The following is a 72,089-nucleotide window of genomic DNA, read 5'->3' as shown; positions in this document are numbered from 1 at the left end:
TATTGTATTTATACTGTACACATTTTATTTGTTTTAGGGGGTAATTGTTTTTTGCTGCTTGCCCTGTTCACAGGCGTTACATTGCTATGCTCGGGCACTCCTGCCTGCTTGTACAAACTGTGTGATGTCGACCACAATCTACTGCAGCTAAAACACAATGACTATGGATAACCAAATTCTGCAAATAATCTGAACTGAATCCAAACACTGTATCCTGAGGATGTATGTTTATTTGACATGTTTCTTTACTTTTTATGCATCGCTATGGACCCATTTGTGAATCTGAAATAAATTATGGATATCCCTTGAATGGCCACATAGTGTGTTGCTGTGAGTTCACTTTGTCCATGGGCCAGACCAGAAATCGGTACAATCTTGGTGCTCATGTGCACCTCTCGAATATGTATTGATGCGATATACCTTTTATATTTTAAGCTTTATGGTGGTTTTCCCCTCTTACAGCAAAAGTAAGAGCTAGTCATTGAAGGTGAGACACTGCAGGGGAATAGGATATGTTATATTTGTAGATATCATCTTGAAACTTTTCCAGTTGATTACTAGCATTAAAACAATTCGTTTTTGTGTTACCATTTGTTCAGAAATGCTTTATAAATATTCTATTCTGACTGCAGAGATGCTAATTCACGGAAAGGGGTGCATAAAGGGCAACTAGTGAGCTCTTGTAAAGCTGTTGGGAAAGTCCTAAGCCCTCAATTAATTAACATGCTGAAAATTGCTTTTAATTTAAAGGCTCTATCCATCCTGGCTTTATCCAACATCTATATTTTGGTTTGATTTTGCTTTTGCAAATGTTCACAAAATAAGTCACTGTATCCTGAGGATGGATGTTTATTTGACATGTTTCTTTACTTTTTGGCATTGCTATGGACCTATTTGTGAATCTGAAATAAAGAATGATTGGTAGGGTGAGTTGCCCTAATGTGGGACACTGCCTAATGTGGGACACCTAAGGTCTAGAGCATTTATCTTTTATTTCTAACACATGTAAATAGATAATATTGTTGTCAAATCCAAGCAGGGGTTCCCTGTGATTGAAATCACATGAATTTACAATTTTGATTTTAAAGATAAGGGAGTCAAAAAGGAAGTAAACCATGTGAAGTCCAGACAAAGGACAGTGACATGGTTTGAGAGGAACTCAATGCTAAGGCTATACATTTTTCATTAACAAAACAATGTTGCCATTTGTTATCAGATTATGTTTATGATACAACTATGCATCAAAGTATGCAATGATATTGGGAAAATGTTTTAAGTTGTTTTTCATCTTCAATCAATCTGTAGCTGTCCCACATTCGGAAAGGTGTTTCCAAGAGTGGGACAGCATGATTTGCCTAATCTGGGACAGTCATTTAAATTGGGGAAATACACATGCAGGAAAATCAAATGTGCAATATGAATTTTATTCAAGGTTTACAGGTCTAATACTCTTATAAAGAAAGCATCCCTGAAGCAAATAGAAATTAACTAAACCCTGTGCCTAGGAAATAGTAATTTTCTCATGTCCTATGTTAACTCAATGCAATGTATTACAGGTCAGGCTATAATGGCAAAGCGCAGAGTTGGGACATGAAGCCAGTGCAAGAAAAGTATTGTTCAAATTGAAACCATCAAACCTGAGTAATGTACCTAAGACCATGAGTGTTAGCAGATACGTTTGATTTGAATTAGTTAAGGGGATATTGTTTTTTTCTGCATAATACAGACTGTCCCAGATTAGAGCGACACACTGTCCCAGATTAAAGCAAACACCTTTTCTTGAGCAATTTTGCACATGGACCACTAATATACGTGCCATCACTTCTCTGAGTATGATATCTGAATTTTTTCTTCTCTTTTAATTAGCCAACATCTTGGGGATTTCAGAATGGTATCATGTATGGGTCAAATATATTGGCTTCATATGTTAATATCGTACATAAATTGAAATTGCAAAAAGTGTCCCACATTAGGGCAACTCACCCTACCAATCATTCTTTATTTCAGATTCACAAATAGGTCCATAGCAATGCCAAAAAGTAAAGAAACATGTCAAATAAACATCCATCCTCAGGATACAGTGACTTATTTTGTGAACATTTGCAAAAGCAAAATCAAACCAAAATATAGATGTTGGATAAAGCCAGGATGGATAGAGCCTTTAAATTAAAAGCAATTTTCAGCATGTTAATTAATTGAGGGCTTAGGACTTTCCCAACAGCTTTACAAGAGCTCACTAGTTGCCCTTTATGCACCCCTTTCCGTGAATTAGCATCTCTGCAGTCAGAATAGAATATTTATAAAGCATTTCTGAACAAATGGTAACACAAAAACGAATTGTTTTAATGCTAGTAATCAACTGGAAAAGTTTCAAGATGATATCTACAAATATAACATATCCTATTCCCCTGCAGTGTCTCACCTTCAATGACTAGCTCTTACTTTTGCTGTAAGAGGGGAAAACCACCATAAAGCTTAAAATATAAAAGGTATATCGCATCAATACATATTCGAGAGGTGCACATGAGCACCAAGATTGTACCGATTTCTGGTCTGGCCCATGGACAAAGTGAACTCACAGCAACACACTATGTGGCCATTCAAGGGATATCCATAATTTATTTCAGATTCACAAATGGGTCCATAGCGATGCATAAAAAGTAAAGAAACATGTCAAATAAACATACATCCTCAGGATACAGTGTTTGGATTCAGTTCAGATTATTTGCAGAATTTGGTTATCCATAGTCATTGTGTTTTAGCTGCAGTAGATTGTGGTCGACATCACACAGTTTGTACAAGCAGGCAGGAGTGCCCGAGCATAGCAATGTAACGCCTGTGAACAGGGCAAGCAGCAAAAAACAATTACCCCCTAAAACAAATAAAATGTGTACAGTATAAATACAATATTTTCACCACTTAACCATTTTCAAACTAGCCGTATGTGTCTGTGTCAAGCATGCAGTTACTCAATTATCTCCGTTTCCAGTTCTTTGGTAATTGTTAGTACAGTCCTTTAGTCGTTTGCACTTCCACAAGCTTTAAAATGGTCAAATTCTGGATTGGCTGGGAGATTCCCAGGGCTGACATGAGTGGAAGCAAGTGGAACATCCCACTTCATCAACATGCAAAACATGAAACCATATGCTCAAATACATTCACTTGTTTATTTTGTTTCTGTAATTTTCCAACTTGTATACAATGGACTAATGCAAAATGTACATGGGTAACCAAGTAATGAGCATTGGGTTAATGCACTGCCTTTAGTCCTTGAGTGTGATATCTATAGGGTAATTTTAACCGGGATATGAGAGAGATGACCCTTCACATAACCAATGATTTGCATGTGGGATCTGAAGTTGGTTTGGTCCCGTAACAGTATAAACTGGAGATGGTCTAGGTCCACAGGTGCACCATGGTGACAGCTTTGCTGGTCCGTAGTGCTGTCAGTCAATGATTCAGCAGCATTTCCTAAAGGAGGAAAAATACCATATGTTACAAGAATGACAGTAACCTTATAGGTTACACAATCATGTGACACGAATATACATGTTTTAATAACAATCTCATTACACTTCTACTGGCTCTTGGTATTCTTAGCATTATTTTATTTTAAATCAGGTCTAGCTGAAAGCACCATAACAGTCAGGGGGAGGCTTGTAGTACCTTTCTTTGACAGCATGTGTTACGTTGTAAACTATGGATAATATAAAAATAAACAAGGTGACGCTAATCATGTTTTACCATGCTAAATTCTTATAATGGCAATCTCCCCTGAAGTGCATAATTATGAAACTCATCTGATCACAATACTTTGGCAATGTTACTGCAATTCTTTAACTACACCAAGCTCACAATACTATCACTTTAACCCTGTAACACCATTTACTAGATACACAGGAGGTGACCAACACACATATTACTAAGAGTAAAACGTTAATTTTTTTTAGAGGTATGCCCCACACATGTATAGCCTGCATTTAAATGACCATCTAATTAGTTGGCATTTTGTTGTATTACAATTGAAATATTATATGAAAGGGAGAAGCTTTGCCTGTCGCGGGTCGCGGCATGTCTGTGTGCTAAAAATGATGGCGACAAACTCAAATAATCATGCTTAGTGTAACATGTCAGCTAGCTCGCTAAATAGCCTAGCAAGAAATGCTGATTACCCTCGCAGGTGACCAGCGCACAAACTACTGTATGACAGTATAATGGTGGGTCAGCATAACAACATACCTCTCTTATCACCGATACTCAGCTCCGCTAGTCTGCAGCCAGCTGCTTTCCTGCTCACTAACGAGGAATAATGTCCGACGAACTCGAGAATGAGCTTGAGCTGTGGACAGCTTTTTTTCCCTCCTCTGTTCGTGTGACAGGCCTCCAAATGAACCAATGAGGTGGCCGCCCCTAAACAAGCTCCTTTGATTGGTCAAGGGGACCATGTGGTTCGCCGATAGATAAAGGCTGCGCCGCGAGTGCGCCATCTGCTGGTGGACCTGTCTAACTGCACCTAAAGTACAGAATTCAAAATACAGGTCTCATTTTACAGGTGTCGTTTTGCAGATCTCTGCGGCACGAATGGGACAATATTCCGTGAGCGCACAGGAAGCGATCCACAAATGCGCAGAGCCAGTTTCACATGTAGAAATGGTTCTGTAAATGTGTAAATAAGAGTTGACATGTCTTTTTTTGTGGTGAAATTATTTGCATTAAAAAAAAATTAAAAAATTATGCAAAATTAAAATACACATTTACAGACTAAATTCTACATATTTGCAAATCACTTTTTCTTTGTGTGGATATAACTTTACAAAACACAATTACACACATACAAATTATTGCACTTCACATTTGTAACGCTTGTTCTACAGATCTCGGTGGTAGAAGTTGGACAAAATTATGTAAAAATGTAATGTGGCTCACAAACTCACAGGAGGCAATCCACAAATATGCAAACCCCTTTTCACAAGCAGAAACAGATCCGTAAATGCGTAAATATGACTTTGTATTTTCAGAGTAAGTTCTACATATTTGCAAGTCAAAAATTACAGGTTTGTGGATAGTGAAATACGTGTGAATCATGATACACACTTGTCAATTGTCTTCTGTGCTTTTACAAAACTGTTTTGCTTTCACAGACATTAAAGTCCAATAAACTCTTCCATAGTAATCTACTATTTTCTGGTCCCAGTCATTAAATGTCTTGGATTACATATATGTTTTGTATGGGTCTAAATGATAATTTTTCATGTGAAGAGTTTGACGGTATGTTGTATGATTATTCGTCTGACGGCTTTTGAAAAAATGTTACGAGAACAACTACAAGTCTTGTCGCCTCTGTGACGTCACCTCAACACATTCCCTCCACTTCTCGACTGACAGTGCTAATGCTAATGCTAATGGCTGGCGTGGACAACGCCAACAATCTCCCCACTCGAGAAATTGAAACTCTCCACATGTCCACTTGTGTAGTGGTTTTCGCCACGCTGAAGACTTTTGTCTTGTCATTGAAAGAAGGCGGTAAAGTGCATTAAAGACACAGCCATGTTTCTGAGCTAAGTGGGTGCGAGTGGTGGTGACGTATATCATAAGTGTCAAGAGCAGCGAAGAGCTGTAGTCCACAAAAGCGCTCTGCACAAAACCTGACCGTATCCAGCTTCTACTCGCTAAATTGTTCCATTCTTTGCACGAAAAAATACCATCTAAATCCATACAAAACATATGTGTAATCGAAGGCATTTCATGACTGGGACCAGAAAATAATAAATTTCTTTCCATTGATTACCATTGTAATTTTTCGAGCCCAGAGGTCCCATGTCCCGGATGTAAGGCACTTCCGCTTAACAGCTCTATACGTCATCTAGACGGAACTCTCGTGACCACGCCCCCTTTGGGGGGAAAACAATACCGCTTACTCCATTGACACAGACAGCGCGATAATTCAAAATAAGCCGTTATAGCTCAAATCTGCCATGTACTGAGCTCCTGTGGTTTACTAAGTAAAAAACAAACATCATGGTTTTATTCCTTCGCCATGCCCCCAAAAATTCCCCTAAATAAGGTCTGTATGACAGCAGGAAGCTCCTGGCTTCCCCCGTGCTCTGCATTTCAGTGGGAGTTTGCTATCGTAATGAGCCGTTAGGACCGTTGGTACAGTCTAGTCAAGGCATAGCGCTATACTATTAACATTAAGCATTATTACAGACAACAAAACTTAGAATAACAATTATTTCACGTGTTCACAGCTTACATAGAGACTCAGTGAGGTGAAGATATATATCAGGGCATGATATCTCTGGCCAATGGGTCGGATCATTGCACCAGCTTGATGCTGAGAGACTAAAAAGACATGGTTTTAGATTGACCAAATTAATCATTTATTAGTGTCTTTAACATGATCCAACTGGCAGAGTTGTTGTAAAGGATCTTGACATTGTGTCGGTCGGTCGTTTTCTTTTTGTGCTGTTTTGGACCGCAATTTTGCATTATAGTCAATGGCACGATCGCCTTGTTTTCCCCCCAAAGGGGGCGTGGCCTGATTGCCAACCTGATGTATATACTCCATAGACTGTAACAAAAAAAAAGCAAAAATTAGGTTTCCCTCATGAAAACACTTTATTTTGAAAGCCGGATGTAGTAGCCTAGCCATTGTGCTCCTCACGCTTGGGGCCTATCCGAAAAGTCCAATCTCCTAACCTATAAGCCTCCTTTCCTATACCTTAACCCCTAAACGTCATCGGGGTTAAGGAGAGATGAAAGGTGCTTCCTATCGAACATAGGAAAGGACAGCGCTGTTTCAAATGAATTCGACTCCACTTTTCCTAACCGACGTCATTGCGCGACGGCGAGTATTGCTGACGTGAGTCACTAGCGTGAAACTACACTATAGCCTATTCTCCGAAAATTGACCACAACAAGCGCTCGTTTGATCCATGCGTTCTTTTCATATTGATTTTAATCAGGTTGTCGCCAACAGAGTGAGAATCCCTCCCATATATCCCAATTCACATGTGGAATAAAAAGAGGCTACACTTGTGTTGATGTTGAAATGAACTGCCCCCAGTAACTTCATTAAATGTGAAGTTGGTATTTTATGTTCTTATGGTGTAAATTATGTGCTACGAAAATAACTATTATGATGTTGGTCTTTTATGAGTTCTTTATTATCTTTAGCCTGTGTGTGTGTGTGTGTGTGTGTGTGTGTGTGTGTGTGTGGGGGGGGGGGGGTATTTTGTTTTAGCCGAGTTAAATCTTCCTCTCTTCTCCTCTCCTCTCTTCTGTTTTACCTCTCGTTCGTATTCGTGTAGAGTCGGTAAACTCCGGCGGTGGCCTGTTGCTTTAAATCTCAAGAGTACCTATTTGCAGACCCATGGAGAAAAGGAGCTCCACTGGAAGCCACGCCCCGAACTCATTTCATTGGTCAGAATTGTAACCTACTCTGAGTTTGTTTTCACTTCACGCTGCAGCTCCGACTGAAGAAAGAGTCACAGCCACAACGCGTCCCTGTACAGTTTAAAGCAAAATCACTCCATAGAAATCTCCATCGGGATGTTTTTATCATTTCCTGATGATTTTACTTTTGACCAATCATTTATCTGATCAGTAGCGTAGTTCTCAGCCCTCGTGCCGTTCATATGCGGCCACCTTACACGTCGTGACATGCTCTACATTCATATTAATAAACCTATTGTATTGTATGTATTTGTTTATTTATTAACAGGAGTTTTTTTTAACGTATGTGCCACTGAACATAGGCTATTTAGGCTATGCATGGTTGAAATGTAATTCTGCAGCTGCACGCGATCGTTACTGTTCAAATTGCGTCATCACAAAGTCACAGACGAGCATCGATCGTTAGCTTAATATGAATATAGAAATTATATAATAATTAAAACTGTGATCACTAGAGGACAAGGGATCTGGTAAATCAATCAGGATCTAGAATGGAAACTGTCACCTTATGTGTCTGTCTTTCACCCCACTTTTAAAATGAGCTGTTTATTTTAATGTGGTGGCACTTTTTGTGTGTTATTGATAAGACTTTATATTTGTATGTGACTGACCTAGGCTACTTGTGGTAATTGTGAATTAAAGAGACGGATTTCGGAAGATGTACACAAAGCTTTGTTGCTTCATTCATCTTCTACCTCAACATCTACTTTTTACCACCGTCCTGGCCACTTGGGACCCTTAACAAACTGACGTATTTTACTGTGTACTAGCACCATAACCGGTGGAAACTGTGTATTATTATTCACCGCTAGGTGAACTCCGGCAGTAAAACAAAAAGAAGAAAACAAATTCAGAGTGGGTTACAATTCTGACCAATGAAATGAGTTCGGGGCGTGACTTCCGGTGGAGCTCCACTTTCCCCATGTGTCTGCAAATAGGCTATAAAGGTTGCGTTCCGAATCGCATACTCTTTCTTTTTTCTATTCTACATACTACATCCGACGATAAAAAGAATCTAGTTAGGATGCAGTAGACATACTATTGGGACATACTTTTCTCTCTTATTTCATCATAACATTGCGCCTTGATCTTGCCTCTTGCTTTTATATCCGTCGCATCCCCGTTTGTTTTCATAACATGGACCTATAGGCTTCGTCGATGTTACGTCACTTCACGTGCGCACTGGATTGTGGGTCAGAATCGCCCAAATAGGATGCACTTTTCAACACTAACAATCTTGGCCGCATGAAGTAGACCATCCGGGTATTCTAACCATCCTAAATCTGGCCACAAGAATCGGGACATCCTAAATCTTTTTTCTACATACTATATAGTAGAAAGTATGCGATTCGGAACGCAACCATGGTCTAGATGCAGCCGCTGCCGCCTACCAGTGCAGCTCGGCCAAACATGCCAAAAACGCCCATATCTGCCAAACACGCCCATATCGGCCAGAAACGCCTACAGCTTGTTGCTATGGTTGCTATGCACTAAGCTGTGTGACGTTCTTCCTGTTCCGTTCTGTTGGTTAATATCGCGCTAGCCAGCTAGCTGCTCTTGCTGCCGTCAATGTTGAGACCATTTCACCAGCAAAATGTTTAAAACAGGACATTACAGCACAGTTAAAAACAAGAGAATCAGCATCCGCTACATTAAACATGAATACTAAGTGCTCATAGTACAGGAGTTACGTCTACAGCGAGAGTATGGATTACAACAGTCAGCTGGGACTGAAACAGACACCCCCCTGCTCTTCTATATCAGGTAAGTCAATACAAATGTTTTATTCGCCTACTTCGTTACCTAATGTTATGTTTGTGTTATTCAAAGGATTTTGTTGGTTAGAAAATAGCTTAACGTTACAGACCAAATAGCTTCTTTATAAGTCTTATCTGAATGATAATTAGTATATGATAAAAATTATTAACATGTGTTTGTTTGTATATATTAAATTAGATTTATTAGATTATATTAAATTTGGTCAGCATATGAGGTAACAGGTTAGGTGTTATTGTTAACATTATTTTGGTGGCAATGTATAATTTATTTGACTATGTTAATTAATGACTAACATGATTTTTATGTGATGTGTCTTTTGTGAATAGATTTGCAATCTACGAACACCTGACATTTTGGAGCTTTGCATCAACAAAATGGTCTGGGTCTCCATAGCCAAATCAGCTGCCTAAAGAAATTAAGTTGTCACACCTGCACGTCCTTCAATGGTGCTTTGTTGGTAGTTACATACTTTATAATACATAAACAAGATGTCATTGTATTTGTGTAGACTTAAAGGCTAAACTAGCGACTCAGTCCCCTCAAATACATCAGTGTAATTAAGTGACTGTTTTTCTCTATTTTTAGGTGCACATGAACTTTGTACAACATTTTGTCAAAATCAATGAATAGGTGCACATGAACTTTGTACAACATTTTGTCAAAATCAATGAATATCTCCTCACAATATGATACCTGTCCGTACTGTCTGAGCGCTGAACAAAAATCTGATGTTGATACACAGCCTACATGTTGTGTTTTCGCACATCATTCTTTTTAGTTTTAGTTTTATGTTTCTGTGTACCTTGTGTTAATGTGTATGCTTTACTGCACTGCTGTGTGTCGGCCATGACCCTCTTGAAAAATACCTTTCAGTCAGAAGAAATGGATTAAGGGCAGTTATATTTGTTTGATTGCAATGAGCCTCATGAGAGACTCTGCTTCTGTTCCACATAGCGAGTCTCAGAGCTATACATCTGAACATATTTAGTGGGCTTTTTCAAAAAGCTCTAGCTCTTCCATACGTGCAGTAATCACAATTAAACAGTACTTGCTGGGTTGCCAAGGTGGTTGTCCGCAGGTTTGGGGGCTGCCTTTATTTAATATATTGTGTATTTTCTGATAACAAAGGTTTTTTTTGTCCCAGAGAGCCTGCAATTCATATCAAATCAAAGATGTCACTGACCAATGGGTCTGCCATATTCAGTGTCAAAAACTTCTTGTCTGTTTTTGCTACACTTTGCCTGCTGTGGAAATGGACCAATTAAAAGAAGCTTTAGTGTCAAAAAGGTTCATTTAGTCTAACTTGGTAAATTAACTTGTATGTTCATGTAAACAGACTAGTATTCATTTGTTTGTACCTTGACATGTTTCGACTACTTCCTGCTGTCTTCTTCAGAAGCGTCAGCTGTTGCTGTGACGCTCGTTGTGTCAGCTGATGTTAAAGACTGCAGGAAGTAGTCGAAACATGTCAAGGTACAAACAAATTAATACTAGTCTGTTTACATGAACATACAAGTTAAGCTTCAGTGTCAATTAACCGTAAACCTTTGGGGTGGAAAAAGAGCGGAAGTGTGAGCCTTAACTTGGTCAGTGACATCTTTGATTTGATAGGATTCTCAGGCTCTCTGGGACAGAAAAAAAACGTGTTATTTTAAACTAAGAAAGATTAAATAAAAGGCAGCCCCCTGAACATACGGCCAACAACCTTGGCCACCCAAAAAGATGATTGCATGTAGGGAAGAGCTGGAGCTGTTTGAAAATGTCCACTCAAGATTTTCAGATGAATGACTGAACGCAAACAGATACTCTGATGAGGACATATTGCCATGTGCATTTGATGATTTCCCACAAAGTGCAATGTTTCAACATATTTTTAAAACAAAACTCATTTTCATATCATTGTTGAGAAAATATATTCATAATTGTTTTGGCTGTAAATAAACTATTTGAATATTTTTGTCATTGAAGTCCATCATTTAAGAACCTGGGAAAGTGTCTGACTACACAACAACAAAAGCAGAACAGTTCATCAAAATAATATTTTTTTTTTAAGATACTTAGACACTTTACAAAAAAAGTGCATTATGCACATACAATCAGTATGGAAAAGCATGTGAGATGTAATATTAATAATACTTATATAAATATATAGCCTATATATAACATTATTATAATTTAATAATACTTCAGTCTCTTATAATATTATTAGCGACTGAAGGCTATTTACTTTTTATACAGTCACATAACAATGTTAAATCTAAACTTTCACGAAGCATCTCAGTCCTGGGTAAAGCAAAGCATATATTGGATCACAAATCATTGCATATTCTTTACTGCCCAATGATCTTACCTTATTTAAATTACTGTGTGGAGGTCTGGGGGACCACTTACAAAAGCTCACTGCAACCACTAGTCACACTTCAAAAACGAGCCATAAGAATAATCAATAAAGCTGGATATTATGATCACACCAACCTCCTCTTTTTACATTCCCGCATCATAAAGTTCAAGGACCTGGTTGAATATCAAGTTACACAAATCATGTTCAAAGCTAGAAACAAACTGCTACCAGGTAACATTCAAAAACTTTTTTTTGACAGAGAGGGGGGTTACAATTTGAGGGAACAGTTAAACTTTAAGACACTGGCTGCACGCATGACTTTAAAATGTCATTGCATCTCAATTGGTGGTGTGAAACTGTGGAATGGTATGAGCACGGAGCTAAAGCAATGTCCAAACATGATTCAGTTCAAAAAAAAATTCAAAGCAATGATTTTTAACAGGGATAAGGGAGAGATTTAAGACGGAAAGTATGTATGTGTGGATATGGATATGTGAGTTGTACAAATATGGAGATATGGACGTATGAATTGTGTTGATGCATATGGTGGATGGATGTATTTTTGTATGGATGTATAGTGGATATTTCATTTCATTTTTCGTTTGATTTTTGTTTATCCTCAGGAGACCAATTGAGGGGTGGCCCTCATTTGCAATGGTGTCGAGTATATATGGATATATGGATTGTATAAATCAGAGATGGGGGTAAGTCACTAATGTGCAAGTCACAAGCAAGTCTCAAGTCATAACCTTCAAGTCTCAAGCAAGTCCAAGTCACTGTGGTGAGAATCAAGCAAGTCACAAGTCAAGTCATTGCTCAGGTCAAGCAAGTCACAAGTCAAGTCATACAAAAATCATATTATCTAACCCAGTTTCTACATTTAAAAGACCTGCATTTCACAGTTCTCTTCTTCATACCGTCATCGACAACATCATCCTTGAACTACAATTGAATTATTCTTGGTCTGACCGAGGGGTCTTCAACTAAAATTGAAATAGGTCCAGTTGACAACATTTTCTTACAGCAAAGGTCCGAATCTCATAATGTCTGCATCCAATAGCGACCCCTTATCTATCACATATGATCAACACCGCACATTTCCTTTTCTTTCAACCACATTTAGGCTACTTTCAATTTTCAAGTAGCTTACTTTTAACATGGAAAACAAGAAAGGCAAATAGTAACAGATAGCCTACTACTTAGGCTACACAAAACAGACACTTAAACCTGCAGTGTGTAGAATTTTGGGTTTTATTTCCTAGCAGATTTTGTAGAAAGTAATTATAATATCCATAAGTACATTTAATTTAGTGCATAATAGCTGAAAAAAATGTTTTGAATTATTTATTTTTCTCTTAGAAAGGGTCTCATATATGTCCATATTTCTGCATATTTTGGACCAAGGCCTAGTGCCGCCATCTTGAACGTGTCATAGTTGGAATGTCATCAGGTGCATTGTTTAAAATTTAGAATTGTTCTTGTCCTTGAAGGCCACTGTAGCTTCTGTTATTATTCGAAAGGGTTGGGGTTACCCAGGGAGCGTTGCATTCTAGAACTTTGTAGAACTTTCTAGAACTTTCTTGATGATGTCATATTACACACTGCACCTTTAATCCCCATAATGCATTTAGAATAAAACAGGGCAAGGATCTGCGCTATGGCAAAAATATCATATCACCTTTTATTTTATGGCAGGATCACATTTTGACTTATCCCGATTAATTAATTTTTCATACTGGGGGGCGAACTGTCATAACGGGCAGTTTGCTGTGCTGTCGGTGCGGGTGCGGCGGCTGTGAGCTGTCGGAAGGAGCCGGTGAACGTGGAAGGTTGAACTGCATCATATTAATAACCGCTGTTTTGTCTCACAGAGATGCTTTTATAAAGCCTACAGTCCGTGGAGGTAGGGCGCTCGATAAGGAAGCGTGCGTTATCAAGGCAGCAGCGCTGCAGGAAACGCTCGTTATTTTCGTTTTCTTTTACAAGACTTCCCGGGGCCGTTACAACGTGAAAAGGGAAGGGAAGAAGGCGCTACATATTTACTGTGATAAGCGTGTGGGAGGCTCACGTGAATTACTCTTGGTCTAGCCCATGGACATATAAAGAAAGGTCTAGCCGCCTCCATGACTGCTGCTCCTGTGTTGACCTGCTGACGCTGTTTGTCCGTGCAGCGCGCTGCGTGCATTGCACTGTAAAATCACCCGATCATGTTTCAAAATAAAACATAATTTCTAACGTAATCTAACTTTTAAAAATTCAAGTCATTTCGAGTCATCCGTCTCAAGTCTAAGTCAAGTCTCAAGTCATGAAGACCAAGTCAAAGTCAAGTCGAGTCTTTTATCAGTGTTAGTCAAGCAAGTCTCAAGTCCTCAAATTTGCGACTCGAGTCTGACTCGAGTCAAGTCATGTGACTCGAGTCCCCCATGTCTGGTATAAATATAAAAATAATAATAATAATATAAAAAATTATTATAAAGTTATTGAGCTGTGGAAAAGGGGTTGGATCAAATAAGTTTATACTTCTTCCTACTCCTTTTCAGGCATATCAATTCAATATGTTATTTGTTTATTGTTTGAGTTTTTTTGTTTATTTTTATTTGTGAAATCATTTGAACATATTTTTATTGTATTTTCATGCTTTTAATTTGTCTTTTTTTGATATGTCTGAAATAAAATTTAATCAAACAATTGCATAGAAAACCGACGTGATAATGTTAAGTCTAGCAGTAATCATACATGCTCACAGTTTCAATAAGCACTACTCATAGACTTTAAAAGAGGGGTACTACAACTGCTAATAGGGATGCTAAAGGAACACTAGAGCAGAGAGGTGTGTATCTCCTGCTCTGTCCGCAGCTGCGAGGGACTGCTGCGCGAGGACTCTGCCGCCTGTCAGTGCTCTAGGAAGGGGGAGAGGCAGGGGAGGCACCCGCTGATCGTTGATTAGAGTAAAGAGCGATACTTGAGCGAAAAAGTCACCAATAACACCAGAAAAAGTAGCTAGATTTGTCTCTGGTCGCTTTTTTGAAGAAAACGTCGCCAGAGGTGTCTGAAAAGTCGGTAAATATAGCGACAACATCGCTAAGTAAGCAACAATGGGACTGAGCTGCGGGCTTGAATTAGTTCTGTAGCGTTACGCATGCGCACGAGCTGTAGGCGTTTTTGGCCGATATGGGCGTTTTTGGCAGATATGGGCGTGTTTGGCATGTTTGGCCGAGCTGCACTCGTAGGCGGAAGCGGCTGCATCTAGACCCTTCTCCAAATAGGTGCCTCTCTTAAATCTTGCCGCCGTAAAGGATTATGGGATACCACTATCTCCTTTCCTTTAGCATAGGTTGGTCCGGAGTAACCTATGCTAAAGGAGGGTTAAAGGATGAATCGAGGCTCTGTCACTACACGATCTGAGGAGCATGCACGATATGAGGTGCGCGTGCGCAAAATGGCCGCCATCATTGACAGCCCGCTTAGCTTAAAGTGTTTTGGAGAGCCACAGACTGCACTTAAAACAGACTGTAACTCGCTCAATTCTGAACCGATTTTCATGACATTTAGTTTGTTATGAAGATATAACAGTTAATCATGCTACAGATTACGTGTTGGAATTAAATTCAGTTACGGGGCTGCTAACCCACGGACTTTGTGTGTGTGTGTTTGTGCTCACGGGGAACCTTTGGGGGGGGAGGGGGTGAGGACGCTGACGTGCGTTGCCTAGGCGACTGCGGGCTTTCCAAGATGGCGGCCGTTCTGCGCATGCGGTCCTCATATCGTGCAGGCTCCTCAGATCGTGTAGTGACAGGCTCCTTTCCTATGCCTTTCCTAAGCATTTTGAGAATTCGGATCACCTATCCGCCGAGTACTTCCGGTTCATCTCGATAGGAAAGGAAATTTCCTATGCAAAAAATACTTTTCGGATAGGCCCCATGTCTCTCGTTTTAGTGTAAACTTTACTTTGATATCCGGATGTATTCTTTTGTGCTAGCTCTTTACTTGCGCTTAGATACAGTGATCTCGCTCTCTCCCGTTTCAGTTTCATATTCACCATAGAGATCGAAGCCTAATACGCGTGCACTTAAGGTCTCCGAATGACGACTCACTTGGTGGTTTAATGGGCTAACGTTTGCCGTTGTTTTTAACAGGCTAGCGGAAAGATATAGGCCTACTCGCAGACAAACGAGTGTTATGCTATTATTTACTATCTATGGTGTTATGGGTAGGCGGTTTCATTAGGACCATGGTAGGCGGTGGCAAGTTGGCTGAAACGTTGCGGAAGTGTGTGAAACCGCAGTCATATGACCAGGCAGTCGGAGCAAACGCAACAAAGCATTAGATATGGATAGATCTCCCAGAACATCGTGACTAACATCCACAACGAAAACGGTAACATTGTCCATTGTCCGGTTTAGACCAGGAAATATATTTGGTCATTGAGTTCTCACCGTAAGGACCCACAAGGTCGTTTTGTTTAGTTTTAAAGTTAGCAGTTAAGCTAATGATAAACAATCAGGGGGTTGTTTAGGCTAAATTATTGACAATTTAGTTAGATTACGCAGTCAGAGTCACTATTTTTCCTGAATGTCTCTGAATTGATGTCCTCAGATGGAGGAGATTAAAGTGTCGCCTGACTACAACTGGTTCAGAAGCACAGTGCCCCTGAAGAGAGTAAGTAGCCTACTTCATCCTTTTCAACCTGTATTCACTGGACCCACTTCTTTATACAGGAAAACATCACGTGTCATCGGTTAGTAGTAAGGTTATAGGCTTTATAATAAACATACAATAAAATAAAATGCAACAATGCATTTAAAACGAAGAGCAGATCAGTCATTTCCTGATGTATTTATTTGACTCAGTTAGGCCCATAATGAAGCTGTATCTTTGATCGAGTAGCCAACATGTGTTTGGTGTTTAACCAATCATCAGTGGCTCAATTGTGAAGAATTAGATTTGCGTATCTGCCTGTTCACAAGAATCTGTTAGTGTATTTACGACTGGAGGTGGGCTAGGAGTTTTCACTTCCTCTGTAGGCTACTTCGATGCAGTTTGGTGTTTTCTATAACACGTATGTGGCCCTCCGCTGCAGTTAACACATTTAAAACAACTGTTGCTCAGAAGAGTGTATCAATTCAGTTCTCTGGTTTGATCCACATGATAAGAGGATTTTATCTTCTCCCTCTGTATGGACTGAAAGCAATTGTACCAGAGCACATGGTCATCAGGAGGCATATTTGGGTCAAACAGTCATCCATCACATGCTAAGTATGATACCATTGTGCACTCTAAATACTGTGCCAGTGGATCACATTGGCTGCTCCATCACTTTGAACATGTCAGCTAAATAACATTACAGGATGTTTGAATTATACGATAAAAACACATCCAGGGCTCCAGACTAACTTTTTCATTGGTGCGCCTAACTTTTTCATCTAGATGCACTAGCACATACAGGGTTCAACATAACTTGGATCCGAGTTTTACTGGCCCCTTGTATATTTTCACTGGCCCTGCACACACTTTTTTTTTCTTTATAATTTAGTGTCAATAATTATAATACCTGTATTAGAAAAATAAAGAAAGATAACCAGATCTATACTGAAACAGTATAGATATTCACTTTAGATTTGGTTATTTTTCTTTTAGTTAATTATATGAAATGTTGATATTGCTCATACACATAATATAAAACCAGGCAAACATATTGAATTAGAAGCCTACAACTGAAAGTATGTTGAAAGAGTCGGCCAGTATTTTAAAGTCCAGTAGTTTGATGGTTGTTTTTATTCTTGAATTTGGGCAGTTTAATGAATAGTTCACCTGCAGAAGTCATGTTCAAACATAAAAAAAAAATAAGAGATGAAGGTCTGATCATTCTTTGTGGTGTGGTAGGCTGTTTTTATTACTTTCTCTACATGCATTAGGGATGTGAATGTGTCGACCGAATGACCGGTTTTCCACTTGTGCTCAAGTTGACTTTAAAAATAGAATAGAAATCCGAAAATCAGTGGGTTATGCCGTTTTTTTAATGGGAGATTTCACCGTGTACGAGTTCACGTCTGGTCGTGAGCGCGCTGCAGGAGTGTCACTTCTCCATGAAGTGTCAGCTTCACATAAGAGTCCGGTGTGGGACCATTTTTTCAAACTATTGATAAAAAACAATGCAGTGCAAAATATGCAGCATAAGTTAAACGCTCGTCTAAGACTATGACATTAAATCACCTTAGAAACACACAATGCCTTCGTCCGATCACAGCAGCGTTTCACCGTGTGATCTCGCCAGCGAGTGAGCCGCCGCGTAGATGAACTGTGGTTTGTGGCTAAAATAATAACCGGGGATATTCTCCCCGTTAGCGATTTCAATGGGAAAGACTTCCGCGATCTGATTGAATGTCTCGAGCCTGAAAACACAGTGCCAAACTGCGCGACTAGGAACTGTACAGTGAGCCGAGTCCCTCCGTTCGTTTCTGTCTACAACCGACACAATCACCCGAGACGCATTCACAGCGTTTAAATAACGCCTCTCATTTGTATTACCATTGGGGCTTGGATGCAAATACTGTAACATTACGGCGGCAGATAAAGGAAAAGCGCAGTTATCATTTTCTGCACCTCAACCTCTGCTGTGGGAAGAAAGAAAGGGGGCAAAGCAAGTCGATTGATTTGTCGACTCGCAGGCGGACGGTAGGCAGCTCTGCCAACGGAGCGAGAGTGCACCCGCTTGTTGCTCCGCCTGTCAAAACGCCCACGCATCGGTTGTCCACTGGCCTTTCATTAAAACATATATTTTATATTAGGTTTATTATATTGAGTCTTAAATAAACACTGCTTTCATTACGACTCTCAACGCGCATTTCAATGAACCATACATCAGGTCGGCAATCAGGCCACGCCCCCTTTGGGGGGAAAACATTGAACAGCGCTCCATCCACTTTGTATTGAAGGAGACCTGTCTTCTGCAAACAAACTTAATTAAAATTTAATCAAACATCCATTTAAGAAAAAAACGTTACTTTCTTGAAAGCCACGACTCTTGTTTGTCTATATGAGCTGTTTTTGTGAAAAATAATTGAGTAGTTTTCAATATTGAGGTGTTTTTGTCCGGTCGGACCGGGTCGGACCCATCGTGGGGGAAACCGTTGAAAACCGTTCCATTCACTTTGTATTGAAAAGACCTGTCTTCTGCAAACAAACTTAATTAAAACGTAATCGAACATCCATTTAACAAGAAAACGTTACTTTCTTTAAAGCCACGACTCTTGTCTGTCCATACGAGCTGTTTTTGTGAAAAATTATTGAGTAATTTTCAATATTGAGGTGTTTTTTCCCGTCCGTGAGGGTTAGCCTATGGTTAGCCTACAGCAGAAGGCTAACATTAGCCTAGCATTCAGCATACATTAGTTAAGAGTTTTGTCTCGATATTGAAAATTACTCAATACTTTTTCACCAAAACAGCTCGTATAGACAGACAAGAGCCGTGACTTTAAAGAAAGTAACGTGTATTTGTGAAAGGCATGTCGCATTACGTTTTTATTAAGTTTGTTTGCCGAATACGGGTGTCATTCAATACAAAGTGAATGGAGCGCTGTGTATTGTTTTCCCCCCAAAGGGGGCGTGGTCACGAGAGTTCCGTCCAGATGACGTATTGCCGACCTGATGTATGATGTAGTCTACAAAAAGATACTGAACTGTGATTGGCCAGTCACTGGCCCGGGCGGGACAGTGACTGGCCAATCAACTTGCCCTGCATATGATTTTACTGGCCCGTGCCATGGGTTATGTCGAACCCTGCCCCAGAACATTTTGAATTTAACACTTAATTTCCTGCATTTTGGTGGATAAAAATCCACTAATCTGTGCATATATATATATATATATATATATATATATATATATATATATATATATATATATAGGGGAAGGTGGGGTGATTTGTGCATTTTGGAAGTTGCAAAACCCCTTGTTTCTAGAAAACCGTGGAAGAAATTGGAAATGTGACCACATATTTAAGAAGAGCCATCCATTTGACTCATCCTGTAAATAAGGGAGACACAAGGAATAAGATATAAGCACATTTAAGCTCAAAAAACTGTGTTTTGCCTTTCAAAGTAAAATTTCCATGATTAAGGTTTTTTGATTATTGTGTCTGAACAATTATAGACACGTTTGAAAACATTTGACACATGTTTTAGTGCTTTGGTATGCTACACTTTGAGTCTATATAGTTAGCACGATGTCAACCCTAAATTGCTGCATCATGCCTATTATCCAAAATTCTGGGGATGGGGTGATTTGTGCGCAAGGGCCTGGGTGAGTTATAAGTAAGTAAGTAAGTAAAATGTATTTATAAAAGCACATTTATGACAGTTTGCACTGTCCAAAGTGCTGTACATAGTGCATTCAGTAGGTAAACAATGAAGGTAAAATAACAATAACCAAAATAAAAGACGTAAAGCCCATACATCCACATAAACACAGATAGTAGTGCAGAGGTAAGTAAGTAGTGCAGAGGTTAATGGGGAGGAAACACCAGGGTGTACATATGGGTTTTGAGCCTTGATTTAAAGGCAGAAATGTAGGGGGAATCACATTTGTCAGGTGGCAGTTGGTTCCACAAGCACGGAGCAACTAGTGCAAAGTACATTTCTGAGAGTTGTGCCAGTGGCATGGCTGTATACGCTGGTCACCAAAAGAAAGTGATTGTCTACAGTAGCTCAGAAGAGAGTGACATCTCAATTCCACTTAACGACACCACTGATGAGAGTTCAGATGGCCAGAAAGATGATGATGGTGACTTTGTCATTGTGACAAAATGACGCACAAATCACCCCACTACGTGGGGTGATTTGTGCGACAAGACAACTTTTTTTCCGAAAGCTATATTTCTTAAACAGTTTATTCCAGATCCAAAGTTTTTATTGCCAGGGATGCACAACATCCTGAAATATATGTACATATTTGAGTTGGAGACATAACTGTCAAGGCCTCACTTTAAAATCACTTTGAGTAAAAAGTTGCACAAATCACCCCACCTTCCCCTATATATATATATATATATATATATATATATATATATATATATATATATATATATATATATATATATATATATATATATATAATAAATACATGGTATTACGATTCTACTTTGATAATAACATTTGAGATTATTGATAGTTTTGAAACCCCGTATTTCTCAATTTAAAACACGCATATTAAGAATCATTGAAAATATAAAAAATGTATCTTGTAGTGGTTTATACTTTTTATTAAATTTTCAAAATTCCCCATGAAAATAAATGCATTCCTCCAAGTGCCAGACAGTAGCAGTGTCTGTAAACTTACTGAAACGTGCGGGGGCCTTCACTCATGCAATCATCTGTTTTTTCTCTGAGCTGTCTCATGTGTAAATAAACTCGCCGTGTTCCCAACGGTCGCCACTTGACATAGTGACTCAGGGAAAAAGCAACAAGTGAATTTGTTACTGTGGTTATGGCTGTATAATTTATATGTTATAATGAGAAAACAAAGTAGTTAGCTAAAAATGGTAGTTTTAGCTAACTTCCTGTCAGTGACTGCAGTTAGCAGTCCCCTCCCTTGTCACTACGTCACCACATTAATGCACTGCGGTCTTCAAGCAGTGAGTCATCTAGCATCATCTCACATGATAAAAACCATCAAAACAGACATTGGGAAGGACTTTTACCTGCGCCGCCATTGTAGGCGCATAAACATTCACCCCTCTGCCCCTCTCTGCGCGTGCACCGGCAGTGAGACGTGCCGGTTTGTAGTGTTCTCTCTTCTGATTGGATATCAGGTTGTGGCATACTCAAAAAGTTTATTTGCCGATTACATGCAGAGCGGGTGACTGAGAGACATGTGTTATGTAGCGCGCAACCTATATAAGTGATCACTGTATGAATATAGAGCGATTTAACACGTATATTAACATAAATATATCGCTCACTTCACCTTTTAAGCAAAATAAGAAGTGGGGGACATCCTGAGATCTCGTCCCCAAATAACTCTAACTCCTACCCCTAAATGTAACGGTAAAGTGTTAAAGATCTCCTATTATCCTACTCTTCTGGTCTTAATTTCTTGTTAAAAACTGCTATAGAGCAACCTGACACGAATCACATCACAAAAAACCATGTAGATTTTCGGGACACTCTTCCTCTCACCCTAGCGAGCACAGCAGGCTGCTCCACACTTGGCTCTGTGCTTCTCCACCCCTCCTGCAAACCCCACTCCGTTGTGATTGGTTACCTTCCTTCCGGAACAATTTCAGTAGCGCAAGCGGGAGATTTCAGAGAAGGAAGGTGGGGGCATGGCCGGAGCTTGCCTGAGCAGCATTACCATACATGGAAACATCCGCTTGTGTGACGAAAAGAATGTCAGAAAATTCTGAACCGATGTCTCGACCGGCTGCCCTAGTGTTTAGTGCTCTGCACAGCCAGCCCAGACGGTCAATAGGGAATACGTTGAAATGCACGTACGTCATTATTTGATAAGCTAGTATGGTTAAACGTGACTATAAATCATTATAACAACGTTTATAGGTCATAAAAGTCAAAAAGTATCATAGGTCCTCTTTAAGGTTGCACGGTTGTAAGCATGGTTCTCCAGCCGAAGCTATGTAAAAGTGTCCGAAAAAGGTGCATCACAGGCGGACACAGGTCCCGGCTGATGCCGCTCCTCCTGCGTCATGTTTGGTGCTGGAGACAGTGCACCCGTTGGCTGTTGAGAGTGTTCATGTCATTTCGCTTGAGCCAACCCCTCAAGACTAACGATAATATTAAACCTGTTTGATAATGTCGGAACGTCAAGGCGGGAAGAAAACTGTCTGAAATCGGGTCAGAGGACCACCTTACACCAAACGACTGAGATAACGGGCGCATGCCACAACTCCAGCAAGACTCCTGTGATTTCAGTCTGACATTGAAAGATTGTCTGCGACTGTAAAATTGCGTGAAAAGTTGCTTAGTATAAGCCCAGCATAAGTGTGGTTCTATAGTTCTATGATTATCTCTCCCTGCCTGTCTAAAATGGGAGTGTGATGTGTGCTTGTGTCTCCACCAGATTATTGTTGATGATGATGACAGTAAGGTGTGGTCGCTGTATGATGCTGGCCCAAAGAGCATCAGGTGTCCCATCATCTTCCTCCCTCCAGTCAGTGGGACAGCTGAAGTCTTCTTCCAACAGGCGTTAGCCCTGACAGGCTGGGGCTACAGAGTCATCTCGGTGAGCTTGTCACAGAACACTTTTCACTGCTCATTTATTTATTTTGTCAGTAACATGCCTATTGTCAGTTTATTTAAGCCTCTTGAGATCTGGACTAATCATTTCAGTTGTATAGTAAAAGACAACCAAGATCAGGCCGGAGTGGCTAATTGGGAGGGAGGATTATTTGAATTTTTTTGGGAGGGCACTGGGTTGGAATATCATCATCTGTGCACATGAAAAACCCGCAGTTACATTACTGCTAATTCAAACTGAACATTTCCTGCAGCTTCAGTTTCACATTAAAAGCATACTACTGGTAGCCTGGAAATCCAGACCCTGATATCTTGAACGATAGAGGGTCTGGCCACGATCAATAGTAATTTCCAGCTCAAGGGGCGGCTCCTACTCGTGCATTTCAAATGCCACTGCACGCAGTTGGATAGCACTACAACCAATCAGAGCAATGCACAAGGTGACGTAAGCCCTGTTCGTTTAGCGAACAGCTGTTAAACTGTTAAAGGCTGTGGCAACCCACAGACATAAATATATTACATTAATGTTGGGTTTCTCTATAAGCTGTTTACAGTCATCCAATTAAAAATTAATTTTCATAAATATTATAAAAATTTTCTAAAAAAACAGCTTTTTTGCTGTCTAGAACATTTTGCAGGGCGGTGTGGGCGTGGCCAATAACGTTCTGTAAGGGAACGTTCTCTCACTCACGGCGCTGAGCAGGTTTAGCCCAGTTCAGACCAAAGATTCCCCACACAACGAGACGCAAACTTGAAAATGCTGCACATGCTCACAATGAGCCTGACTGGCAGTTCACACTACTGCACCGGGCTGCGACGGTAGCTGGTTTCCCTAGCAACGGTCAAATGCTCTGGCACAGCTGAGAGCGCAAGCTCAACATCACTTGCAGAAAGTAGCCTAACTTATTATTATTATTAGGCCTATATAGGTTTGCAATTAGTTATAGTCTATTTTTTCCCACCACAACCGCAACCTATTTAATTGAAACAGGTGTCAGTGTCACAATGAAAATATATACAAATATCTCTCTCATATTTATTGTTATCTCTTATTAGTTTATTTCCCATTTAACTTGCAAAAAAAATCTGCTATCTATTTTAGGCATATACGCATTTTTTAATTTTTTTGAGGAGAGAGAGAGAGAGAGAGAGAGATGCAATATTGTTACATGCAGCGGTGACACATGGCGCAGGGCCTATTGGGCCAATTATAATAAGGGGTTTCCCCATGGGAATAGGTCGTAAAAAGTCGTGTCGTTTTATATTCGGTGTAATATTCAGCGTCCAGTTATGGACTGACCAGTGCGATCATCAGCTTAAGAGCTTGTGTCCAACTTGTGTTTATTTATTTATTTTCGAGTGGAGCACGAGCTGCGCACTCGGATGCGGCCGGGACAGAGGTGTGTGCGCTTGGATAGAGAACGATGTGACGAGAGGAAAAAGAGGCACGTGAAATGGCCAAAGAGCTCCACATCCCCAGCACTGAATTCAAAGCCTTGACTTATACATATGTTGCGAGTCGACGTGAGGCATGAATCGGTGCAGCGATCGACAGTGTTTTTTCTGCTGTGGCAGGCGTAGTAAGGAGAGCTTGCCAACTGTGCCGTCCTCTGCCATCGTAATGTTCAGATTTAATCATTTGCATCAAAGCCCTTATGATAATAAGGATGAGAGGCTTTATTTAAACGTTGTCAATGCGCAGGTGGTGATTATATTAACTGTGTCGGCTGTAGACTGAAACTAACGGAACGAGGCGGTTGTTTCACTTTGCAGTTAGTCGCGCAATTTGGAGACATGTCTCTGTGTATCAGGTCTCGGCACACAATCGGATCGCGAAAGCCTGTCCCCTCTACAACGTTAACGTGCAGGAATCCCCGGTGATCATTTAGTCTTAAACCACATAGTTTTTCTGCACGGCGGCTCGGCGAGGTCTCACTGTGTACGTCACCATCACAGTGTTTCACCGGGGTACGTGCTGCTTCGCTCAGACGGGGCTTTGAGTGTAGGCTCAGGCGCAAAGAGACAGTCTGTATCTCTTGCGCGGCACCAGAGAGATTGTATAGATTTGTTTTTTAGAGCGTGTGACGTCCCAAGCCTGTGACGTAAACCAACGTTCGAATCAGAAATTTTCTAATGGCCGTCTCAATGCATTTTAGAATAGAGATCCTTTGCGTGACGTCCCAAGCCTTAGCTCGATCTAAGCTAAGGCAACATTCGAATCAGGATTTTTCAAATGGTCGACCAACTGACATGACAGTATGTTTGCGGGGGGCTAACAGATATTCCTAAAACCTTTCATATACATATTAGCACTGATTTTACTCCCCAAATAACATAGTTACAAGGATTTAGTGGATTTGGGTTGCCAGGGCCTTTTAAATTAAACGTTTGCCGTGGTCGGTCGGCAAAACAGAACATTCCACTTACTTGCTAATGAAAGATTTGAGTGCCGTCTTCCAAATCGTAAAGGGTCGAGGCCAAAGCAGTCTCAAACTCACACAACATATCCGCAGCCATCTTTGATGTTTACTATCACGGCTTCGACGTCGCATGCACGTCACTGTCGTCATCCGGTTACGTCCTCCCCAGAGTACCATACACAGGACTCTGGTGCGCCCATATTAGATAGAACTAATTAAAACGTGAGCCCGGATTTCTGGTCTTTTTGAAAAAGCTTCAACGGAGAGTGTCCAGACCAACAGGCGCACCAAATTTAATTTGCCAGCGCCTAGTGGCAGGTCTGGGAATGCCAGGCTATACTTCTGGTGTAAGGTTAGTTGACCTTTATTTTGAAGCAGATGAGGGATATGAGCGCTTCCCAGCCCTGCTGCTTGTCAGTTATTAGCAGGATGTCTTCCGTGTGGGACTTGCGGGTGAAGGAACAGACAGGAAAGTCTGCTATTTGCAGTAGGCTACTTAAAGTAGTAACCCTGTGCTCACACCAAAAGCTTATTGAGCATGACCCCTGAAACACACATCCTACCTCTCCTGCACGTCCGCGTCTGACTTTTTTTCACGGACCGTGTAAACACACTACAGCGGCCACACATCCAACCTCGGACGCACTGCCGACAGACGTCGGAGGCACTTCTGCAGCGACGCTTCACTTTACCTCAGGAGGCTTGCCTATTTTTTCAGGGAGACGCGCGTCTCTGCTTTAACTGATAGAGAAATACTCTGTTGACAGTCATACCGGCCATGTGTGGCCGAAAAAAGCTAGAGAGAGGCAGCAGTAATGGACGGCGACACGCTTCAGAGGTAGACGCAGGATGTGTGTTTCAGGGGTCAGTGGCAGCTTCCAGTCATTAATTTTCAATGTCGAAGGGCGACTGGACCATGGCCACCACCTGAAGCGCCCACAAGCGTATAGTGTGAGTCCACAGTCTGAAATAAGTGTGAACTATCCCAAACATTCACAACAACCAGTCTAATTTAGCCTAATTAGAAGCTTAAAAATGCATCCTAATACTTATATAGGCTATATGATTATATAGTTGGGTTTCCCAAAAATAAGGAAAATTTCAATTGTGTTTGTGTGCTGTGAATAGCCTAAGCCTATAGTTCTAAAAGGGAAAAAATCTACAACACTTATTTGCACTGAATTTGAAATGATGATATTTTAGAAAAACACACTGAATTACAAGGGTGTCGAACAGTGGTTCCCAAAGTGGGGGCAGGGCCGGTTGCATAACATAATGACTCTGGGTACATCTGATGCCTCGTTTCCACGGCGCAGAGGTCGGAGTGGCTCGGCCCCCTTATTTTGGCTTTTCATTTGCCAAAAGTTGGGTAGGGTCCCAAAATAAGCGAGCTAGACATTTCTAAGCTGCTCCCATTTTCGGTACTCCTCCGTTGGGGTACCGGTCGTCTGAAAGGGTGCTGAAATGGTGGAGCCTTTATGTTGTGAGTGTATTACCGGCGTAATACGCTCTGGGAAAAAAATAAACGGGAATAAATATAGAAGCGGCTAGTTTGGCCAAGCAAAAACAAGAGACGGCTGGCTTGACACGCCCGATACTTTGACCCATATTCTGGGGGCGGCTATCCAGCCTAGACCCCGCCCTACCATAAGTGTAGGGTCGGCGGTGGAAACACCATCAGATTTAGCGTAAGCGAGATGTCCCGCTCTGAGCCGCTCCGACCCGACCCGCTCTGCTCGGTGGAAACGAGGCATGAGATTAGAAACAGTAACGTCAGTTTAGCAATAACTGATGCAAGAACTGGTAGGCTTTCCTACAACAGTTATATATTTTAAAATAAATATATATTTATAATATTTCTCCAATAGAGGGTGCAAACATTTCAATTGGGGTTGCAATGCATGCTTATGCACCCCCGTAGAGCCCTGGGCGGGTTGCAAGATGCCTTCCAAAAAACAAATAGACCAAATTTAATCCATTACTGTCCAAATACATACAGAAATATGATTTGAAAAATACAAACCATGCAAAATAAAACCACGAAAATAAAAAAAATACTGTTGCTATTACTAATGTTAATGCACAGAGATAACTATAAAAAAAATTATGACTGTTTGGCTGTTGTTCTTTTGTGTTGCCTGTGTTTGCAAAGGCCTAATAGTACATGTGTGTTGTTGTTTGCAAGGTTGTAATTACATTATTTTAATATAGTCAGTCGTGAACTAAAGTGGGGCGGACTGAGGCATAAAACTCCAGGGCTGAAAATTAGTCGCACTCCAGCCCTGACCATGATAATAACATGGCTGTGTGGTAGGGCTCGGAAAATTAGTATTTGGAGCTTAAATTAGTATTCGGAGCTTGGGTTTTTTTTTTTTTTTCAACATTTTTTTTTTGCAAGAAGCTAGTACTGCAATATAATGTCAGGGTTTTTCCTGCATTCAAAAAATTTTGGCGCCCGCCAAAGGAATTTTAGCGCCCGCCAAAGGAAAATCCTCAGCGCCAAAGTGTTTTTTTTTTTATATATATATAGATAAATAAATAAAAATCTACTTAAAACGGCTCCAAATGTGTTTCCATTTCCGCGCCATTCCAGTCATATTACTCGCAATCTCAGTTGTAAAAAAATAAATCAGGTCGGGGATAATCGTTATTAAACTATCATTGTTCCGCTCGCCGGGGCATGCAGGCTTATAAATGCAGCGCACCCTTTCAGCCGTGAGCTCCGCTCGGCCCCTCCCTTACCTGAGTTTAGCTATCGGCTCGTCCAGAGTAGGAGGGAGATGTTGCGCATTGCCGGGTGTTTTGAAAAACTTCTAGATGACGAGAATAAAGGTAAAACTAATTGTGTTGTCTGAAAACACTTCAGACTCACAACAGACTAAAATAATGTGCAAGATTTGTCACACGCGAGTAACGTGACATACGCGACCGAGAGAGAGAGACAGAGAGAGAGAAAGAAAAGTGATACGACCTGATCTGCACCTCTAAACATCCCGACCAATTTGTTTATTCACTTTAAGTCGAATCATAGTGGTCTATGACCAAGCAATCAATGAATAAAAACACAGGAAGTTTAAAGCTCCTTGACTCCTGCCACCACAACTGTCAACACTACAATGCAACTGCCTATCCAGCCAGCTCCATGACATAAATAAATCATGCCCTTACATTCAATGCTAGCAAAAGACGTGCCCTATCAACACCATTTACAACTGGTTATTTTTATTTTGACATATTTTTTTTTAATTATTAAAAATATGTTTCACTTATTTAGCCTATTTCTATTCTCCCTGTTTTCAGTTCAATTAGGCCTTTGTTTAAAGTCCAAAGTCATGGTGTTATTAGAAAAAAACCTTGTTAAAAGTAAAATAAATGCATAATGTTCTTAAATCAATGATTAACTGTCTTTAATAATCGTGATAACACAATAGCCCCTTTTACACAGAGATTGCGGCATATTGACGGAACAACATCACTCCAATATGCCGGCTTTGCTTGCTTCTGTGTTATTTACACAGAACCAAGCAACGCCGGCCTGCTGGCGCATCAGTAGTCCCTTTTACACAGCGCTCCGGAATGAAAGAGGTGCTTGTAAACAGCGTCAGGTGTGACGTAAACATTTAGCGCCGCGCCGGTCAGCTGCTTTACAACAACAACAATGGCCGGTGAATTGAGAGCAGAAGTGCTGGAGCTTGCAGTAAGAGGGCCGTATTTTACTGTCCCCACGATGTGCCAGTTGATCTCGCTACGCGCTGAGTCCAACATCACTGGGACAGTTAACCAAACTGACTAAATCAATCCGACCGCTTCACCTCTGTGTGTGTGTGTGTGTGTGTGTGTGTGTGTGTGTGTGTGACAGGTTGGTTGTGAGCGAGTCTCTTTGTGAGGGCAGCGATCTGCCAATCAGACATACACATACACACAGTGTGTGAAGTCACGTTACTGTAGACAGAAATAAAGTGTGGATATACGCTCAGACTTAGGATAATAATAGCGGCGGCGGAATGTGTTAGCAAAACAGTAGCTCTGTGGCTAACAGCTGAGCCGGAGCCTTCAGTCAGCTGAAGCAGACAGTCTAGCGGGGCGAGCAGACTATTCCCCCGTTACTAGGTCGACCTTCAAGCTGAACAAGAGCCCTCCGCTGCGCGTCGGGCTCCTGCTTCAGCTTGTCGGTCTTTATTTCTAGCAAGTGACCCGTTCGCTATACTTTATCCCTTACTTAGCCTAGCCTAGCTTTCCATTGTACAACTTCTCCTGGGCAGAAATAGACTCATACACTCTGCAAAATGAAGCGCGGGGGTTTGGATTGAGCAACGGACCTTATGATCAGCTAGATTATACACCGTTCCTTTTATTTGGTGATTTTTACGGGACATCAGGCCGCCGTGGTTAATGTTAAACACACGTCCTTCAACTGCTAACATGGTCGCATGTTTAGAACGTAGGCTATGGAACGTCAAACGCCCCCCTGTTCCGCAACAACAAGCTGGAGCATTTAAACAGAGAGGCGGAACTGATCGTGTCGGGAATCTTACTACCCCCCGAGGTAGTAAAATTCCCGGAACGATCACTCGCACCTTTCTTCCCTCGTTCCGCAACTGTCGCATTTACACAGCTGGGGGGAGGGCCGAAAGGCCGGCATATTCCCGGCTTTCACTGGCTGTGTAAAAGGGGCTAATGTGATTACTCAAAATAATCATGATTATGATTTTTTCATAATCGAGCAGCCCTACCTTCTTCCATGGTTTAGATCAATTAGAAACAATTAAAGTATTAGGCCTAAATAGGTAGGCCTAGTCATTATTAGTATTTTGACTTCATATATAGGTTGTTTATTGTGATTTCATAAGCGTCAGTGAGCTCCATGGTAACACAGTGATTGACAGGCTGACTGAAATGCTCTTGAGCTGGACAGAAACTCTCCTCTCCCAACCCAACACCCCTCTTAAAATACACAAACCGTTTGCCTTTACTGTCGCGACCCCAAAAAAAGTCGGTCGCGTACTGACCCCCCAAAGGCCCATTCTGAGCCAGGAAAAACCCTGAATGTCATCAAATAATTTTATATTTGGATATAAAAGTTAGTAATATTGTAGTAGTAGTAGTAGTATTGCTCATTTAGGAGGATATTACATCACTAAGTGTCATAGCGCATCCATTACTTCACCTTCGAGCGCGTAAATCTTCAACAAAATATGCAGATACTGTCAAAATCGGTTCCAGGGAGTATATAGGGATTATTAACGTTTTTTATTTTTTATTTTAAAATTTTATTCTGCTATAAAAATAATTTGCATATCAATTTAAAAAAAATGCGCAGCCTGTGTCATATCCGCACGTCGCCCACACTCCCAGCGGGTGGACACTCCCGCAGCTTACCGCTAGGAATGTCTGCTGAAAGTTCCACAGCTCAGGATTTTTCTATCAAAGGGGGCGGCAGTGGCGAAGTGGGTAGGGAGTTCGCCTCTGGTGTGCAGGGTCGGAGGTTCGATCCTCCGTCTCCCCGCCACATGCCGAAGTGTCCCTGGGCAAGACACTGAACCCCGAATTGCTCCCGATAGTTAGCTTAGTTAGCTTAGCACCCTAGTGCACCCTAGTGCTAAGCCTACCCTGCGTGGTAGCTGCTGCTATCGGTGTATGAATGTGTGTGTGACTGGGTGAATGTGTACAAAAAAAAACCAATGTAAAGCGCTTTGGGTCTGTGATAAACGGAGATATAGCGCTATACAAGTCCATTTACCATTTTTTTATTAAATGTTAGTAACAAAGACATTGTAGCACAATCGGTACAAATTTTTTCCCCGTTTTTTCCCGAACATACCCCACCCACATCCCACCCTCACACCCAACAACACGAAATATACCCTACTAGAAACAAAAAAAAACAATCAATATGAATATGACGTAGCCTACTCTTTTCCGTCCCACACCTTCCAATAAACATGTAGATTAAAGGTGTTGTCTCACTTGGCTTCCTCAAAAAAAATCCCCACGCCACGCCACTGGTTACGTTGGTGTGACAGAAAGTCCAAAAACCAACGAGTAGGCCTAAATAAGTATACCTCAACCGTCTGAAAAGCAGCGAAAATATCCGCGTTTTTTAAATGCATCCAACGTGAATCTAGTAGTAGCGTAGCGAGGATGCTAACGTTAGTTCTGCTGATAGTAGCCTACTACCAGTTATTGTGTGCAGGACTGCAGGTCAACGCAAACATCACCAACAGTTAGCAGAGGAACATCTTTATAGCCTGCATGTAGATCTCAATAAATGGGCAAGAGGTGTTCACATCTAGTGGAAGCTTGAAACTAGGCTACTCGAAAAGTGATCAAAACAGCCTGTCCTAAGCCAAAATTTGAGATTTTAATAAAATAGAATAAAAAACGTTTAAAACAGATTGTTGTAGGCCTAAAAAAATGTCTCACAGAAAAAAGTTTTAAAGAATTGCTGTTGTAAAAAGAATAAGGTAAAACAAAAAAACATTTGTGACCAATGTTTTTTTTTTTGCATAAAATTTGCAGTTATTGTCGGTTTTTCAACTCAAATAATATTTGAATAATAGCCTCCACTATGACCCTTAACTCATCTATAACACTGTCCATGATGTGTTTATACAATGTAAATAAAGAGCATATATAACAAATATTTGTACACTACTAATAAAAAAAAATATTTATATAGGGGCCAGTAAAAATTGACTTCGGGCAAGTAAAATTCAGATCCACTTGGTCGGGCAAGTGAAAAAAAACCTTAGCGTTGAGCCCTGCATTACCAATGTAAACCGTCATAAATAGTTTACACTGGTGCTGGGTAATGATTCCTAAAAAAAAAATTATATTCAATAATAGCTCTTTCTCAATGAACCTGAATGTTGTCTCATAAATTTCCACTAAATTGATTCTAGAAAAGGCACAGATTAGTGGATTTTTATCCACCAAAATGCAGGAAATTAAGTGTTAAATTCAAAATGTTCTGGGGCAGGGTTCGACATAACCCATGGCACGGGCCAGTAAAATCATATGCAGGGCAAGTTGATTGGCTAGTCACTGGCCCTGCTAGTCCGGGCCAGTAACGGCCAATCACAGTTCAGCATCTTTTTGTAGACTACATCATGGTTCATTGAAATGCGCGTTGGGAGTCGTAATGAAAGCAGTGTTTATCAATATAATAAACATTATATAAAATATATTTTTTAACGAAAGGCCAGTGGACAAACGATGCGTGGTCGTTTTGACAGGCGGAGCAACAAGCGGGCGCACTCTCGCTCCGTTGGCAGAGCTGCCTACTGTCCGCCTGCGAGTCCACAAATCAATCGACTTACTTTGCCCCCTTATTTTCTTCCCACAGCAGAGGTTGAGGTGCAGAAAATGAAGTGATAACTGCGCTTTTCCTTTAGCTGCCGCCGTAAAGTTACAGTATTTGCATCAAAGCTCCAATGGTAATACAAATGAGAGGCTTTATTTAAACGCTGTGAATGCGTCTCCGGTGAGTTTGTCGGTTGTAGACAGAAACGAACGGAGGGACTTGGCTCACTGGACAGTTGCTATAGTCGCGCAGTTTGTCTGCCTACTTGGCTTTTCATGATCTACAATCAGATCGCGGAAGTCTTTCCCAGTGAAATCGCTAACGGGGAGAATATCCCCGGTTATTGTTTTAGCTACAAACCCCGCAGTTCTTCTGCGCGGCGGCTCACTCACTGGCAAGATCTCACGGTGAAACGCTGCTTTGCTCGGACGAAGGCAGTGTGTTTCTAAGGTGATTTAACATCATAGCCTTAGACGAGCGTTTAACATTATGCTGCATATTTTGCACTGCATTGTTTTTTTATCAATTGTTTGAAAAAATTGTCCCACACCGGACTCTTATGTGAAGCTGACACTTCATGTAGAAGTGACACTCCTGCAGCGCGCTCACGACCAGACGTGAACTCGCATTCACGGTGAAATCTCCCATTAAAAAAAACGGCATAATCTTCTGATTTTCGGATTTCTATTTTTAACGTCAACTTGAGCGCAAGTGGAAAACCGGTCATTGGTTTGACACATTCACATCCCTAATGCATATAGAGAAAGTAGTAAAACACTACCTACCGCACCACAACGACAGACCTTCATCTCTTTTTTTTTTTTTTTGTTTGAACATGATTTCTGCAGGTGAACTATTCATTAAACAAACCCAAAAACAATCATCAAACTTCTGGACTTTAAAATACTGGCCGACTCCTTCCACATACTTTCAGTTGTAGGCTTCAAATTCAATATGTTTGCCTGGTTTTATATTATGTGTATGAGCAATATCAATATTTCATATCATTTAACTAAAAGAAAAATAACCAAATCTAAAGGGAATATCTATACTGTTACAGTATTAGATATTCCCTTTAGATTTGGTTATTTTTCTAATATAGGTATTATAATTATTCACACTAAATTATGAAGAAGAAAAAAAGTGTGTGCAGGGCCAGTGAAAATGTACATGGGGCTAGTAAAACTCAGATCCACTGGCCCGGTGGGCCAGTATGAAAAAAAAGTTATGTTGAACCCTGTGGGGGGTGCCCCCATACACCCCACCTATAATTTTTACCCCCAAATGTTGAAACAAAACCTAGCCTATATGCCCTGTACGCAGGTTGTTTTACAATATATTCATAGGTATGTTGTTTTTACTTTTTAGATTAAAAAGAAGGCATGTCTGTAAACTACATGTCTGGCCCTTAGTGTGATTATCATATACCCTTTGTGAAAATGAGTTTGACACCCTTGGTCTAATTGATATTTCCTACATTCAAACGACATCAGTGCAGCACATATTCTTAAAGTCCAGGTTGTGGCCCAAATAAATGATGTTCATAGTTTGACTGCTGTGAGTTAAAGGGCTGATGAATGCAAGCTTAATAAGAGCATAAACGCATGATGCTGCCTCCACCATGTTTCACAGTGGGGATGGTGTGTATAGGGTGTTTGTTTTCCACCACACATTGCACTTTGCGTTAAGGCCAAAAATTTCCTTTTTGGTCTCATCTGACCAGAGCACCTTCCTCCAACCCTTGCCACAAACCATGCGGGGGACACAGCATATTCAGATGAGACCAAACTTGAAGTTTTTGGCCTGAATGCAAATGCAATGTGTGGCGGAAACTAACACTGCACATCACCCTATACACACCATCCTCACTGTGAAACATGGTGGTGGCAGCATCATGCGTTGGGGGTTCTTTTCTTCAGCAGGTACGGGGAAGCTGGTCAGAGTTGATGGGAAGATGGATGGAGCCAAATACAGGACAGAAAACCTGTTAGAGTCTGCAAAAGACTTGAGACTGGGGTGGAGGTTCACCTTCCAGAGGGACAACTAGCCTAAAAATACAGCCAGATCTACTATGGAATGGTTTAAATCAAAGCATAGTCATGTGTTAGAATGGTCCAGTCATAGTCCAGACCTCAATACAATTGAGAATCTCTAGAAAGACTTGAAAATTGCTGTTCACAGACGCTCTCCATCCAATCTGATGCTAAATCTGAAGCTCAAGCTATTTTTTAAAGAAGAATGGGCAAAAATGTCAGTCTGTAGATGGGCAAAGCTGGTAGAGACATACCCAAATAGATTTGCAGCTGTAATTGCAGCGATAGGTGGTTCTACAAAGCATTGACTCAGGGGGCTGAATACTTTTGCACGCCACACTTTTCAGTTTTTTTATTTATAAAACATTTTTAAAACCACATTTCATTTTCATTCCACTTCACAATTATGCGCCACTGTGTGTTGGTCTATCACATAAAATCCCAATAAAATTAATGTAGCCGTGTGGTTATAACGTGACTAAATGTCAAAAATTTCAAGGGGTATGAATACTTTTGCAAGGCACTGTATAGTAATACACAAGACTCCTTGAATGGGATTTAAGTGCATATTCTCCTCTCAAAGTGCACCAGATTCATGCATTCAAATTTAAAGGGTACAAAAAACTTTCGGCCGGGGGGGCATGCCCCTGGACCCCCCTAGAGGGTCCAGGGACCACACCACCGCTGCTGAAAATAATCCTGCGGGAAACACTGCTTATAGATGTACAATACCAACATATTTGGTCGTATTCAAGCCAATCCTGGGTCACAGATGTGACTGACTTGACTCCAGACTTTGAGGCGCCCTCCCTGTAAGTCAGTGAGGGTTTAGGGGTGTCCCACTTTCACATCATGAAGTCCATCAGGGCTCTTTATGTGCCCTTTATGAACCTTTTCAGTAAATCAACGTCACTTTGCCTAAGGGAATTACGTAAATTTCACAGCGCAGTGACTTTAAATACGGCGGAAGCTCCTTTTCCGTGGCATACGGGATGAGGTATGATGGTGCTTACAACACCCCTTCCCCCACAATAAAACACCGCATTAACATGGATTTAAGATCGTAGCCTTCATAAAGAGAATTAAATAAAGACGACATGAATATGCTGAATTACACTGACAATTAGTTTTCTTTTTTGCTTAACCCTCTGAACCCGGAGCCCGCAGTACTGCGTTCTATTGCGTTACTTGACGTGCTGATCACGTGATCACCTTCGATCCGACGCAGCATAGAAACTAAAGCGGGGACAACTTCGCCGACGTGCCGCCGTGTGTGTCGAAAGTACTGGCTTAAAGCTATATGCCAGTCTTTGTTTCATTTAAATTGACCCAGTATAACCAGAGATATAATGGTTTGAAGTTGATACATATCTATTTTATTTTCGCGGGCTCAAAAGTATGATAATTCGATGGTCGCGGCCATTATTTTGTCATTTTACGATCAGAAAATGATGCCGGAAACTAGTTCCTACTCAACAGGCTGCATTTACCAGGGAGGGGAGGAGGAGGGGCAGGGGTTGGCGGAGTGATACGAAGCTACACCAAAAGAGACGGAGAAGAAGAGTGACAGGGGGCGGGAGCTGTGGGAGAGTCGAGAGAGAGACGAGGCTGCTAGCTAACAAAATTGACAGACTCGAGAGGAAGATTGAGAGGTACTGAGAGGTTTGAAGATAGACTACTGAGAATGTTTTAGTCATATTGAAGAAAACTTTGAACGTAAGTCAAGCTATCAGCTTGTTCTTTGACATGAAGGAGGAGGACAGTTCATCCTCAGAGTCAAAGTATGACTATGTAGGCTACATAAAGCCATTGTTGTCTGACTGAAGCACTGAGTACACACACAACAGCCAGCCTTCATAACGTGTAGCCTACAGACACAGTAGCCTAATAATCTGTTCTTTACACATACATGTCATATATGTATCCATATACTGTATGTGTTATTATATAGGTCTACCTAGGCCTAGCTTTTTTTAAATAAAAAGGCATATATGAAAAAAATGTTTTTTTTTTGTTTTTTTTTGTGGTTTGGGTCCATAATGTTCAAATATTATGTCAAATTGAAAAAAAAAACTGGCAGGTAATGTAGGTGAAGTTTTACTGAAACAAAATATACCAAACGCAGCAAGCTTAAAATTTTTGTATGTGCCCTCTGTGTTATGATTGACAGAACTTTGAGGAATTTAGGGAAAACGCCTATGTATTCACCTGCTATTTGTTCATAAAATTTGTATGAAGGTTGATGCCACCTCAATCAAACTTTTAAATTACCATAAAAACATTCCATGTATTTATTTTCAGCTTTCAAAAAAATTCAATATGAATTTTTGAGTTACCCATGGTAGCAATAATATATTTTTTAATCCGTTTTTACATTTATCATGTTGTTTTTGGTCCAATATGATCATTTATCATGTCAAAATGAAAGAAATAACTATCAGGTCATATAGGTTAAGGTGTTTTGAACAAAAAGATACCAAACTTTGGCATGATAAACATTTCTTACTGTAGTTTAGTAAGGATTGATCAAAAGTATGCAAAACGGCCAAAATAGCCCTAGGGTTCAGAGGGTTAATGATGCAGTTTTGAAAACTGCCATCCACTCTCTAAGGGGAGGGGCAACAAGTTCACATCAGGGAGTCGTTTTCTAGAGAGCCTTAGGGAGGACATTGGGATTGGGCCGTGGACAACAGCTAAAAGTTAACAAAGGAATAAACCATGGTTTTCTTGCGTGTGGTGTGTTTTGGTTCCAGCTGCAGTATCCAGTGTACTGGGACCTTGTGGAGTTCTGTGACGGCTTCAGAAAGCTTCTCGATCACCTGCAATTGGATAAAGTAAGTGTGTGGAATGTGTCTCTTTGGATGTGGGTCAGGTGTCCACACAGGATAAGAGCTGTGTGAGTGTTAATACAGTTCCACCTGCACATAGATGAAGCCTTTTCTGAAAATCTGATCCAGTGGCAGTCACTGGGTACAAGTCTCAGTAAGCAGTGTAGATATTAGTAATGGGCCTGATCGACCATTGATCGCTGGAGGGTGTTGTTTCGGATCAGTCACTCTGTTACATGATGTTAGAGAAATTGGTTAAATGTCTTACTCCGACCGAAACCGGACCTTTTTTAAAATGCATGTAAGTCCGACAGAAATTGTACTAAATCTGATTTCTCAAAACTGAGCTAACACGGGCGCCCTTAGCTCAGTTGGTAGGGCGTCCCCCCCCATGGGCCTTGGCCAGCAGCGGACCCGGGTTCGATTCCAGCCCGCGGTCTTTTTCTGCATGTCACTCCCCTCTCTGCCCCATTTCAACTCTCTCTACACTATCAATAAAGCATAAAAATGCCAAAAAAAAAACTTAAAAAAAAAAAAAAAAAAAAAAAAAACTGAGCTAACACACCCAGATAATGTTTTTGGGAGCTACGCTTCTCCTGCATGTATACAGGTGCTTCTCTATTATTAGAATATCCTAGAAAAGCTTGATCTTTTTCTGTAATTTAATTCAAAAAGTGAGACTTCCATATATTCTTGATGTATTAGACGTAGATTGATATAGTTCAGGCCCTTATTTGTTTAATTTAGCAAATTACAGTTTGGAAGTAATGAAAATCAAAAATCCAGCTTTGCAACATATTAGAATATTCCATGTGGCCAATCAAAAAAGGATTTTATAATACAGAAATGTCGACCTTTTGAAAAGTATGTTCATTCATCCACTATATACCTGGTCTGGGTTCTTATTTTGCATGAGTTATTGCATTAATGTGTCATGACATGGAGGTGATCAGCCTGTGGCTCTGCTGTGGTGTTATGAAGCCCAGGTTGCTTTGATAGCGGCCTTCAGCTCCTCTGTATTGTTGGGTCTGGTGTGTCTCATCTTCCTCTTGACAATAGCCCATAGATTCTCTATGGGTTTCAGGAGATTTTAGACTTCATGCTTCTGTCGGTGGACATGCTTTATGGATATGCCCATTTCCTTTACAAGCGAGACTTGGCACCTACCCACAATGCCAAAACGACTAGTTACTGGGTGGCTGACTGGGTGGGTATTACTGTGCTTGATTGGCCAGACAACTCTCCTGACCTGAACCCAGGGCTGTAAACTAACTTTTTGGCTCACCTGCCAAGGGGACCGGTAGATGAAAGAATCTACCGGCCAAGTACATTTTTTACCGGCCAAATAATAAATTGCCTCTTTTTGTTGCATATATACATCTGTTTCAGTACTTTTCATTGAGATAACAGTATTATATAGCAGTACATGCTTAGAAAAGAGGCCAAAGTAATATTTAGAAATACATTTTAATATTATATTAATTTAGTTTCATTCATTTCATTTCAAACATTGCACATTTAAAACTTTAACAGCGCAAAACTGTGACAAAGGAAACACTCATTTAGGGCTGCAACTAACGATTATTTTAATAATCGATTAATCGGTCGATTATTTTTTCGATTAATCAATTAATCGGATTAAAAAAAACAGTGCAGACTGCAGTGTCAAAACACCAGGTTATTGCTCCAATGTCCCGGAACAATTAAAAGTAATATTAAATGATAAAAAATTAATAATAAACCTAACTGGGATAACACAAAAAAAACATACAATGTATGATATATATTTATACAGTATAAGGGATGTCCATGGTAAACCAGTCGACCGATAAGATTTTTCACCAGGAAATACTAACGGTTAAAACAATTAAATTATCTTAATTTCTCTCAGATGACAGGAGATCATTAATTTTTATGGATAGTGATACCATTTGAGACTCCTTAACGATTCAAGTCTTTATTGATATCACTATTGATACTTTTCTATTATTTTGTTGAAATAGAACTTGTATTATTGCTAGATAGGACATTAAACAGGTCATAATTCCATCTTTACTATCTATTTTATATTGGTGGGAAAATCGCCAAAATCTAAAATTTCTTTTTTTTTGTGTTGCATTTGAACACATCAATCATATTACTGAGCCGGCCTGAACACATCACAGTTGACATGTTTGCTACTTTTTTAAAGCTAACTAGCTATATCCTTCCGATTTTAACATGGATTTAAAAACTGGATTACTATTTTTAACTGACGGGACTTTCTACACCGTTCGGTTGTGTGATTACTGCCGCTGCTTTGAATGACTGTTGATGCGCCGATGCCGACTCTCCGAGCCCGTCTGCACACAGTCTGCAGCAGCAGCAGCTGACAGAGTTTTTTTGGACTAGACGGATACTGAGTTGAAGGAGTTTTTTTTAACCCAAATACAGCAAAGGTACAACACTTTTATATAGGCCTACAGTCCAGTGTTAGATATGACCAACCGCTTCACGTGCGGAAGGCTCGCTGTGGGTGTGCATGAACCTGTCGGCGGCTGGATGTAAACAGTGCCGCGCCTGCAAGTGATTTATTAATCGCGCGACTCAACGAATCGATGACCAAATTCGTTGCCAACGCTTTTACTAATCGATTTTATCGATTCGTTGTTGCAGCCCTACACTCATTACTTATTACTCATCAGAACTAAAAATGGGACCAATCCGAACCAGTATCTATTTAGAGCTCCATTGCTGCGCTCGAACTGCTTTTGCTGCGCCAAAACTTTTAAAGAGCGGCGTTCTTCACATTCTATGGCGGTGACGCGCACGCTACGTTTCTTCGGGGGAACTTATTTTCCACAGCGGTGACGTCGGGGGAGCTACTTCAGTGTGACACACAACAAATCACCAGTTTAGCTTGACGTTTGCTACCGTCATAATTTATCAGTTTACAGCTACTGCAATGTTTTGTTCTATCATGCATAATTTATCGCAAGAGCACGACCATCGGGACAAACTTTTACCCGCCCCAGTGGCATGTATCCCTCCCAAATTAAGTCGCCAAGGGAATATTTTGGTCGCATTTGGCGAGTGGCGACCGCTAGTTTACAGCCCTGCCTGAACCCCATAGAGAATCCATGGAGCTTCAACTCCTTCAGGCCACTATCAGAGCAACCTGGGTTTCCATAACACCTCAGCAGTGCCACAGGCTTTCGCGCCTCCATGCGGTGCCACATTAATGGAATTATTAGTGCAAAATAAGATCCCAGACCAGGTATTGAGTGGATGAATGAAAATACTTATCATAAGTGTGACATTTCTGTATTATAATTTTTTTTTTGATTGGCCTTCTGGAATATTCTAAAATTGAGATTCTGGATTTTTGAACTGTAAAACGTAATCCTGAAAAGATAAACCAAAAAATGCCTGAAATTAGGGCTGTCAAGCGATTAAAAAAATTAATCTAATTAATTACAGGCTCTGTGATTAATTAATCTAAATTAATCGCATACTTATATGACACTTTTATACCTGTTTGTAAACAGCTGTATAGCCTACTACAGTTTGTTTCTCTGTCTCTCTCGCGCGCGCGCGCTCGCTCTCCGTCTCTCGTAACTTCTGTCTCCTCCCCTCAGCCAGCTTTATACATGAACTAGCGCCGAATTTTCGCAAAAAAACAAGCAGACAAAATTACGACTTTCCATCTCCCACAACAGACAGCGCTGCACTGCCACCATTTCGTAGCCTACTCATAGGCAAAAATATTGACACACACACACACACACACACACACACACACACGCGCGGGGCGGGTGCTAGACAGCTAGCAAACAAAATTGGAGGAAGATTGAGAGATATGGCCTACTCACTGTTTTGAACCTAGCCTACATTGTTGCACCCACTAAATAAATAATGCACGGACACTGCGGAGAATTAAGTAAGATGTCATCCTACCTTCATGCATCCCATAAACCGTCCATAGAGCTCTCGAGTCGGCCCCATTCCCTTGCTTCTCTCTTTACCTTTCTCCCTTTAACCCACGCGCCCGGCCCGGCGAGCTACAGGTGCAGCTCCGCACCACTTTTGCACCGGGTCAAAAGGCATTATAGAAGTGCGATTAATCTGCGTTAATTTTTTTAATCGCGTTAATTTTTCTGTGATTAATTAATCGAAATTAACGCGTTAATTTGACAGCCCTACCTGAAATATATCACCTCATGTCTAATACATCTAGAATATATGGAACTTTCACTTTTTGAATTAAATTACATTTAAAAAAATTGGTTTTCAATGATATTCTAATAACATTCAATGCTAAAAGAAGAACAACAACAAAATACAAATTAGGAAGCTGTGCTCGCGTACAGCACGCTCTTCGCTAAACAAACGGGGCTTAATACGTCACCTTGTTCATTGCTCTGATTGGTTGTAGTGCTATCCAATTGCGTGCAGTGGCATTTGAAATGCACGAGTAGGAGCCGCCCCTTGAGTTGAGAATTACTATTATCGTGGCCAGACCCTCTATCGTTCTAGATATGGGTCTGGATTTCCAGGCTAGTAAAATTCATCAATCTGGTGCACTTTGAGAAGAAAACTAATGCTAACTCAACTGTGACCTATGTGAGCTATTTTCTGGAATAATTTGGAGACACAGAATTACCAAAAAGCAGAAAGAATAAATCAAATCAAATCAGTTTTATTTGTATAGCCCAAAATCACAAATAACATTCGTCTCAGTGGGCTTTACATTTCATACAATATGATACAATATGACACCCTGCCCTTACACCCTTAGCTCGGCTGAGAAAAAACTCCCAGTAAAAAACCCTTTACCGGGATTACATTTTTTTTTTAAGAAATCTCAGGGAGAGTCGACAAAGTAAGGGATCCCTCTCCCAGGACGGACATACTGCAATAGATGTCATAAGTAGAGAAAATCACAAAGTAATTTGATAATTGACCAGATGTTTACATGGTAATACTAAAGTAAAGTGCGAATAGTGTGGATGCAGGAAGACTTCAGATGCTGCCAGAGGATCCACACCGTCTCGTCTCCACCAGGGAAAACTAAGGTTTCCAGTGCCGGGATTACGTCCCACGTCTCCAGGTGGCGTCCTTAACCACTGCAACATCTTCCGCATTGATGATCCATTCTGGCCATGCCCAGCCCATGAGGCAAGGCCAGAGGCACCGAGCACAAAGGGCACAACGCATCCGCCGCCGCCATCGGCACACCCAGAGCCAGGACCGGCCGGAGGAGCACCGACGCTGGGCAGCGAAACACAGACGCCAACAGCAACGCCACAGAGCGGACCGCCAGGCAGGGATAAATGATTAAAAACAGTTTAAAAATAATTAAAACGCAAATTGCATAGATTGCTTCTAACCGCCCCAAGACAATCTATCCGCAGTTCTCCCGAGGCGGTCAAAAGCAACCCGCGTCTCAACGATTTAAAAACATCACAGTGCCCACCTACCAGTGCAACAATCTGCACCCGATGCCCCATTACCACCCCACCCAACGGTCCAGTGAGGCAAATGTACAGGTTTAAAAAATCCAGTCAGCTTCGGTAATTTTTTTAATACTCCCCTATTCCGAAGCTCCTTCTCTCTTTGAAGTCTTGGATTATTTTATATTAATGGCTCAATATAGGCCCCTGATCTTCGCAGGCCCGAACAATGTTATTTAAAAAACAACAAAAATGTACCGGCGCATGATAGGCCCCCTGATCTTCATAGCCAAACCCCCCCCCCCATCCCCCCCCTCCCTCCTACTCCCTACGAAGTTCAGGGGCCTATCATGAGCCAGTCAATTTTTTATTTTTTTTTAAATAACATTGTTCGGGGCCTTGAAAGATCAGGGGACTATATTGAGCCAGTAAAAAACAACAAAAAAAACATATATTTTTTTGATGGGCCCCTTTTCACCCTTTTGTATGCTCTGTTTCTATTTAATGAGGATCTGTGTCCCTTGAACCTCCAGGTCCATCTATTCGGGGCGTCTCTGGGTGGATTCTTGGCTCAGAAGTTTGCAGAATGCACACACAAGTCTCCCAGAGTGCACTCACTGATACTATGTAATTCATTCAGTGATACGTCCATCTTTAATCAGACATGGACTGCAAACAGGTGATTAGGACAATGAAGTTTCCAATTGTAATTCCAGTTGAGATTATAAAATGAATGTTGACATGCATTATTAATGTTTGGAGTCCATGCACCTGCTTAGCTTCTGGGTGATGCCAGCCTTCATGTTGAAGAAGATTGTTCTGGGAAACTTTGCTAAAGGACCCGTGGACTCTAAAATGGCAGACGCAATTGACTTCATGGTGGACAGGGTAAGTGGACTTGTCTGTTCTTATTAGGGATGGGAATTGATAAGAATTTAACGATTCCGATTCTGCTTATCGATCCGATTCCTTATCGATTCTCTTATCGATTCTCATTGGGTGAGAAAATAAGTACAAATTAGTTTGTTTGTATTAACTCTGTTTAATATCTGATCAGAAGTGTGTCTAGTTTGTCCCTTGAAAGATTATCAAGAGTAGGCCTACTTTAGGATTAGGAAATTGTCCATTTTCACATTAATTTGTCCAGACAAAAAAATCTATGTTTGGCTTTTAATCCCAAATGCCATTATGTACCCTAAAAACTAAAAACACAGACTTAAAACAATCAAGGAAGAGCTTGTGCCTTTTGGAATATTAACAGTGCTCATTTGCACTTGAAACTAAATTCAACTGACAGAAAAAATACAAATAAGTCTTTTGAAAAGATAAGACCAACTATCAACTTTGGCAAATTAACCATTTTTATGCAGAAAAATATGGTGCAAACATGCAGACAGTACAAAGCACAATTAGTGAAATCTTCGACTGTTATGGTGCAATACCATGCAGACATACTAAACACAAATAATGGACCATACACTTAACATGTGTATGCAGTGCACATCAAAGTGCAAATTCAACTTTTTAAAGTTCCTTTTTGGATGGGGGGCTGTTGTGCAATTATTGTGGACAATAGGCCTACTGTGATGCGATAGACCAGGGGTGGCCACTGTTTTTCAGCTTGTGAGCTACTTTTAAAATGACCAAGTCAAAGTGAGCTACCACCTACTATTAGGGGTCAAAAGTCACGGTTCGGTACGTACCTTGGTTTTTAAGTCACGGTTCTGTTCTGTACGGTACGGTTCTCAGTTAAGAGGAAACATGTCTGCAGAATTTTCCAGTATAGAAAAGAAAAAACTGCTGCATACAACCAAAGTCTCCAATAAATATCAGCGGAGTGAGAAAGATAGGCAGACAGACTTGCCCAAATTATTGCCTAGTTAAATGTCATTCACACATCCAGTGCCACGCTAGTACCTCCAATGTCCTGCTGGAGGAAAATAGTAGCCAGCAGAGAACCAGACCCTCCTAGGGGGGTCCGGGGGCATGCCCCCCCGGGAGATTTTTTTTCACCTTTTTAAAGTGAAATGCATGAATCTGGTAGCCTGGCATTCCCAGACCTGCCACTAGGCGCTGGCAAATTAAATTTGCTGCGCGTGTTGGTCTGGAGACGCTCCGTTGAAGCTTATCAAGACTACCAGAAATCTGGTATAACGTTTCAATTGGTTCTATCTAATATGGGCGCGCCAGAGCCCTTTATATGGTGCTCTGGGGAGGACGTAACCGGATGACGACAGTGACGTGCATGCGACGTCGAAGCTGTGATAGTAAACATCAAAGATGGCTGCGGATATGTTGTGTGAGTTTGAGACTGCTTTGGCCTCGACCCTTAACGAATTGGAAGACGGGACTCATAGCTTTCACTAGCAAGTAAGTGGAATGTTCTGTTTTGCCGACCGACAACGGCAAACGTTTAATTGAACAGTTTAACAGCTGTTCGCTAAACGAACGGGGCTTACGTCACTTGTGCATCGCTCTGATTGGTTGTAGTGCTATCCAACTGCGTGCAGTGGCATTTGAAATGCACGAGTAGGAGCCGCCCCTAGAGTTGGAAATTACTATTGATCGTCGCCAGACCCTCTATCGTTCAAGATATCAGGGTCAGGATTTCCAGGCTATGAATCTGGTGCACTTTGAGAGGAAAATTAAGAGGCTAAATATGAGGAATTTTGTGTGAACAAATAATTTGGAGACACTGGGTCTGATGAATTAGAAGCAATTGAAGAAAGACACATGGATTTTCCATAAAAATATTAATAAAAAATAAAAAAAATGCATGCAGGGTCCTCTGGGTTGGGCTTGGTGCTCTTTTTCTTTAACGAGACCTATTTCTCTGTAATATAATGAATGCATTTAAATGCAGTGAGAGGAATGAAGCAGAAGAACTCTTGTCCAGCTATGCCGTGATCTTAATATAAAAAACACAAACTCACATATTCATCCGCGCCCCCCCTGCCATAACCCCGCGTTTGAAAATCACTGGCTTAAGCAATTCTAATTTAAAAGAGCAAGAAATATACACAAATGCATAGGTTTATCTTAAAGGCAGACTTATAGAGTCATACAAAAAAAATCCTTCTCAATGATCACTTCTGCCCCACTAGAATATGTGGTGGTCTGTTTGTCTGAACAGTCTTCCTCTCTCTGGCTGTATTTTACATAGTAGAATTTGTCACAGTGTAGAAGCCTCTCCACTTCCTTGACTTGGATTAGCTGTGGTTAGCTCACTGGCTAACAAACTGATATGTACTGTATGTCAAATTAGAAAGTGGTGTCCTCTCTCCCTCCACCGAACGTCGGCGCATGCTCACATGGCTCGTTCGCTCTTTCATAGTAAAAAAAAAAAAAAAAAAATTAATATATATATATTTTTTTTTAAGAATGCCACGCGATCGACCCACACTACCCTCGCGATCGACCGGTCGATCGCAATCGACCTAGTGGCCACCCCTGCGATAGACTATAATTCATTAATGGTTATTTTGAGCCTACTTGCTTGATTTCTTTTTAAATACCGAGGTAATTGGTCGTTTTGGAACATGTATTTCCCAATCTAAAACATAAAAATAAAGCAGCATTGAAAATTCAGAAAATAAATCTTCTTGGCCTACACTAGCATGCTGTTTGAAAAATAACTCAATAGTTGAAATAATAAATATCATGTGTTTTCCCCTTAAAATGACTAAATGCATTTCAAAGACAGTAACAGTGTGGCACTTCTGTAAACTTACTGAAACTTGCCAGGGCCATCACTCATGCATTCATCAAACTTTTCCCTGCCCTGTCTGAGCTGATAGGTTGTGTTGCCACGTTTCCTTATCACCGTTGTTTTGGGTTTGTCTGCTGATGAACGAGAGTAAACAGCGGGCCTTTGGCAGCGGTCAAGAAATCCTTTTTGCTTTGCTTCATGCTGCTCTTGCCTTTTTATGTACCTCCCTCTTTCATTTGCCCACAACTAGGCCTACACACACGTTAATTCTCATACAGTTTATGTTCAAATCCAAGTGTTGGGCAATTCTGGTGCCGACTAGTAAGGCAGCGGACGTTTAACCGTCAGGATCGCAGTCTGCGCGCTTGCTTGTGCTCATCCTTGTGCACGGGTCGTTTGATGAAATGGAAACTTTACAATTGTTGCAAGTGGCCGTATTGTCGCCTTTTCGCGTGAAATTCAACCAAACTTTAGAGCGCTTCTGCCTCGACGCCATGTTTGCTGCGTTCTGAACCAAAACAAAGCAGCACGTGTCTGAAATCATGACGCATTTGCAACGAGCGGAACTGATAAGCGGAATCGTTAAGCAGGCATGTTAACGATTCCAAGGAATTGGTTCACTAGGCACCGGTTCTGAACAAGAACCGGATCTCGATTCCCATCCCTAGTTCTTATGTGTTGTAAGTGTACCAACCCTAACCTCTTCCTGGGGAGATTATTTTGTAATGATATGAAGCTAAATATAAGCATAACTATTGTTAAATGTTTAATTATATGCTATCACTGGAAGCGTTTAATGTGAGCCTGATGATCACACTACATCAGGGGTGGCCAACCCGCGGCTCGCGAGCCGCATGCGGCTCTTTGCCCAGCTTCGTGCAGCTCTTCAGTTCATATCAAATTATGTGATTATAATTATTATTTTTTTTTTTTTTTATACTTTTTTTTTTGTGTGGGCCTATGTGTGTGCATGTTCGCAAACGTTTCATGCGGCTCTTACGTTCGTTTTACATGTTGTCTAATATTTAATTTTTTATTTTATTAATGTGTAGGCCCTATGTGTATGCCTGTTCGCAAATGTTTAATTGAGGACGCAACATAACGTTCGCAAACGTTTGGTGCGGACGCAACATAAAACTGCCCGCTCAGCTTGGAGGGAGGTTTTCCGTGAGTAAACTATTTGTGTCAAGTTCGCTCCGAAACAGAGTGGGAGAGTTCATATTTTTTGTTGAACGTTATGGCAGGCCATTCTGCCTTATATGCCAGGTGTCATTTGCGCATTTCAAGGCTTCAAATCTTCGGCGCCACTTCAGCTCTCTCCATGCTAAAAGTAAGTCCCACAAAGCAACATGCATAGTAAGAGAAAAACGCTATTTTAAATTGTTATATTTTTGTTTGTGGACTTGGTTGAACTGAGAGTTTGTGTGTGAGGCAGTGCACATAATGTTCATTGTTGAAAATGACTGCCCTGTCGTCTTTAGTACTGTAGGAGTCCAGTCCTGTCATTATCACAGGGGCGGCCTTAACGATCTGGGGGCCCTTTTCAAGTCCTAGTGTGGGGCCCCCTGTTTTTTTTTTTTTTTTTTTTTTTTTTTTTTTTTTTTAATAAATAATGCTAGTGCATGCATGTGCAAGCTCCCCGCGAAAATAAAAACGCCCCCCCCCCCCCTGAAGTCTTACTGGCCACCCCAGTGCCCCCCCCCCCCCCCAGTTCAAATGTTATTTTTTATTTTCATTTTATTTTTTTTTATTAAATTTTTTTCCTGATATGTATCCTAGTTCAGAGATTATATGTATTTTTTTTTCTTTCTTAACTTTTTTTGATAGGTAGTTGCCAAGTTCATCACACAAACACTCCAATCCACTGATATGAGATCAGTTTTCAATTTTCAATTACTAAATTAATGGTAGGACTGTGGCCACTAGAACTGGTCTCTGGTCAGCAAAGGTCTTGAAAACAGCATAAGTGTGCTTGTGACATGCGTGCCACCCATGCATGTGTATGGGCACGTGTCCCAGCAGATTTTTGAAATCTGAATAAAAAAATTAAAGTTTGTAGTTAGCGAGTGTAACATGTTCTTAGCAAGGGCAGACTTTCATAAATAAAGGTTTATTTTTTTAGCAAGATATTTGGTCAAAAGCTAGTGGTCATCCGTCCCTCTGTACAGTTGTTAGGCATCTGGCTGCTAGCAAGTTATGTTGTCTTGCTAATTTTACTATTCATCTGAGCTGAAATAAATATTGACTTTTTCCTTTATTATCTTCGCCAGAATGCACCAGAATGCTTAGATTACATGTTAAAAACACAAAAAAAAAACTTCTGGGGGGGGATGCCCCCAGACCCCCCTTCAGGAGTTTAGTTTTCTGACAAACATTACAATGGATACTAACATGATTTGGGTATTTGGGATTATAAATCATCTTTGAATTGGTTGTACAGCATATCACATGCTATTCATTCAGGGGTGCGATGGCCACCCCACTCTAACTCTGTGGCCCACCTTGGCCACCCCCAGTCAAAATTTCCTGGAATCGCCACTGTGTGTACCCGTGTGTACGATGTGGCTCTTTGCAGTAACACAGTAAAAAATGTGGCTCTTTGTCTCTGACTGGTTGGCCACCCCTGCACTACATCATAAGAATTTTTTTTTACTACATTCAGGCTGCTTCAAGTCTTTATCACTCCTCAGCTGAAACTGAACAACTCCCTTTTTGTAATGCACATGTTCATGCAGGACAGTTTCTGGTAAATGTCCACCGATACTGCTTTATCAGGGCCGATATTGATTAATAAAAAATAAAAAAATCCCGATTTGCTCAAAAACAGTGGACACAAATAAACTCTAACCACAGTCTGCAATACCAACAGTCACCTGAGCTAAACAGTTCACGTCAGCTGATGAAGTCATTCCAAACAACACTACTCTACAGACGTCTGAAAACAGGCTCAGAGCAGCAAAACACTGTGAACAATCCTCATTGAGACAACACACACTGTCACTTACTGAGAGTGAAAACACTAACATCAATACAGAAATGAGGAGTGTTTAATCTAAACTGTTTACTTTTTTATTTATTTAAAAGGGTTATTGTGTTTATTGGTTTTCAGATAAATAAATTCTACAGATTTTTTTATATCGGGAAAACAAAAGGAGAGAAAAAAAGAATGAAAATACAAAAAAATAAATCAGTGATTCTTGAAAACCGGGGCAAAAGGCCGTCTTCCATATGTAACTGCTATTATCTTTAAAAATATAAAAAATTGTAGATGTTATTAGGGATTAAGAATAAAATGTCTGGAGCACAATTATCCCCTTAATTTTATCATTATTATGTCAAATATATGACACTTGTTATCTTCTCACAACGTCCAAAACAGTGTGTCCACAGAGAGTTTCAATCTTTCATATGCAATAAAACCTATTAAAAATGTACTATTATGATTAAAAAGTGCTTTTCTCATCAAAAGCAACACTAAATAATCTCTCATATCGATAAAAAAGGTTTTTCTTCAACACATTCATGTTTTATATGGTTTCAAAGTGGTGGGACACTTTGTCACCACCGTCAGACAATCCATTAAAGTGTAATAAAATAAGCCAAAATAAGGGGCAGCTGTCACTTTGAAGGACCTCATGTCACATTCTGCCTCTGCAGAGTACATTAGAGTCAGACAGACTCTGATAAGTGTTGTAGTTTTAGAATATTTTACATTCCAAATCTTGAGTCCTGCGTCACAACCGACTTACAATTTCTGAAGAAGTTATTTGAAATTTTTCGATCATTTTATTTTCCTGAAGTAGTTCAGACTAGCATCTATCATCAACAGAAAAACCAAATGGCTACTAGAAAAACTCCATTTGTTCTGTTTAAGAAACGTTACATATGTCAACGCCGTCAGATGTCAAAAAAAATTATAATCATATACACTCAACAAAAATATAAACGCAACACTTTTGTTTTTGCTCCCATTTTTCATGAGATGGACTTAAAGATCTAAAATTCATTCCAGATACACAATATTACCATTTCTCTCAAACATTGTTCACAAATCTGTCTAAATGTGTGATAGTGAGCACTTCTGCTTTGCTGAGATAATCCATCCCACCTCACAGGTGTGCCACACCAAGATGCTGATCTGACATCATGATTAGTGCACAGGTGTGCCTTAGACTGTCCACAATAAAAGGCCACCCTGAAATGTGCAGTTTTGTCTCACAGCAAAATGCCACAGATGCCACAAGCATTGAGGGAGCGTGCAATTGGCATGCTGACAGCAGGAATGTCAACCAGATCTGTTGCTCGTGCATTGAATGTTCATTTCTCCACCATAAGGCGTTTCAGAGAATATGGCAGTACATCCAACCGGCCTCACAACCGCAGACCACGTGTAACCACACCAGCCCAGGACCTCCACATCCAGCAGGTTCACCTCCAAGATCGTCTGAGACCAGCCACTGAGACAGCTGCTGAAACAATTGGTTTGCATAACCAAACAATTTCTGCACAAACTGTCAAAAACCGTCTCAGGGAAGCTCAACTGCATGCTCGTCGTCCTCATCGGGGTCTTGACCTGACTCCAGCTCGTCGCCGTAACAGACTCGAGTGGGCAAATGCTCACATTCGATGGCGTCTGGCACGTTGGAGAGGTGTTCTCTTCACGGATGAATCTCGGTTTACATTGTTCAGGGCAGATGGCAGACGGCATGTGTGGCGTCGTGTGGGTGAGCGCTTTGCTGATGTCAATGTTGTGGATCGAGTGGCCCATGGTGGTGGTGGGGTTATGGTATGGGCAGGCATCTGTTATGGACGAAGAACACAGGTGCATTTTATTGATGGCATTTTGAATGCACAGAGATACCGTGATGAGATCCTGAGGCCCATTGTTGTGCCATACATCCATGAACATCACCTCACGTTTCAGCAAGATAATGCACGGCCCCATGTTGCAAAGATCTGTACACAATTCTTGGAAGCTGAAAATGTCCCAGTTCTTGCATGGCCAGCATACTCACCGGACATGTCACCCATTGAGCATGTTTGGGATGTGCTTGACCGGCGTATACGACAGCGTGCACCACTTCCCACTAATATCCAGCAACTTCGCACAGCCATTGAAGAGGAGTGGACCAACATTCCACAGGCCACAATTGACAATCTGATAAACTCTATGCGAAGAAGATGTGTTGCACTGCATGAGGCAAATGGTGGTCACACCAGATACTGACTGGTTCTGAGTCCCCAGTCCCCCAATAAAGCAAAAAAATTCACATTTCAGAGTGGCCTTTTATTGTGGACAGTCTAAGGCACACCTGTGCACTAATCATGATGTCAGATCAGCATCTTGAAGTGCCACACCTGTGAGGTGGGATGGATTATCTCAGCAAAGCAGAAGTGCTCACTATCACACATTTAGACAGATTTGTGAACAATGTTTGAGAGAAATGGTAATATTGTGTATCTGGAATGAATTTTAGATCTTAAAGTCCATCTCATGAAAAATGGGAGCAAAAACAAAAGTGTTGCGTTTATATTTTTGTTGAGTGTACATTTTGAAAATATTTTTTGTGGCCGTCAGTCTTGGTGAATATTTGTGATCACTATACATCTCATGGGTCTAGCATAAATTGAGGGGAAATTAATTTGTGTTTTTGGTGTCTGACGGTGTTGACACAAAATAAGGAATGGCAAGGTAAAAAGTCCATTTTGATAAAAAGGACAAAAGCTGGGAGGTTGTGTCAAAGCTTAGCTCAGTAGCTTAGTATACACTCACCGGCCACTTTATTAGGTACACCTGTTCAATGGCTTATTTTTTTTTAAAAAAGCTAACCGGCCAATCACATGGCAGCAATTTAACCCATTGATGACGGCTGCTGCGCGATGCCACATTGTATCTCCTGCCTGATGCTGCGCCGCGCAGCATTGTTACTTTATCTAATTTTCATGGCGTGTGCAACATAGAATGCACCGTCATTGGTTCAAATACTCATGAGGTGGGTTTTGTCGTTTTTTTAAGACCACGTGACCACCCAAAAAATGTGTGGTTTGCCCAAAATCACTCCAATCAAAAAATTAATAAATAAATAATAAGGCTATATAGGCTATATTTTGCTGCTCCAACTCAAATTCAGCCCAGCCAGGCGATAGTTAAGTTTCAGTTTCGTTTTCATCTCCGTGGTATACAGCCGTTTGGACCAGCTGATCGGCTCCCGACAGCAGGAGTCAGTCTGCGTTCCAGTTGTACTGGGAAGTCGGATTTATGGTGCCAGTGATAACTGAACTAAATAATAAAATAAAGCTATCTTCTCCTTCCTATATCCGTCTATCTTTATCCCTCCACTGCACACTCAGTTACTACTATCCATGCTAAAAGGAAGCAGGATTATAACCTCGGTTAGCACATTATTTTTAAATATTTTATATTATTTATTCTTTTTTTTCTCCCCCATCTAATTTTGACGATTTTTAGAAAAATGTGTTGGTTTGTAAGCGCTAAGGGAGCATGTTTAAATAAAACCTGTGAACCTTAACTTTTAAATGTATTTTATTTCATGTTTCTATGTGCTACACAGGCTTAGATATTAAGGTTTTGGTAGACTTTACAATTCATACTATTTTTTCAGAAAACCCTCAGGCATTAAGGACATGCATCCTAGATTGCCATAGTCATCAATGGGTTAATGCATTTAGGCATTTAGACGTGGTCAAGACAATGTACTGAAGTCAAACCGAGCATCAGAATGTGGAAGAAAGGGGGTTTAGGTGACTTTGAACATGGCACGGTTGATGGTGCATGGCAGGATGGATCCATACTTTCATGTTGTTTACGCCAAATTCCGAACCTGCCATCTGAATGTCGCAACTGAAATCGAGACTCATCAGACCAGGCATGATTTTTCCATCTTCTATTGTCCAATATTGGTGATCCTGTGAGCGTAATTTTCCTGTTTTTAGCTGACAGGAGTGGCATCCAGTGGGGTCTTCTGTTGCTGTAGCCCATCTGCTTCAAGCTTGGTCGTGTTTTGCGTTCAGAGATGGTATTCTGCATACCCTGGTTGTAACGAGTGGTTATTTGAGTTACTGTTGCCTTTCTATCATCTCGAACCAGTATGCCCATCCTCCACTGACCTCTGACTTCAACAAGGCATTTTACGTCCACACAAAGGCCGCTCACTGGATATTTTTTCATTTTCTGACCATTCTCTGTAAACCCTAGAGATGGTTTAGAATGAAAATCCCAGAAGATTAGCAGTTTCTGAAATACTCATACCAGCCCTCTTAGCACCCTCAACATTGCCATGTTCAAAGTCACTTAAAACCCCTTTCTTCCCCATTCTGTTGCTTGGTTTCAAACTCAATAAGTTGTCCCGTCCAGGTCTACATGCCTAAATGCATTGAGTTGCTGACATGTGATTGGCTGATTAGTTATGTGTTAACAAGAAAATGAACCGCTGTACCTAATAAAGTGGCCAGTGAGTGTATGTTGGATACATACATGTAATTTAATTTGCCTAAACATAGGGTTTGTATTTTTTCAACATTGCACCCTGTTTTGTCCCACTTCTCAAGAATCACTGAAATCACAAAAAAGATAAATATACTGTATATGCAAACATACATGTTTAAGTAAATACTAATAATAAATAAAGGAAGGGGCTGGGGGGGGGGGGGGGTGGTCAGTTGCTTAAGAGCTAAATACGAAAGGATTCATTGATACAGTGTTTAAAAAAACAACAATATCTGAATATACTTATGATGGATGACCATGGACTCAAAGATGCATTAGCGGAGATTAAAAGCTTAGATTCAGCATCGAGTCTGAGCACTCTAATAAAATAGTTTAATCTTCTTAACTATTAATTCATATTTAGACATTCCCCCGATGCTTCGTGATAAATTTGGTGTTGATTGCGTGCGAGCACCCTCTAGTGTGCCTGTGTGAGAAATGTCAAGTCAATCGTACTTACGGTGTGAGGGACATGGCCTCTCAAACTTTTTTCAGTCGGGGCTTAATAACAGCGGCACCTTGTGGAAAATCAAAAAAGTGAATAATGGCACACCCCGTGTCTTTCACGTTCTGTGAAATGTTTAGATTTCTAAGTGTAACGGTGGGGCAGGAGATAGAGCTAGAAAAAGTGGTGGAAGAAATAAGAAGAAGCAGAAGAAAAAGTTTGGTGGATAACAAGTTAAGGCCCTCAATTCTGAGAATAATCTCATGGTATGAAAGTTTCCAAACTGAGCTGCTTTGTTCATAACCCACAGCCTTGGTGCTTTCCATAGTAGTGCCCTCTGCTGGGCAAACTATTTCATAACACCATTTATGGATTACCCAAGTATTTTGCCAGCGCTGTACAACATTTTTTTTTAAAGAGTAACATATTGGCGCATTTATGCTCACATTAATGCCAATGCATCTGTGATAGCCCTATATTTACCATTAAAATAGGCAGAAAGTTATTTCGGAAGGGCCCTCATTTCCAAACAGTTGAACTATTCCTTCAACCAGGTTACCCCCTTTATTTTTGTATAATAATTGAATGTCTTTGTGTTTGAATGTGAACCTCAGCCCTTTCATTTGTTGTATGTGCTGCAGTTGGAGAGTCTGAACCAAAGTGAATTGGCATCACGGCTAACACTTAACTGCCAGAATTCCTATGTGGAGCCACACAAAATAAAAGATGTTGCTGTGACCATTATAGATGTAAGTGTTTAAACATCTCTTACCATCAGAAATACAAATGTCCATTTCTGTTCATTTCTTCTACAATAACCTTAAAGACTCTGTAAACATGGTGTAGGTGTTTGATCAGAGTGCCCTGTCCCTGGAGGCCAAGGAGGAGATGTACAAACTGTATCCTTACGCCAGAAGGGCTCATCTGAAAACAGGAGGGAACTTCCCTTACCTCTGCAGGAGTGCTGAAGTCAACCTCTACATACAGGTCAGAACTTCAATTTGTGTTAGACAGATAAGAAACGTTGGTAATACTTAATAATAATGTTCATTTATAAGTGATTCATAAGTCATATATAGAGTTGGATAATGTTGCAATCATTTACAAAACGGTTATATATATTTGTAGATGATTAATAAGTGCTATGCTAACATATCACAAATGTGTTGTAAGTAATCTGTAAAACTTTTAGTAAATCATCAAATGCGCAATAACAAATCATTGGTAAATTATTAATAAGTAATTTACAAACCTTTCTGCATCCCCCCAATCTAAAGTGTAAACCATTTATCAGGTTTGAATGTGTAGTAGGGCTGTCCTTGACTAAAAGTATACATGGTTGAATCTGATTAGTCGAATCTTGCCTATAGTCGAATCATGTTCATTCCAAACAAAGACACTGAAAGACACAATTATAGTTTGTCTTCTTGAGTTGGAATAAGAATTTATGTCTACCTTAGTCTTTGACTTACACTTAAGGAGATTGATTAAAAGCTTGAGTTGGTTTATTAACAGTACATTATAATAGGCTGATATGTATACCATAAAAGGTGATGTATCATGATTGACTGAGATAATCCAAGCTAGAAATATAAATTGAACTTCTACTGATCATTTGCAAAGCTTTGTGAAGACCATCACGTTGTAAAACAACCCAATGTTAAAGTGAAGAAACATTTTGGATAGCTGGTTTTGTGATTTAATCTTTATCAGTGTCAAAATATGGCTAAAGAATGTCTAAAAGTGACAGCTGGAGGAGATTTTCAGTGGTGGCAGGGGGACAGACGAGCACAGTGCAGTTTGTCTGTTATCTTGAGAGTGGTCTTTGGGGTGAGGAAGAGAGGACATATGGCACAATAGCCAAAATGGAAGCCAATGTCGCAAATGAGAATATGGATCGATGAGCAGGAACATTTTTGCAAGATTCAACCATTCAGATTCAACTATGTACATTTTTAGTCGAGGACAACCCTTCTACAAATTCACTCCTGATGAATGGTTTACACTTTAGATTAGGGGGATGCAGAAAGGTTTGTAAATTACTAGTGCTGTCAAACGATTAAAATATTTAATCGCGATTAATCGCATTAATGTCATAGTTAACTCGCGATTAATCACATTTTTATCTATTCTAGCCTAAATGTCCCTTGATTTCTTTTTGTCCCATTATTTTTTCTAATTTTAATGCTCTTATCACACCCATTCTCTACACCCTTGTAATTCAGTGTATTTCTTCTAAAATATCATAATTTGCAATTCAGTGCAAATAGCCCACAATGTAGATCTCTCCAAGCTTTCTTTTCTGTTCTTTTTCTGCGAACTCCCAGACTCACACACGGAAGAAGCTACTAGGAAAGGGTCGCACAGCTGAGCTAGGAAGTGCTAGGTTCCGGTTTCTGCTTCAAAATAAAAGTCAGAATTGACTGGACGTTTAGCCGTTTTGCCAGTTAAATGATTTTAATGTGAAATTACGCTGTAGGACATGTTCCGTTTTAATTAACAGTAACTTAACATGACGAGCATTAATCGCGCGATAAAAAAAATCTTGCCGTTAAAATGGGTTTGTGGGGGGTGCCTTTAGCTCAGTTGGTAAGGCGTCCCCTCCATGGGCCTCGGCCAGCAGCGGACCCGGGTTTCGATTCCAGCCCGCGGTCGTTCTCTGCATGTCACTCCTCTCTCTGCCCCATTTCACCTCTGTCTCTACACTATCAATAAAGCATAAAAATGCCAAAAAGAATCTTAAAAATGGGTTTGCATTAATGTCGTTAATGTTAGAAATAAAAATATACGTGTTCTTTAGCCTTATTTATGAAGGAAAAAATGCCATGTAAAATTCGGAATCTCGGCCTCAGTATTTATTTAAGTAAATTGACAAGGCAGGTTGATGTGATCACATCGAAGTTCAGAGAGAGAGAGAGCTCAGTTACAGATGCCCAGTTATGTTAGTTTTCGTCTTGCGTCCTCCTCTCGCCCCAGGAATTCTTCTTATCTCGCCGAACTGCTAGAGGCCTTGACAGTATCTATGTAGGAGTTCAGTGAACAAAAAGTCCTTTGTATTGGCTGCTACAGTTTTATTCCCTTCTGCTGGGAATAGAACTCCTTTCTCACATGAGATTTCATGTGAGCCTGTCCTTAGTCTGTCTTGCGTAATTATCAGTTAATGAAGACGTTAATAGCCTATATATATATATATATTGTTAGTTGATTATATCAAATCTATTTTTCTGTCATTAATAACGAGTTAAACTGACAGCACTATAAATTACACATTAATAATTTACCAATGATTTGTTAATGAGCATTTCATGATTTACTAAAAGCTTTATAGATGACTTAAAAACACATTTCTGATATGTTAACAAAACACTTATCGTCTACAAATAGATATTATTGTTTTCTAAATGATGAGTTCATTATGATGTAAATAATTAGACTTCTGAATGATTCATAAATCAACATTATTAAAGTGTTACTGAAAAGTTTTTTGCATATAGCTCTCTTTATAAAAGTTACATTTAATTACAACATTTTTCCCCAAACCCACACCAGCTTGAAACAGGTATACCCATTCTACCCTGTCAAAAGCTTTCTTTGAGTCTAATGACTGGTACCTCTCTGGGTTTGTAGAATATTTAAAACACTTCTTACATTGTGAAATTCCTGACATCCCAAAATAAATCAATTTTGATATCCATTTTGATATTCTTGACAAAGAATGTTCAAATCCACATTTAAAAGACGTTTTGGCCTTACATTCTCAAATGTATCATTTGTCTTTCCAGCATTAGTAAGAAATGTGATAAGAGCCCCTCTTAATGACATTGGAACAATCCCTTCTTGGAAAGATTTGTTTAACATTTCTAGAGGTTCCTTTAACTTAAATTAAAATTTCCTATGAAAGTCTTTAGTTACGTTGTGTGGTCCTGCAGCATTCCCAGATTTGTCTCTGTGTTTTGATGATGCTGTTGCTTTTTGTTTGTGAACAGATTCACCTGCGTCAATTCCACGGGACCAGGTACGCTGCCATTAGTCCAGCCATGGTGAGTGCTGAGGAGCTGGAGGTGCAGGACAGCCAGCTCAGCAGTAACTGAGCATTGAGACCACGTCCCTGCCCCTTGTGAACATTTCTAACAGCTTCTATCACTGTGCTCCACTGATGACCTCCTCCAGATTTTCTATGAAGCTCAACAGCCAATCTCCGAGGCAACACAGAATATTTTCATTTGACAGATGAAGAAATACTTTCAAGTACATCAAGGGTACTGGGACACTACAAAATAATCTTTTGACACCTTGCCTTACGTGGAATGACTCTGATACACTCATAAACTGCCTGAACTGCTAGCCTCACATGTTAATGTGTGTACATTAATATGTATTACATGGCTATCAACCAGCCGGCTATGTAAGTAACAAAATTATGTCATTCAAATCGAGGTGACAAAATTGCTAGGTCTGGCCCGAATTATTCGAATATCCGAGTATTCGTTTGTTAAATTAGTATTCGTAGCTCAATTCAGTATTCGGAATATTATTCTTTTTTTCTTTTTTTCAATTTTTTTTTTCTTTTTTTGCATAAGTAGCTCACACTGCAAAATATTTTGTAATATTTAGATACACAAGTTATACAACAATTGTGAAAAAACAAATTAGACGTTAATTTAAAATATATTAGCGGATTATTTGAATTTTGACCTAGTTGGCTGCTGACCTTTCAAAGCGCAACTGGTGATATCAGGTGTAGGCTACCTGATGTTACCAGAGCGAAGCAAACTAAAAGTGGCACCAAGCGCAGTAGAGAGAAGGATGGAGGAAGAATAGATTAGGTGTTCCTTTTAACTCTATACCACAACATAAGCGCGATTTTGGAAGGAAAAGTAATGCTTGGCGTAATGCTAACGTTAGCTTAGTTTAGCTGTTTGTGTAGGCTATGTTTGCTATGCAGCACTGCTATTGCCCATCATCAACAGTGACTTGCTTGCATCATAGGAATACGGGGTCAATAATGGATATAATATGGACACAAAAGACTATAAATATTGGATCTTTGTATGGATTTATAAATCACGCTCGATTTCAATGCGTACATTGGGATTATTAATGTTGGTTTTGATGGTGTGTTTTTTTTAGAACAAGTTTTAATCCAACGAGTAATCGAAGCCTGTAAAATGGTATTTGGGCCAGTCACTGGTTGTGCTGAGAAATACAGTTTATCTCTACGGCTTTGTGTGATTCTATGAAATTAAAATCTGTGAAATCCAGTGAATTTTTTGAATATTACAATTTCCACTCAAGGGTGACACTGTTTGAAACGTGGCTGGGATAAGTGTGTAAAAACATTCAAACCTCAGCACTGTCTCATTGAATGAGTCCATCTCTTGACCTGCCAAAGAAGAAATGGAACTTCTGTTTTTACAAGCTAAAATTCACATTATCCCTGGATATTTTGTATTGTTATGTTTACCGCTTCAGCCATTCATCCATGTGCTTCTGCAGCTCATCACTTTTCTCTGTGTCTTTACTCTTAAGTTTTAGAATAAATACTTGTAAATTATGTTCTGTGCCCAGGGCCGCTGTTAAGCTTTTGGGTGCCCTAAGCAGAAATTGTCAGTGATGCCCCCCCCCCCCCCCCCCCCCAAAAAAAAAAAAAAACACCAAGAAGCTTGCGTCCGTAGGGCGCGAGCGGAAATTTTTTGGCCCTTGCAAGATCTCTGCGACTGCTTTTTGGCACACTTGCTGTAGTGATGAGTTTTTGCGAACAGCATTTACTAACAGAAAGAACAGCTTAACTTGTGAAAAAAGAAAAAAGTTGCCTAGTATCCTACTAACTGCCTTTGCAAAGGAATTGAGTGATAGGATCATAGACAGATTATGAGATAATGGGCCCCTGGGGACACACTCTTAAAGGGCCCCCCACTTGTCCCTATCCAGTCAGGTACACTGAATTTTCTACACGGATACATACAATTAATGGCAAAAACATATTAAGGAAGTCAGTGTTTCCCACAGGATTTTGGGGTATTGTTGGAGGGACCCTGTACCTTGTTGGGGGGTCCGGGGTATGCCCCCCCCCCCCGAATTTTTTTTTACCTTTTTAAAGTAAAATGCATCAATCTGGTGCACTTTGTGAGGAAATTTGAGAGACTAGAGAGATATCAAATCCTGAGATGCAGAAGGAACATTATTTTTCAGATTTTTCTTTTTACTCTTTACTCGGCAACTGTAAAAACAGTAGATTGGTCTGCAGACCCATGTTCTATGATGGAGGGGCCCATTTCAACAGATAAAGGGTGGATATGAACAATTTAGAATTCACACATATAAAGCTTATTTGTGTATGTGTGAGGGGGCCTTCAACCCCCTTAGACAGAGCTACTAATACTGTTGTTTTTAACTTGCTTTTGTATTTCTCCCCTACTAGTTCAGGGGCCCATGATGATTTCTATCTTGTTACATTTTAATGAGTACTTATATTTAGGCTATTCCTTTTTGGACCCTGTTATTGACATCAGTGACTGAGCTCTTTGACTATGCAACATGAAAAGTTACTATCAGTATCTCTGGCTAAGGGCCCCCCTGAGCCCTTGGGCCCCTGGGCCTGTGCCCGGTGTGCCTGTGCAGTAATCCACCCCTGGATAGGTTACACAATTAAGAAAAAACAACGATGGGCCTGTTCATAACTAATTTATATATTTTTTGTAATGTAATGATTATCATGAACTTTAAAAAAAAACTATTTCGGGGGGCCCACGGACCATATCTTTTTCCTTTTTAATTAAAAAAAATAAAATAAAAATTATTTTTAAAAAAATTGGGGGGGGGCCCCCCAGGAACTTGGTGCCCTACGCAGTCTGCGTACTCTGCGTATAGGGAGCGGCGGCCCTGTCTGTGCCTTTTGTAAGATATGATTTAACACATTCTCAACAGACTATTCAATTACTTTCTAGCAGAAAAACAGTTGAATGTTGAATTCTGCTAATGACATTGGCCCTCATTTACTGATAAGTGCGTGGAAACGTTCTTACTTGCCACAAAACGAAAATTAGGCAATATCAACATCGGATTTAGGAAAAGTGTGTAGGGGAGAACGGGGAATGTGAGACATCGGGTAATGTGAGACACGCCGTGTATCTAGGCAACGGAACACATTTTTGGTCATGTGAGATTTATGTTTTCAAGCCCCTCTCATTTCCCCTTGGCCATGAAGGAGAGGACCTCAATGCTGATGTTGTAAGCATGTTTTTTTTCACAAAAATTTATTTTTTGCCTGTAAAAGTACATTTCCTTGCTGTCAACTTAATCAACTGTACCAACATATGAAACCATGTGATGATGATAACTGAAGATTAGCCTGAATTGCTGAGAGGTAGTTTTTTCTCAAATTGTGGCAGTGGGGTAAAGTGAGACAAATGCTGTGGGGTAAAGTGAGACAGTTTCTGTGCCCTCTCTTAATGAATCCATTATATTTGAGGTAGCAAGGAGACTAGTTTGAATAAGACAAAAGACATTGCGGGCCGAAGGTGGGGGTTGAATGGTTGAAGGGGTGTCAGCAAGGGCATGGTTTGGCACGTATGTGGGGGACAGGAGAGTGACGTAAACAGTGTGTAAACATCAGCTGGAGAGGACGCTGGCGCTGTCTGTTCGCCGCTTCTCCAAGCTATTTTTGGGCCAATTTTGGCCAATTTTATTTTAAAAGTGATTTTTTGTGGACCTTTGGTCTCTTCTTGGTTCCCTGCGGGCTACACCAACATCGAAAAGCAGGCTTGTGGACTGTCTTTGGTTGTTCCGGTTTTGTTGTGGAGGAGCCGTGTAGCTCACTTGCTATTTTGGCATCCCTAGCAACGGCTAAAAACAAGTAGTAATTGTGACATTTTCCTGGTCACTACTGGCGTTTTCTTCGGTGATCCTGGTGAGGAATATGCCCCGGTCAACCTGCAAAGCTGTCTCTACAGTCTCATCGTGGATTTTTCTACACTGCCTCTCAGCTCTTCTCCAACTGCTTCGGGTCCGTACCTAACTGCTAACAGGCTAACATCACTCTGGCTGGTTCGATGTTGACCTACTTCGCCTCACAGCTGCTGAAGTACAACAACCGCTCCATCCCACCCTGTATTTCCACCATAAAGCAGCTAGGACTATTGCGTAGACCTCGATATATACACAGAGGCTCAGGGAGAAACTTTATTTATGGTCAGCCTGCCGGCTTCATCCCATCCGTCTTGTCCCCTGAGACGGCTGAGGGCAAAGGACACAACATCGCGAGATCCCCGCAGTCCCGGCTGGATGGATTTCATGGAGTGGATTACAACCTGCGCGGAGTGGATTTTAAGGCTGCCGGCTTCATCCCATCCGTCTTGTCCACTGAGACGGCTGAGGGCAAAGGATACAACATCAGCATTTCCTTCCCATTCGTCCGGTTGCCTCTGCCACGTCATCGGGACTCGCCCGCTGTTGGGCCATTCACCGCTTCTGTCGGGCAGCAGCTCACCAGGCAGGACAGAAAACATGGACTGGGTTTCAATCCTTCATCGCCAGTGACCCATACTGCGGTTTGTGTGACTAGCTCCCCCAGCTACTGTCCACCTCCGGCATCACCATGTAGATTACTGGCTACTTCACCTCCCCATACTGTTACTGTTTATGTGACTAACCCGACAATACGTACAAGAAACACTTGTCACTTTAATACTGCAAACCTGTCAAACTTGGTATCCATCCATTCCCTTTCAGCCACAGTCTGCTGTAGTAAATAGGGCTGACAATGCTTCACACTCAAACACACTGAGTTTGGCCTTGTTGTCAGGTAAAACATTTTTAATTAATGATTTTATTACCAAGCACAATCTTGATTTTATGTTTTTAACTGAAACTTGGTTGGACCCAGACAACAGCTCAGCTGTTCTTATCGAGTCAACCCCCCCCCCCCCCCCCCCCAACTACACTTTCGAGAGTGAGGCCAGAGCTCATAGGAAAGGTGGTGGAGTTGCTATTTTATTTAATGAATCTTTAACATGCAAAAAGATGTTTTATGGAAACTTTGTTTCATTTGAATATGTGGCTCTCAAGTTAAATTCAGCCTCTCAAGCTATTTTTATTAATATCTACAGGCCACCTAAATACTGTGCACACTTTTTTGATGACCTTACTGGACTACTGTCTGTAATCTGTATGGAGTTTGACTGTTTATTGATTGTTGGGGATTTTAATATACATGTGGACAAACCCGAGGACAGAAGTGCTAAAGAACTATGCTATGTACTGGAAAATGTTGGACTCTCTCAACACGTAAACCAGCCTACACATAACAAAGGTCACACCCTGGACTTATTAATTTCAAAGGGCCTGGACATTTCAAACCTTTTAGTGTCTGATGTGGGTCTCTCCGACCATTCATGTTTGTTTTTTGGGAGTACAATATATTTGCACACAACTGCAAAAACAAAGGTTATCAAAAAACGGTATATTACTGAAAACACGAGTGAACAATTTATCCAGGCATTTTCTCTGTCCCCGCTCCTCCCCTGTATCTCAGTTAATGAGCTTGTATGTAACTTCAACTCAAAAATTACAAATGTTATCGATGCTATTGCACCCACCAAGGTGAAAATCATCTCTGGTAAAAAAAGGTCCCCCTGGAGAAATACCCCTCAGGTCAGAATTGAAAAAAGAGAGTGCCGTAAAGCAGAACGCAGGTGGCGAAAAACAAATCTAAATGTTCACTATAACATCTTCAAAGAGAAACTACGCACGTTTAACCTAGAACTAAGAAATGCAAGACAGTCTTTCTTCTCTGACATCATCACCAAAAACAGCAACAATGCACATGCCCTGTTTGCTGCTGTTGACAGGCTAACAAACCCTCCTGTGTCAGTAGCGTCTGAGCATCTTTCCACGAGGGCCTGCAATGAATTTGCCTCCTTCTTTACTGAGCAAATTCATAAAATAAGACAAGCTGTCACTGCATCAATACCAGGTTCAAGATATGTTTTATCTCTGTACCCATTTAAAACGAATTCAGATGACATGACAGAGTTTTTTCTGATAAACAAGAAAAACCTGGATGACATTATACAACACCTGAACTCCTCCTCCTGTTGCCTTGACATTCTGCCCACAGGCTTCTTTAAAACAGTTTTTAGCTGTATGGCCTCAGATGTCCTAGAAATTGTCAATATGTCCCTTCGCACTGGTGTATTCCCACAGGCCCTGAAAACAGCAGTCATCAAGCCACTCCTAAAAAAGAAAAATCTAGATACATCACTCATGAACAATTATAGGCCGATATCCATCCTACCATTTTTAAGCAAGATCATTGAAAAAGCTGTTCATCATCAGCTAAATAACTACTTAGCAATGAATAACTGCTTTGATGTCTTTCAGTCAGGTTTTCGACAACACCACAGCACTGAGACTGCTCTGGTTAAGGTCCTCAATGACATCCACTTAAACACAGACAATGGCAAAAGCTCTGTATTAGTTTTATTGGATCTCAGTGCTGCGTTCGACACAGTTGACCACAGCATATTACTAGATCGACTAGCAAACTGGGTTGGACTCTCTGGAACTGTGCTAAACTGGTTTGAATCATACTTAAAGGAAAGAGACTACTATGTGTCAATAGGCAATTTCACATCCGAGCGAACAAATATTACATGCGGGGTCCCCCAAGGTTCCATTCTTGGGCCTCTTCTGTTTAACATATACATGCTACCGCTAGCTCAGATTATGAACAAAAACAAATTATGCTACCATAATTATGCAGACGACACACAAATTTACATAACCATATCACCAGGAGACTATAGCCCGATTCAAGCACTAAGTAAATGCATTGAACAAATCAATGACTGGATGTGCCAAAACTTTCTTCAATTAAACATCGACAAAACTGAAGTAATTGTCTTTGGTGCCAGGGATGAACAATCAAAAGTCAGCGCACAGTTTAAATCTGTTATGTTAGAAAGCACACACCAAGCTAGAAATCTTGGAGTAGTGATAGATTCCGACTTAAATTTCAAAAAACACATTAAATCAATTACTAAGTCAGCCTACTACCACCTTAAAAATATATCGAGAATTAAAGGGCTAATGTCTCAGCAGGACTTAGAAAAACTTGTCCATGCATTTATTTTTAGTAGACTTGACTACTGTAACAGTGTCCTTGCTGGCCTTCCTAAAAAATCAATCAGACAGCTTCAGCTAATTCAGAACGCTGCTGCTCGAGTCCTCACTAGGACCAAAAAAGTGGATCACATCACCCCAGTTCTGAGGTCTTTACATTGGCTTCCTGTTAACCAAATAATTGATTTTAAAATATTGATGTTGGTCTACAAAGCCCTAAATGGTTTAGGGCCAAAATACATATCTGACCTACTGGTCCCTTATGAACCAGTCAGAGCTCTCAAGTCGTCTGGGACTGGGCTATTGAAAGTCCCCAGAGTAAGGACCAGACAGGGAGAGGCAGCCTTTAGTTTTAATGCACCCAAGCTCTGGAATAAACTTCCAGGGGACTTGAGGTCCACTTCAACACTTGGCTCTTTTAAATCAGGTCTGAAGACCGTTCTGTTTCCGTTTTAACCTGAAATTTTTATTTCTCATTTTGAATTAATTTTTTTATTTTTATTTTTTTTGGGAATGTGTGCTCTATACTTGATGTATTTTGTTCTTGCTTAAATTCTTTTTTTGAATGTGTGCTCTATGCTTGATGTATTTTGTTATTGCTTATGTAAAGCACCTTGAATGGCCTTGTGTCCGAAATGTGCTCTAAAAATAAACTTGCCTTGCCTTGCCTTGCCTTGCCTTGCCTTGCCTTGCCTTGCCTTGACATTTAACATCAATAGACTCTAAGTAATATGTCTTTATTCAATGAATGATCCCAATAAAACAAATGCAGAAAAACATTAATCAAAGATGGAAAAAGACAGTCCCAGGCTGTTCTAGCTGGTTCTGATTGTTCTTTGCTCTGACCCTCAGACACTAGCTGGCTTTAAGGGTCCTGTGTTCTGACCCCCAGACTGTGTTTTAATCTAACTGGTTCTATCTGTCGTTTAAATGTTAATTATTGAATATTAATTATATGTTGTATTTGATCAGAGTGACTTTCAAGAAAAAATGTTTTGCTTAATTGACCAAACCCCATGATTCTGTTACTAGTCTGACATTAGTTTTGGAATATTTGGTTTTCAAGGTAGCTGTCAGGATTCTAACTGTTACAACATGTGTTGTTATGGTAGTTTCAGAGTGGAAAAAGTAATCCTCTTGATTTCTCTGGTCCGTCTCAGTTTACCCCACAGCTGGGGTAAAGTGAGACACAAGACAACGTTTTTTTAAACAATTATATTTTCACTGCCATTCGTCCTGAATAAATTCTGATAAAGTCAATTGCTAGGAAACATCCTGATAAATAATTTTAGCTCGCATAGAGGGGAGCAAATGTAAACAGTGTCTCACATTACCCCGTTCTCCCCTACCAGCCAATGTTGTTCCTACCACTGTGCGTATGTTAGTACAGTGGTGGCCAAAATGATTAGAACACCTGACAGATCTGAAAATATTTACCCTTTTTTTCCTCCAAAACATGATTAAATTTCAATATGTTCCTGAAATATGCAGTCCTACTTTTTTGACTTTAATATTTGGCATGTCCACCTTTTGCAGCAATTACAGCTGCACATCTCTCTGTCAAAATACTTCCAGAGAATTTCACTAATGTTATCACATGCCTTCTACAACTCAAACCAAAGGCTTTCCTTTGAATACACAATAGATCTGTCCAGTGTATTTTCCAACTTGCCCCAAATTTGCTGGATGTGGTTGAGGTCTGGACTTTGAGGGGGCCAGTCCATTATCTTCAATGTTCCAGCAGATTATTATTTTTTTGGCAGGTAGTACCGGCAAAAGTTATATATAGTTAAAGAATGTTTAGAATCATGTTCCCCTTGAAAAATAAATCTGGGCCCAATATGATGACTCCCAGATGGTACTGCATGCCTAACCAGAATGTTGTGGTATACTTTCTTATCAAGCCCCAACCTCAGCGATTTTTACCGGCATCCAATAAGGAAGTGACCTACAACTGTAGTAACCAGAAAGTGCCACTGGGGGTGGCGCCAAGACGAGCAGTTTTTCTTTGACTCACTTGTTAGATAGGCCGTTTTCAAAGTCTTATTAAACCTATTTACAGCCTGGGCCACAAAACCATTTTAGTCTGTATGTTTAGGTCGTATCTCCATGACAACACTGAGGGGGGTGAATTTTTTTGGCCCACGCTAGTTTTTATTCTTTTGGAGGTTAAAATGTATTGGCGCGATCTCTTGAGTGACAGCTCTCCACCCGTTGTCCCTCACTTTGCCTCGGAGGTATACGTCAGCTATCTCCCTCCCCCCGACGTGACGTCGATTCCCCTTTTCGGCAAGAGGAGTGAGGCGGAGTAAAAATCTCACAAGATGGCGACGCGCACAAACCAGGATTATTGGATGCCGTGTGTATAACTGAGGTCAGCCCAGATGCTACATCCATATTATTTACTATCTATGTTTCTTATCCATGATGACATCTACTTTCACAAAGTCACAAGTTCCTGAGGCTGTAATGGCACCCCACTAGCCTGGCTCCACCCGCCTACCTACTTCTGCTCAAATTTCATTTTCCCTTCAGTAGTCAGTCTGGGGCTGCAGTGAATTCATGTGTTAAAGCTCAGGAAAATTTCCGGCCGTCCAATCAGCGAACAGAGCGAGTGGCTGAGAAAGATGACGTCGAAGCCACGCTCCAGTTTCAGTTGAATGCTGGGTTCCTTTATACTCGGAACTCGGAGATTTCCTACTTGGTAGTTCCGAGTTCCGACCTGTCTGTGTTCCAGTGCATCTGCTCGAGAAAGTATGGACGCCTACAACCTTTCTCATCCAAATAACTAAACGTTACATTGCCATGTAACGTTTACATGGCACGTAGATACATAGACTACAATATGTAGTGAAGTCGGAAATTTCCGAGTTCCCAGTACAACTGGAACGCACCGTCAGAAGCCGGCTCATGACATACGTCACAACCAAACGTTATGCGATTGGTTGGCTGATTCAGAGTGGCACTGGGCAGATCCAATAGTTTTAAACTTCAACAGACACCCGCCTCCAAGTGAGTGAATGTTTGCCAAATAGAGCAGTTTTAGACCTTCTGTACAAATTAAATGAAGTACGATGGTCTAGTTGGACCAGGCTAGCACCCCACACCATAAAGGCCGAATTCCACCAGCTGCCTGTCAGGTCCTTCTCCGCTCAGCCACGGCATCGGAGCTGTCAGGTTTTTACCTTAGTCAGTTCATCAGCGTCCACTAGCTCTGCTGCACCGTCTCTCTGCTCCGCTCCAGCTGTCCGGTGAAATACGCACTGCTTCTATTTTTGCCATTGGAGAACGCACGCGCAGCCAGTGGAATTCCGGGGTTATACTACCCCTCCATGTTTAACTGGAGGGGTAGTATGAATGCCTCTTGGCAAGAGGCATTCATTTTTATATCTCTGCCCCTCCCCCCCGTCGAACATACACTTTGCCTGTTGCAAAAATGTTCAAACTTGGACTTATCAGTCTACAGCACAAAATCAATCTTCCTTTGTCAATTTCTTGTGATCTTTTGTTAATTTTTCGGCATTTCACTCTATTTTGCTCTTTCAGTAATGGTTTCTTTGCTGCTATTCTACAAGTCCGTCTCCCAGTTTCCCACGCAGTTCTTAAGACACTGTTGCACAATAATCATTGTGGTGTTGATCTCGTCACTCACTTCTCCCCTTTTGGTTCTAGTGTGAATTGGTGGTATCATGGTGGTCTGAAGTGTACTTTACAGTGCTTGTGTGTAATAGGCCTAACATGTTTTTTTATAAGGTAAAAATGACCTAAATCTCTTTATCATGGCTATATTCTATGTTTTATAGAGCATAATGATGACTTTGTTGATATGACATTAGTTGTATGGGTAGTTTAATGGCCAATTAAACAAAAACAACTGAAATGCCAAGTGTGCTAATCATTTTGGCCAACACTGTAAATCAGAACCATTCTGAACTGACAGGCCCTAAAGTAAAAAAGAAGCATTTGAAGTCGGGAATAATAGGCACGGCTGTGTACGAGGTGGAAGACAGAAAATGCTTAACCTTTCCCAAGCATTTCCATGAGGATGACGATGGATGGGGGGGGGGTAATAAGAGAGGTGGTAAACGTTAAACGTAGTGTCGCCTGAGATACCCCATGTGGCTCAGGTGAAATATAAACGGTTTGAAATCAAAGCGAAAAAATTCAACCATTTTGGCAGTGGCCACCTTATCTGTCAGTCCAAGATGAAAGAATGACTGGAATAATTTGACAAACATCAATCAGTGGTATTTCGCCAAAACATGAGGAAGAAAGAGATGATGATCATAACAGCATCTTTTTTTCATAATTCTAAGATTATATTAATAAATTGCTTATTTAAAAAAATAATGAACAACCATAATGAAATCAGTACACTAACATTTTATTTGAAAGAAATTAGCAATGCAAACAATAAAAAAATAATAAACTAAACTGTTATTTTAATGTAATGTAAACATTCTCATAATGCAGAACTGGGAACTCAGCTTTTATTTGCATATTTAAATTTTGACAGACAATCATTTTAGATCAGGGTTTCTCAACGGGGGCGGTACCGCCCCCTGGGGGGGCGTTCGTACAACCTAGGGGGGGCGCTGGGACCAGGCTGGGACACGAGAGCTTTTTTTTTTTTTTTTTTTTTTAAATAAATATATTTTAAACTTTCTTAAAAATCTTATAAATCTTTTGACTGCAAAAATAGGTTACCTGAAATAAACAGCCTATTTTAACTTTTCATGTTTCTAACCCCTCGACCTCTTTTTAACTATTCTCTCCAATGTTCTGCGGTCTGCTGACTGTCACAGCCTTAGAAAAGAGAAGGCTCTGCAGACAGCCAATCAGAGGTCTTTGAGTCAGAACAACCAGCCAATCAAAGCCTTAGCGGCAGAGGAATCAGCCAATCACAGACTAGTATAATGACGTTTACTGATATTGCTAATGCTAATGCTAGCGCAGCGAGATTCAAACTTAAACTAACTATTGTCTCTGAGGTGGAGAAAACACAGAGTAATCAGCCAAAACATGGAGTTAACTAACACACAACGGCCCACCATCAACTCTCTGTTCGCCCGGAACGTCAATCAAAGCGAAAGCGGGTTGGTGGCGTCCTACAACATTGCTTTATTAATTGCTAAGTCTGGCTTACCGTTCACTGTGGGTGAGTTTTTGGTAATTCCGGCAATAAAAGAAGCAATATCAACAGTCATGGAGCGGGAAGCTGCGCCAGTCATCAAAGCCATCCCGCTCAGTAACGATACTGTTGCCCGGCGCATACGGGAGATGTCGCTCGACACTGAGCAGCAGCTGTGTGCCACCCTGCGTGTGTCCCTTCAGCATCCAGTTAGATGAGACAACAACTGCCGACAACAATGCCCTCTTAATGGGCTGTGTTCGGTACATGTCTGGGGGGATCTCAAGGAGGACTTCTTGTTTGGGCAGTATCTCACCACCGACACACGCGGACAAAGCATCTACACCGCCCTGGCCAAGTTCCTGCAAGAGAGGGCCATCCCGATGGAGAACATCATCGCCTGTGCCACGGACGGAGCGCCGGCTATGGTCGGCAGGTACCGCGGCTTTGCGACGCTGCTGAAGAAACAGGTGCCACATGTGCTTACCGTGCACTGTGTACTGCACCGTCACAACTTGGTGGCAAAGCACATATCTAGGGATGGGACGATACACTTTTTTTAGTTCCGATCCGATTCCGATACCTGGGGTTTGGATATCGGCCGATACCGATACTGACCGATACGATATCATAATTGTTATACATTTTTTCGTTGGTGGTGATGTTATGTATAGGAAGGCTTAAGCAATTCTAATTTAAAAGAGCGATAAATATACACAAATGCATATAGGTTTATCTTAAAGGCAGAAATCCTTCTCAATGATCACTTCTGCCCCACTAGAATATGTGGTGGTCTGTTTGTCTAAACAGTCTTTCTCTCTCTGGCTGTATTTTACATAGTAGAATTTGTCACAAGCCTCTCCACTTCCTTGACTTGGATTAGCTTTGGTTAGCTCACTGGCTAACAAACTCATATGTACTGTATGTCAAATTATAAAGTGATGTCCTCTCTCCCTCCTGGAGAAGACCGACGACACTTTGAAAGTCCAGCTATGGGGCTGCCGCCACGACGTCTTCTATCTTTCCGACTTCTTTGGGAAGAGGAACGAAGTGTCGCTGAAGCTCCAGGGAAATGGTGTGACGCTAATCCATTCAAAGGCCGCCATACGCACTCTCCTCGCGAAGCTGGAGCTGTATGGACACAATTTGAGCAGGCGTCAGTTCAACAACTTCCCACTGTTGGCTAAGGTAGGCTAATAATTATTTATACAATCTGATTGGCCGAAACGTTTAACTAGCCTACATGTGTCACTCCGCTCTACAGGTGTTCCTTATTACTGCCACAGTGTTTGTTGCTTAGCAACAGTTAAATCCCAGTCTCGGATCTATTTTTGTT

General features: G+C 40.7%; 1 protein-coding gene across 1 annotated transcript; it reads left to right on the top strand.

Moving 5' to 3' along the window:
• Positions 1-15,449: 15,449 nt before the first annotated feature.
• Positions 15,450-60,128, top strand: spg21 (SPG21 abhydrolase domain containing, maspardin). Its single transcript, XM_080027272.1, has 9 exons — positions 15,450-15,952; positions 16,172-16,234; positions 22,649-22,810; positions 37,334-37,414; positions 43,374-43,519; positions 43,620-43,728; positions 55,143-55,250; positions 55,348-55,488; positions 58,488-60,128. Exons 2-9 carry the CDS (start codon positions 16,172-16,174, stop codon positions 58,590-58,592), a joined length of 915 nt encoding a protein of 304 aa, XP_079883398.1. The 5' UTR covers positions 15,450-15,952; the 3' UTR covers positions 58,593-60,128.
• Positions 60,129-72,089: the final 11,961 nt, after the last annotated feature.

This window comes from Ammodytes marinus, assembly GCF_949987685.1.
Source record: "Ammodytes marinus genome assembly, chromosome: 1".
NCBI classification, from domain to species: Eukaryota; Metazoa; Chordata; class Actinopteri; order Uranoscopiformes; family Ammodytidae; genus Ammodytes; species Ammodytes marinus.
This window is presented reverse-complemented; position numbering and strand designations above follow the sequence as displayed.

Bases quoted from the DNA above. Each gene is read 5' to 3' on its own strand.
- spg21 (XM_080027272.1), top strand. From the start codon at position 16,172: ATGGAGGAGATTAAAGTGTCGCCTGACTACAACTGGTTCAGAAGCACA. The intron at 16,235-22,648 runs GTAAGTAGCCTA...TGTCTCCACCAG, and splicing joins GCACAGTGCCCCTGAAGAGA to ATTATTGTTGATGATGATGA. The intron at 43,520-43,619 runs GTGATTAGGACA...GCACCTGCTTAG, and splicing joins CAGACATGGACTGCAAACAG to CTTCTGGGTGATGCCAGCCT.